This window comes from Manacus candei, unplaced genomic scaffold (genome assembly GCF_025592945.1).
Source record: "Manacus candei isolate 608988 ecotype Guabito, Panama unplaced genomic scaffold, ASM2559294v1 h1tg000047l, whole genome shotgun sequence".
NCBI classification, from domain to species: domain Eukaryota; kingdom Metazoa; phylum Chordata; class Aves; order Passeriformes; family Pipridae; genus Manacus; species Manacus candei.
The window spans coordinates 13,144,457-13,216,086 of NW_026138095.1; the positions used below are offsets into that span (position 1 = coordinate 13,144,457).

The 71,630-nt window shown below is 47.9% G+C and overlaps 1 pseudogene; it reads right to left on the reverse strand.

The window, feature by feature from the left end:
* Positions 1-11,388: 11,388 nt before the first annotated feature.
* Positions 11,389-37,779, reverse strand: LOC127475892 (NADH-ubiquinone oxidoreductase chain 2-like; annotated as a pseudogene).
* Between the last annotated feature and the right edge of the window lie 33,851 nt (positions 37,780-71,630).

Here is a 71,630-nt window from a genome sequence, read left to right on the forward strand (position 1 = left end):
CAGAGAGCTGCGGGCGCCAACGGGGCGGCTGAGGGTGACGGGTGATGGTCTTTCCACCGTCCTCTGGCTCTCCGGGCACCGTCATGGAGACGAGTTGGGTATTAGCGCTTCTATTAGAACAGGGTTTTCAGCCATCCAAAGAGAACAGGCTTGAGTACCTGGGTGCCAAGTGACGTAAAAAGCACAGCGCAGCGCAAGAGGCACCAGTGCTAGAACACTGACTTTACCCCTGGCCTATCAAATCCTCATCTCACTAAACTTAATAATGCGTCAGATTCTGCTTCCAGGTTGCCTCTGGCACGACCTCCAGTTTTCTCCAGGCTGCCCAAATAGTTAGAGCTCTCTGTTTTCAGGACAAGCATACATATTTCAGGTGTTCCCTAGTCTTCTGAGCAGGAGAAGTGACACAACTGGGATCTCATCATGGAGACTGTATCTCCATTGGTCCAAAGCGGGTGGGAGATGCCATGCCGTGATTTCTCATGGGCAGGTGCTTCACCCATGCACTGCTTCGGCGTAGAACTGGTGCCACAGCCCAAGTCTAAAACTAAGGTGCTATTTGTCTCCAGCGGAAATGCTCCTGCTGACAGCTCCACTCCCCACAGACGTCGATTGGTCTCACGGTGTATCGCAGCCCCCGTAAGCCATGGCCCACTGCAAACAGAGAGATTTTAATATGTTGCCAGCCGGGGAAAACTGGAAATCGAGCAAGAGGCAGCCTGCAGGTTGAAAGGGATGCATTAATAAAGTTAGTGAGATGAGAGTTTGATAGACCTGGAGCAGCTTTGGAATGATCTCCTGATTTTCTTTAGAAAAGGAGAAATGTGTGACTGCAGAGAGAGCAGAGATATCTTTTGGTGGCAGTATGTGGAGGAGAGGACAGACGGAGAGGGTAGCGAAGTTGAAGCGGCGAGCAGAGAGAGAGAAGGAGGTCTGAGCTTTCTCTTCTTTCCCTCTTTATTTCTTTAGAGAAGTAAGATCGTCTGGAGTGAACACATGAAGGACAGCAAGTACATGATCGGCAGCGATGTTTCTCTATTCAGTTGTATTCCCCCACGGGGCCTGAAAAGGCAGTTGACTATTTCCTGGGAGGAAAAAGAATGCATTTATGAAAAGCTGGGATATAGAGAGGAGGTGTACCAGGCAGAAAGTGACGATGAGGTAGCCAAAATTCATGCTGAGACGAACCTGCCTGTTTGCCGAGAGTGTCAGAAATCTCCACCCTGTGCCGAGAGAAGAGATGGAGCAAAGGAAGCAGGAGGGCTGAGAAATGAACTGTACTTTCAGTACCTCAAATGCTCTCTTTGGGTTTCTCCCTCCCCAAGCAACAGCCCGTCTGGCTCCCCCAACCGATGGCATTCTGAGCATTGCCTGGCTCTGGGGTCTCACTCATGGGCAGAGATTGTTCCCGGTCAGCTCGCAGTGCAGTCCTCCCCTCCCCAGTTGCAATCGCCTGCTCTGCTGCACACCCACTGATGTGCTTTTGGGAGTTCCGGGTTTCTACCCTTCTGCACCTTTCACATCTTCCCGTGCTGTCCTCAGCTCTCTGGGCTGCTTGCAGCTTCCTTGGGGAACACGTGTCTCCTCCGCATCTGTGGCTTTTCCCCTGTCCTTCTTCATCTGCCTGGGAAGAATGCCTCTCTCCCAGCTCCCTGGGAAAGGGAGATGAGCCCTGCTGGGCAGCAGCCCAGTGTCTCTAGATTTGCCTTTCTCTTCTGCCAAAACGCAAAGTCTGAGAGGAACGTGGCTCCAGCAGGGCTGCTGGATATCCCAGCTCCAGCGATGGCAAGGAGAGCATATGCCTTAGGGAATGTACTGAGGGATGAGCAGGGAACAGGACGAAGACCCTGACGTACATGCAGGGAGCACATGGGGCAATTACCAGAGTGCTGCTTGCGAGTGGTGGGGCTAGGAGAGCCCTGGCCCACGCAGGGCAGTTGAAGGTCTGGGGGCTTGGCAGATGGAGACCCTTACACCCAGCCCCTTCCCTAAACCAAGTCCAGAGGGATCCCAGGCACCCATCACACCACAGGAAACAGAGGCTTTCACATGCTTCCCAGGTGGAAGAGTATTATCGAGTTCACCCTCCTTATGCCTGTGTGCTCCTGAAAATTTTCTACCATCTTAAGTATCAGAGCAGAGATAACACATTTAGAGGAAGCTGAGAATTCTGCATTTTTACTGAGAGGCTAATGAAGGATGGTCCTGCAACCATCCTTCCTGAGGCCAGGGCCAAATGGCTGGAGGTCTCTCCTTTCTTACTGCTTTGCTTTCCTCTCTCACCACCTCTAACGCTTGGTCTGGCTTGGTTGCACCTCGCTCCTTCGCACTGTCTGCCTTCACAGCTTCTTCACAACACGTCCGAGATGTAGTGTTTAGATCCTTGACGAGTGACACTCCAAATCTTGCGGACCCTTACTCTCTGTCTTTTCCATACTCCAGGCAAGCAAGAACCCCTCCTCCTATCCAAAGAGAAAGATCTTCATGAACCAGAGAATCGCGGCTCCTGCCTGGAGTGGATCAGAGTAACCAGGAGACGATGTCTCAAGAGAAGCTAGGGACACACATGGCAGCTGAGTGCAGGATGCCCAGATTTGCGCTGCCCTGTGCTGTATAAATCACTTTGCACTCAGGCATTCTGTCGCAAGCCTGCGCTCTGTGTAGGAATGAAAAGCCATGTTTTCATAGGGGTGCTAATTTGCTCTGCCCTAGAACCAATTAACTGAGTTTTGTTTCAAAGAGAATCCCCTGAGATCTCTGAAGAAGACAGTGTCAATGAGTCCGTGTCCACCAGGGCCCAGGAATACAGAGCCGCGTTCCCATGATGGGGTCCGGAGAGCCAGAGGACGGCAGAAAGACCGTCTCCCGTAATCAACAGCCACCCCGTTGGCGCCCGCAGCTCTCTGGACCATTTAGCAGCGCGTACGAGGAGCTCGGGGCTATGACCCGGGAGTTGCCGGAAGGAATGGATACGGTCTCGGGCCAACAAACCTGCACAAAGATCAAAACCGCGACCAGCGCCGCCAGTCCCGCTCCCCGACAGCGCCGCAGCCACCGATCCGCTTCCCGGCACCTTCGCTGCCCCCGCCAACCCCGACTCTCTGCTCCTGGTGGGCCGCCTCCTCTCCGCCTCCTCTGCCTTCCTCTCCCTCCTCCCCTGTCCTCCTCCGACAAATCCGCCCCGGGGCTGGGACAGGCTCCGGCGCCTCTCGGGCTCTCCTCGGGTGCTGGCTGGAGGCGGAGGCCAGGCGACAGCGGCGGTAGCGCGGCAGCAGTCAGTGCTCTGCACCGTAGAACCGGCGGGGCCGGGCTGGGCTTGCGAGAATGGTCGAGGGGCACGAGAGGCAGAACATCCCTCCGGGCTCAGTGCCCTCCGGACTCAACCTCTCCTGACCTTTCCCGTGGAACATCCCTGCTAGCAGTAGGAGCACTTTTGCTAGGGACAAAGACCACTTGTGGTTTTGTCGGGGGCTGTGGCACCAGTGCCACGGGGAGCCAATGCATGGGAGAAACACCTTCCCCTGAGAAAACTCGGACGTGGCATAACCCCTCACACTTGCTTTGGGATTCATGGAGATGCAGTCTCAGTAAGCGAGTTCTGCTGTGTCCCTCGTCCAGCTCTTCTTGCTCAGAGGACCAGGGAACAGCCTCTCACACCTGAACTGGCATACTGGAATCTGCACATTTGCAGCAGTTTGAGGCGCACTCAGAGGCACATTCAAAAATTTCATTCTCTTTCCCATCTCTGTCACCTCCGAAGGACATAAATGACCACCAAAGCAGGGTGTGATCTATTGCCATGTGCACTGGAAAACCCAGGTCATCTCCTCAGGGCATTAATCACAGACCTGCCATCCGCTCTTGGCACTCACAATAGAACCACAACTTCCAGCACTGGCTTCTCACCCGGCACACAGAGATTCTTTTGCCTTCCTTGGAGAAACAGGAAGAACTAGACAGGGTGTATCTGTTTGCATTGCACAGACAAGTCTTGAGCACACACCTACTGTTGGTGTGGGGAGATGACCCTGGGCAAGAACAATTGCCATCAACCTCCTGGGGAGACCTTGAAGTTATGTGGGACAAAGAGTGTCTCGGTGTCACATTGCATTTACGGTTCTAAATCCTGGCAAAGCCCATGCGTGCAGCTCTGGGATGTGCTTCTCTTGGACAGAGCTCGGCATTTCCACCTCTCAGTCGGTGGGGCATCTCAGATAGTGGCAGAGCAGGTGGCACCCCACAAGGGCTTAGGTGCATCCAGGTTCCTAGAGTGGTAGCAGGAACCCCAGGAGATACTGCCCCTGCTACCATGAACTGTCTGTGTCTGTGTACAAGCGAAGGACTCGTGTGTCTGAAAACCCTCCTGTGACCGAGCAGGGAGCCCCCGCCAGAGCACCACTGACTCTTGGCCAACTGGCCATCCACCAGGACCCCAGAGGTCATTTTCCAGCGCTGCTATGCAGAATATCATTCCGTCCGGACATTCGGGGTTGCCCCATCACAGGGACAGAATCTGGCACTTCCCTTGTTGAACTTCCTCTGGTTGAGGATTGCCCAAACCTCTGATTTGAGGTCTCTCTGCGGGGCCTCCGTCTTCCATGAGGCCCTGGAGTGTTACAATGGCCCCTTGATTGCTTGGGAATGTGCAGTGTTCTGTGTTCCATGTGTTACATGAGGCCCCATATTGTCACAATGGCACTGAAATGAGAGAGGATCTCCATCCTTAATGGCTTCGTAAATCAGAAGTTTTTCTTAGATAAAAATCCTAATCAACAAAGGCATGGTAGCAGTCTTTTCTTTTCTTTTAAGACTACAATTAGTTGTAGGAGAGAGAATGTAGATGATACATGGAAACTAATAGAGAGTGTATCATATGCCCATCTTCAAGAAATTAGCTTACAGGCCTCAGAAAACTTGTTTAATAAGAGACTGTTCTGTTAAGAAGAAAGTCAATTCTACATTGTTTAAGCAAATGGGAAGTTCTAAGACACGTCTTAGCTGGTCCTAAAGCATTTAGTTTAGGGGTTAGGGGTCGGATAGATCAATCAGAGATGCTACGAGGCCTGCTAAGGGAGAAGACCACTCTGTGAAAATGACTGCCCCTCGCAGAAGAAATGGACGCTAGATGGCAGTCTTGCTCCACGAATAAAATCCAAGAGGCTATTTGACCCTAAAATCATAAGGGAATTTTGGACTGCTTGTGAAGGGGAGGGTCTTTCAAGTATCACTGTATTTATACTCCGAAATTTATACTGATTCTTTGATTCATGCATGGCAGAGTACCCCCATGAATCCCCAGCTGGCATAGTAAAGAAATGTTCGATCCAATGGGTTTTTGGTCATGGGGTTTAATTCTTTTGTTTTATCCCTTTGATTCCATGAAGTTCCAAAGATATCCCACGGTTTGTTTAATTCCATGAGGTCCCGCACATCCCAATGATGTCCCTTAAATCCCTGGTTTCTGTAGTTTCCCAGGGAACATTTGCTTCTATGATGCAGGGCAGTGCCACGACGGCCACTTGATTCCGTGAGTTCCCCCAGTCTCCCAGCAGTCCTTTGCTTTCATGAGACCCTGCAATGTTGCAGTGGGTTGACCTGACCTGGATGCCAGGTGCCCACCAAGCTGCTCTATTGCTGCCCTTCCCAGCTAGACAGAAGAGACAGAATAAGATGGAAAATTATTTCTACCTTGAGATCAGGCACTTTACTAAAGCAAAAGCCAAAGTTTGCGCATGCAGAAGTGAAGAGGAAAATAAAAAGATGTTCTCTCTACTTCCTGTCAGCAGCGATACCTGGCCACTTCATGGGAAGCAGGGCTTCACCACACAGAGAAGCCGCTCAGAAGGCATGTATTGTAAAAAAATGGATTTTCCCCCTTTCCTGTTCCTTTCCTGAGCTCTTGTAGCTGAGCTGACGCCATATATTCTGCAATGTCCCTTTGGTCCATTTGGCTCAACTGACCTGTCTGTATCACCTCCCATGACCTTGCCCCCGATTCAGGGGACAAAGCTGACAATGCAGATGCTGCACCAGCCCTGCTCAGCAGTTGCCAAAGCACTGGTGTGATTAACCCCTTTGTAGCTCCCAATGCAAAGCACAGCACTGTGACACCTGCAGTGAGAAAATGAACTCCAGCTCAGACAGACCCAACACATGTGGGATTCTGAAATGTCTCAGGGTTCCTTTGGTTCCACGATGCCCCTCTCAGACCTGGCAGTAGAAAAATAAATCAAAAAATTGAGAAGAAATCATCTTAAAGTCATGCTAAGCCTGTCTTCTACAGTCCAGAATCTATACATGTGTGACTGCAGATACTTGGGATGAGGGTAGATGCTCAGAGGAATTCATGGGTTTGATCTAGGAAACCTGTCCCAAAGTTTTCACTGCCTTTTCCTCCTTGGACATTTCCTGATGCCCGGAGGAAGCTCATGTCCAACAGCAGCTCCATCCCCCACTTCCTCCTCCTGGCTGCAGCTCTTGCACTTCTGCTTCTTCCTGGGCATCTCCCTGGCTGCCCTCCTGGGCAACGGCCTCATCCTCAGCGCCGTAGCCTGCCACCACCACCTGCACACCCCCCAGGGACTTCTTCCTGCTCCACCTCTCCCTCACACACCCAGGCTGCATCTGCACCACTCTCCCCAAAGCCATGGCCAATTCCCTCTGGAACACCAGGGCCATGTCCTACTCAGGATGAGCTGCACAGGTGTTTTTTGCTTTTCTTCTTGATCACAGCGGAGCTTGCCCTTCTCACCATCATGTCCTATGACCGCTACGTGGCCATCTGCAAAGTCCTTCACTACAGGACCCTCCTGGGCAGCAGAGCTTGTGCCCACGTGGCAGCAGCTGCCTGGGCCACTGGGAAGCGGGTCTGGCCCTGGGGCTGCAGGAGCTGCCGCCTGAGCTGATGATCTCCTGAGCAGTCCAGACATGCAGTCACTGTCCCTGTCCTCTATTGCCTCCCTTTCTTGCTGCAGGACTAGAAACGACTGTGCTGCTCTGCTGGGCTGGGGCGGGGCAGGGAGATGGGGGGACCAGGGAGGGGCTGGTCTGGGCAGTTCCAGTGACTAGAAAACCCCAATGTTCATCTGAAGTGTAGGAGTGGGCAGGGTGGGAGCATTACAGGGCTGAGGTGGCTCCAGGCTCTGGGAGTGGTAGCAGGAGCCCAGGGAGACACTGCCCCTGCTGCAATGAACTGCCTGTGTGTGTGCCAGGGAAGGACTCGTGTCTCTGAACACCCCCGTGTGTGCATCAGTCCAGCTCAGGGTTGGACACCTCTCAGAGCCCTGACACATTTCTCTGTGTGACTCCAGGAAAACCCCCACTGTGCCAGGGAGTTACCAGATCCTTTGCTGTCACCCTCCTGGTGTCCTGTGTAATGATGAAACTAGAAAAGGTGATCATCGTACCCTGGTAATTTTCTAAGAGGAGAAATGTCACTGCTGGAAAGAAGTGTCACTGCTGGAAAGAAGTGTCACTGAAGAGGTGAGAAGAGGGAACATCATTGTTTCCTTCAGTCTGTTCCACAGCAGGTTCCCCTGGAGCCCCAGGGACACCTGCGGGGAACCCAGAGGGGCAGAGAAAGGGCTACCTTTGGCTCTTGCTGTGCTGCTCAGCTGGGCCGGGCTCCTGGCACACAGGGAAATCCTGGCAAGCGGGCAGCACTGCAGAGAGACAGCTCTGCCCAGGAGCAGCTCCTCTGCACAGCCCAGCAGGGCCGAGGGCACTGCCTGTAGGCACGAGAGAAGAGAAGAAAGGCAAAGGGAGGTTAAAGGCAGCAGAAAGATGGGAGGTGTTCAGCTGAGACACAACTTGGGGACACAACTTCACACTCCTCTGCAGAGTGAGTCTACAGGTGTAGGGCAATGTCGCTTGTGTTCCTGGAGGAATCTCCTAAAGCTACCACATCCCACAGCCTTGCACATCTGTCAGGACTCTCCCAGTATCTCTGTTGCGCAGGTTTCTCTCAGGTCACAGTGAGTGCACAGACATTCGGATGGAGTGGTGACAGGGAAGTCATGAATGGATTTCTGATGTTGAGTCTACTGTTTTGAAATCAGAAAATGTGGTGTTGAAGTCATCGTTAGCCTTTGAGAGGGAAACAGGAGAAAAATCGGATAAATTTGTTGCTAAAAATGAGCTGCTTCAAACTGAGGTTGACCACCTTCAAAGTCTTGTTAAAATTTGGATGATTATGAAACAGTCAACTCACGGATTACCCCCATCAGTACTAGACAATGCCCGCAGTCTAAAGGCATAAAGCCCTCCCAGCCCCTCCAGGAACCCTCAAATCCCATCCCGGTCCCACAGGACACTCCCAACTTCCCCTTAAACCCTCTGAGGCCCCCAGACTGCCTCCCAGACCCACAAAAACCCACAAGATGCCCCCAAACCCCTCCCAGTTACCTCCAGCCCTCCCAGGACCTTTCAAACCCTCTCCTAGTTGCCCCCGTCCCCTTGAGTATGCCCCCAAACTCTCTCCCAGTTCCTTCCCACATCCCCGACGATTCCCCAAAACCCCTCACAGCTGCCCCAATCTCCCCAACCTCCCTCCCAAACCCCCAAACTCCCCCAAACACCTTCCCACTTACCCCCACGACCTCCAAGCCCTTCTCAGCCTCCCCATTCCTTCCCAAAGCCCCTCCCAGTTGCTGGCCCGTCCCCCAGGCTCGGGTGAGGAGGTGCCCCAGGCTGAAGGGCCCGCCCAGACAGGGGCGGTTCCAGCAGCATGTCAGGAGCCACCCCCTGCCCCGCAAGCTCCCGCCCGCCCTGGAGCCACCTCAGCTGCCCCTGCAGGGGAGAAATCCAGGTCGGAGCAGAGCAGGGGGCAGGGCCGGGCTGGGACCTCAATGGACGGGGGCACTGGGAGAGCAGGGGAGAGATCGAGATGGGCTGAGGGGGCACTGGGAGAGAGGGGAGACACTGGGATGGGCTGAGGGGGCACTGGGAGGGAGAGGAGAAAGTTTTTTGCCCCTTTCCTGTGCACTTGAACACCCTCTGCACCCCCGTTCCCGGCCGTGCCGGCTGTCCTTTCCCCCCAAGCCATGAACAGATTTTGGGGCTCCCTCGTGGGTCGCAGCCAATAGAACGGCTCTGCTGGAATGACGTCATTGCCAAATTCTGCTGGGCCCCTGTCCTTGTGCCGGTGAGTCACCCAATAGAACGTCGAAACTTCCGCGGGGGCTGCCGGGAGCGGGGCGGTGATGGCAGGGGAGGGGAGGATCGGGATTGAACCCGATTGGTCCCGATCGATCCTGGCCCCAGGGTCTTCCCCCGCGGCGCTGTTTTTCACGTGTGGCCCCAACGAGGCCATGGTGGTGTGGGGTGAGTTCAGGGGGTCCGGGGGCTCCTGGTGACCCCTCCGAATCTCCCCCAAGACTCTCAGGAACCGCCCAGATCCCCCCCAAGTCTCCTGGGGACCCTCCGCCTTTCCCCCTCGTCCCCCAAATCTCCTGTGCATCCCCTTAACCCTTGAAAATCTCCTGGGACCACCTCAGACCCCCAGACTCCCTCCTGGGGACCCCCAAACACTCTTCAGGACTCCGGGGCCCTTCCCGACCCCCTCCTAGAGTCTTTTGGGTGTCACCAACCCTTTACGGCGGATTCCTCCGTCCATTTTTCCACCCCGGACTGCTGGGGGTCCACCCCCCCAAGAAACTACTGGAAACTCCCCAGTGTCCCACCACGAGATTCCTGGGTCCCTCCCCCCCCAACCCCCTGTGGGTGCCCCCATCCTTTCTTCCCCTCGAAAATATTCTTGGGGGTCCCCCAATGTCTCCTCCAGCCCCTATCCTGCCAGGGTTGGATTTGGGGGGATCTCCTTCCCCTTCCCTCTGGCCCGAAGGCAAATGCCCTCGCTGTCCTTCTTCCTTTGCCCCCAGGCAGAAAAGAGAAGAGAAACAGCCAGTTGGCCCTGGCAGGTGTGGGTGTGTGCAGGCTGTGGTTGAGTGGTTGAGAAGGGAGAGGAGGGGGCTGGTGTTTGGGCCAAGTCCAGCAGGTGATGTCTTTTGTATCTGGCAGTCCTTGGTCAGCTCCACGACCATCCAGCTGTCAGTGTTCATGACATACCCATCAGCCCTTCTCTTCTTGGCTCCTACACTTGCCAACCCTAAGCTGCTCCTAAGTTCTCTTGCTGTCAGTTCCTAAAGAGGTCTTGTCAAGTGTTACTGATTTAGAAACTAAAGCCTGACATCTTTGTCTTTGCCAAAGATCTGTGTGTGAAAGGGCAGTGCTGTTGCAAAGCAGTGTTGAGCTTCACATTGGGTGACTTGGCAGCTTCCTCTGCATCACCCATGCACCCTGGGTTTCTTTGAAAAGTACTTTTCACTCCAAATGTGACAGCACATTAGCCTGTAGGACATCCTGTCCCCAAATGGATAACTGTAAATATTAATAATTAAAAAGTGCCCCCCTCCATTATTCAAGAAAAGCTTGTATCTCTGTACTAAAAGCATCCAAGGGTCACGTCCCCCAGTTTTCTATCTGACAAGGGTTTGGAGGGGCTGCTTTGTGCAGGGAACCCTTTGGGGGCCCCTTGCACATGGGTAGGGCTGCACTCTGGGGGTGTGGGGCTTTGGTTCTTTGGTTGCCAGGGGCCACTGTGAGTCAGTGAGCCGGGGTGGGGACAATGGGCAGGGCTGGCTGGGACAGGCTGTGGCACCTGTGACATAAAAGGGAAGTGTCCCCGTGGGGCAGCTCTGCAGGGCCCATCAGGGGATGCTGCCCAGTGCAGCCTGTGCTGTGGGGAGCACGCACACAGGGAGAGGCTGGGCCGGACGAGGGCCAGGGCAGCAAGGCCGCCCCAGGGAGTGGGTTCTGCCCCTGCCTGCAGGGCCCAGCCCCTGGCAGGAGCGCCTTGGGCAGGACCCGGTGCTGCTGCTGGGGCAGGGGGTGAGGCCTTGCCGCCTGCCAGCTGCCTGGGCCCCTGTCCTTGCTGCGCCACATCCCCGAGGCTCCATCCCCGCTCCCCCAGCGCCAGCTCCCTCCTTCCCAGCCCCAACCAAGCCCTTCTCTGTGTCCTCCTGCAGGCCATGGCTTTCACAACATTCCTTTTGGTGCTTGTGCAAAGCATCATCCAGTCCCTGCAGGCGGTCGGGGAGGGGCTGCACAAGACTCAGTGAGCTTGGAGGTCTTTTCCAAGCTGAAGGACTCTTGGATTCTGTGATTGTGTGCTGGATTCAGCTGGGTCCGTGTTAGCAGCATTAGTTTGCTCCCAAAGTTTCCTCGCTGTCAGTTCTTGTGGCCTAAGGCTTGAGCTCCTTTAACTCCTTGTGCTGAGCTACTGATGGGAAACGAGAGGCCTCTGCGAGCAGATTCCTGGTGTTCCCTGTAGAACAGTGAGGGAGAAGGTGTAGTCAAGTGGGAAGAGGAGTACTGTTTGTGTGTGGCCTCCTATGTGGCCTTGGCGCCTTTGACGGGCTTGAGGGAGAAAAGAGCTTTGTTAAAGTGAGAAGTGAAATAGTGTGTTGGCTGTTCTCTCTGCAGGGAGAAGCTGTCGGTGGGGGAGGGGTCACAGAGTGGGGGAGAGGCTGTAAAGTGGGGGAGGGGCCACAGAGTGGGAGAGGGGTGACAGAATGGGGGAGGGGTCACAGAGTGGGGGAGGGGCCATAAAGTGGGGGAAGGGTCTAAGAGTGGGGGAGGGGCCATAAAGTGGATGAGGGGCCATAGAGTGGGGGAGGGGTCAGAGAGTGGGGGAGGGGCCATGAAGTGGGAGAGGGGTCACAGAGTGGGGTAGGGGCTACAGAATGGGGTAGGGGCCACAGAATGGGGAAGGGGCCATAAAGTGTGGGAGGGGCCACGGGGTGGGGGAGGGGTCACAGCCTGGACTCGGGGGGTCAGGGCAGTGACCTCGGGGAGGGGGAGGGGTCAGGGCATGGGGTAGGGGTCTCACCTGATCCCGGGGCTATCGGGGCCATGGCGGGGTCGAACCTGGTGGGGACACCCAAGTTTTTCCCAAATTTCCCCTCATTTTTCACAGTTTTTCATCCATTTCTCCCAAATTTCCCACTCTTTCCCCAATTTTCCCCCCATTTCCCCCATTTTTCCCAAATTTCCCCATTTTTCTCAATTTTTCCCCATTTTTTTTCCAAATTCCTTCCATTGTTCCCAAATTTCCCCCATTTTTTCCCATTTTTCCCAAATTTCCCCCCAGTTTTCCCAACTTTCCCCAATTTTTCATCCAATTTTACCCAAATTCCCCCATTTTTTTCTCAATTCACCCCATTTTTCCCAAATTTCCCCATTTTCCCCAAATTCCGCCATTTTTTCCCAATTTTTTCCTAAATTTCCCCTAATTTTTCCCAATTATCCCCCATTTTTCCTGATTTTTCACCCCTTTTCCCCAAATTTCTTGCTTTTTTCCCAGTTTTCCCTCCATTTCCCCTCAAAATCCCCCATTTCCCCAAATTTCTTACTTTTTCCCCAAAATTTCCCCCGATTTTCCACATTTTCCCGGATTTTCCCCCAGTTTTCCTTAATTTCCCCCCATTTTTCCCCATTTTTATCAATTTTCCCCAAATTTCCCACTTTTTTCTCAAATTTTCCCCCATTTTTCCCAATTTTTCATTCGCGTTCACCAAATTTCCCACTTTTTTCCCCAATTTTTTCCCATTTTCCCCAAAATTCCTGTTTTTTTCCCCCCATTTTTTCCCACTGGGGAAATTTGGGAAATTTGGAAAACTGGGGACCCAAAAATCCAAGAAAATGTGGGGAAATGGGGGAAAAATGTGTGGGAAATCTGGAGAAAAATCTGTGATAATGTGGGAAAAATGGGGGGGAAATCAGGAAAATGGTGAAAAATCTGGGAAAATGTGGGAAAATGGGGAAATTGTGGAAAATTCTGGGAAAAATGTGAGAAAAATCCGGGGAAATGGGGAAAAATGGGGGAAAATGTGGGAAATTCTGGGGAAAATGGGGAAAAATATGGGAAAATATGGAAAAAATGAGGAAAAAAAGGGGGAAAATGGGGAAAAATGTGTGAAAATCTGGGAAAATGTGGGAAAAACGGGGGGAAAATCTGGGAAAATGGGGAGAAATGGAGAAAAACTCCGGGAAAATGGGGAAAAAATTGGGAAAAACCTGGGAAAATGGGGAAAAATTGGGAAAAACCCTGGGAAATTCTGGGGAAAATGGGAGAAAATCTGGGAAAAATGTGGAAAAAATGCAGGGGAAAGGGGAAAAAATGGGAAAAATCTGGGAAAATGGGGAAAAAATGGGGGGAAAATGGGGAATATTCTGGGAAAATCTGGAAATCTGGGGAAAAAAATCTGAGAAAAATCGGGAAAAATCTAGGAAAAATCTGGGCAAATGTGGAAAAAATGTGGGGAAAATCATGGAAAATGGGGGGAAATTGGGAAAAAATCCGGGGAAATGTGGGAAAAAAGGGGGGAAATCTGGGAAAATGGGGAAAATAATCGGGAAAATATCTGGGAAAAAATGGGAAAAATGAGGAAAAATCTGGGGAAATAGGGAGAAAATGTGGGAAAATGTGGGAAAAAATTTGGGAAAATGTGGGAAAATGGGGAAAAATCGGAGAAAATGGGGGCGAAACGGGGAAAAATCTGGGGAAAATGGGGAAAAATCTGAGAAAATGTGAAAAAATTGGGAAAAACTGTGGGAAAATGGGGGAAATGAGGAGAAATCCGTGAAAATGGGGGAAAATGAGGAAAAATGTGTGAAAATGGGAAAAAATGGGAAAAAAATCTGGAAAAATGGGGAAAATCGAGAAAAATCAAGAAAAATGGGGGAAAATGTGGGAAAATGTGGGAAAATGTGGGAAAATGTGGGAAAATCTGGAAGAAAATCTGGAGAAAAATCTGAGAAAATGTGGGAAAAATGGGAAAAAAAGTGGGAAAAATGTGGGAAAATGTGGGAAATTCTGGGAAAAGTGGAGGAAAAATCTGGGGAAAATCCGGGAAAATGGGGAAAAAATAGGGAAAAATCTGGGAAAATGTGGGAGAAATCTGGGAAAATGGGGACAAACTGGGGGGGAAATGTTGGAAATTCTGGGGAAAATGGGGGGAAATGGAGAAAAATGGGAAAAAATCCCAGAAAATGGGGAAAAATGGGGAAAGATTTAAAAAAATGGGAAAAAATCTTGGGAAAATCTGGGAAAAATGGGGAAAAATCTTGGGAAAATCTGGGAAAAATGAGGAAAAATCTGGGAAAATGTGGAAAAAATGGGAGAAAATCCAGGAATTGGGGAAAAATGGGGAAAGATCAAAAAAATTTTGGAAAAATGGGGAAAATATGGGAAATTCTGGGAAAAATCCAGGAAAATGGGGGAAGAAATCTGGGCAAATCTGGGAAAAATGTGAGAAAAAATCGGGGAAAATGTGGAAAAAATGGGGAAAAAAAATCTGGGAAAATCTGGAGAAAAATGTGTGAAAATGTGGGAAAAATGTGGAAAAAATGTGGAAAAATCTGGGAAAACGGGGGGAAAATCTGGAAAATCTGGACAAAATGGGGAAAAATCTGGGAAAATGGGGGAGAAATGGGAAAAAATCTGGGAAAATGTAGGAAAATTGGGAAAAATCTGGAAAATGGGGGGGAAATGGGGAAAAATTCAGGAAAATGTGGAAAAGTGGGGGGAAATCTGGGAAAAATGGGGAAAATGGGGGGAAATGTGGAAAAATGTGGAAAAACTGGGTTAAACTGGGAGGAACTGGGAGAAACTGGGCCAGAGGGAAAGGGATGTTGCCATGGAAATGTGAGCCCACCCCTCCCCCACCCGTCCCAGGGCCCACGGGGGGGGGAACTGGGTTAAACTGGGACATACTGGGAGGCACTGGGGGGGACACTGGGAGTTACTGGGAGCTACTGGAAGCTACTGGGGGGGTCACTGGGGGGGACACTGGGAGTTACTGGGAGCTACTGGAAGCTACTGGGGGGGTCACTGGGGTTACTGGGATGGACACTGGGGTTACTGGGAGCTACTGGGGGGGTCACTGGGGTTACTGGGAGTTACAGGGAGCTACTGGGGTGGACACTGGGGTTACTGGGAGTTACTGGGATGGACACTAGGATTACTGGGAGTTACTGGGAGCTACTGGGATAGACACTGGGGTTACTGGGAGCTACTAGGAGCTACTGGGGGGGTCACTGGGGTTACTGGGGGGGTTACTGGGGGGGTCACTGGAGATACCGGAGGCATTACTGGGGTTACTGGGAGCTACTGGGAGCCACTGGGAGCAGCCCATCCCCCTCCCTCCCCAAGGTCACCCCAAGGACACGGAGGGGGAGGAGGGGGGGAAGCCCTGCCCCCTCCCAGTCCCTCCCAGTCCCTCCCAGTTCCCTCCCAGTCCCTCCCAGTACCTGAACTGGTCACACTGGGAGCGGCTCCAGGTCCCCCCTCCAGTTTGGGCCCCCGGGGCTATTTTTGGGACCCGGTGACGTCACTGGGGGGGAGGGGCCTCGAGGGGGCGGCCCCTCCCCTCTCCCTTCCCAGTACAGACCAGTAAGGGACCAGTAACGGCCCCAGTGGGGGGGGAGGGGAAGGAGGGAACACTGAGGGTGGGGATGGAGCAGGATAGTCCTTGAGCATGGGGGAAGGGCAGGAGGTTCCCTGAGGGTGGGGGAAAGGCAGGACCATCCCTGAGGGTGGGGGAGGGGTAGGCGGGTCCCTGAGGGTGGGGGAGGGGCAGGAGGGACCCCGAGGTGGAGGGAGGGGCAGGAGGGTCCTGAGGGTTGGGGAGGGGCAGAGAGGGACCCCGAAAGTGAAGGAGGGGCCCTGAGGGTCCCTGAGGGTGGGGGAAGGGTAGGAAGTTCCCCGAGGGTGGGGGAGGGGCAGGAGAGTCTTTGAGGTTGGGGGAGGGGTCCTGAGAGCGCCTGAAGGTGGGGGAGGGGCAGGGAGGGCTCCTGAGAGTGGGGGAGGGGTAGCAGGTTCACTGGGGGGAGGGGAAGGAAGGGACCCTGAGGGTGGGGGAGGGACAGGAGGGACCCTGAGGGTTGGGGAGGTGCAGGAAGGGGGGGGAGGGGCTTTGGGGGGGCCCTTAAAGGTGGGGGGAGGGGCTGAAAGTGGGTCCATCATTGGGAGGGGACACACCCACCCAAAACCCAGTAAGTCCCAGTTGAGCTCCCAGTTCAGGGAGGGGGAGAGGATGCAAAAGACACGCCCACTTGGAGAGGCTATGGCCACCTTGGGATGGGACACGCCCACCAGGGAGAGACCACGCCCACCTAAAGAAGGGACACGCCCACCCCCAAACCACTAAGTCCCAACTGAGTTCTGCCTTAACTGGTCCTTACTGGTCCCACCACCCCATTCCGTGTTCCAGTGACCCGTACTGGTCCATACTGGTTTATACTGGTCTATCCTGGTTTATACTGGTCTGTACTGGTCTGATCTTGATGGAGATGCTGAAGTGCCCCCAACCCCCTTAACTGGTCCTTACTGGTCCCACCGCCCCATTCCCCGTTCCAGTCACCTGTACTGGTCCATACTGGTTTATACCGGTTTATACTGGCCCATACTGGTCTATACGGGTCTATACTGGTTTATACTGACCTGACCTTGATGGAGATGCTGAAGTGCCCCCAACCCCCTTAACTGGTTCTTACTGGTCCCACCACCCCATTCCCCGTTCCAGGGACCCGTACTGGTTTATACTGGTTTATACTGCTCTACCGTGGTTTATACTGGTCTATACTGGTCCATACTGGTTTGTACTGGTCTGTACTGACCTGACCTTGATGGAGATGCTGAAGTGCCCCCAACCCCCTCAACTGGTTCTTACTGGTCCCACCACCCTGCTCGCTGTTCTAGTGACCTGTACTGGTCTATACTGGTCCATACTGGTCTGTACTGGTCTATACTGGTCTATACTGGTCTATACTGGTCTACACTGGTCTATACTGGTCTATAATGGTCTGACCTTGAGGGAGATGCTGAAGTACCCCCAAGCCCCTTAACTGGTCCTTATCGGTCCCACTGCCCCATTCCCCATTCCAGTGACCCATATTGGTCTATACTGGTCCATACTGGTTTATACTGGTCTATACCGATCTATACTGGTCTATGCTGCTCTGTACTGGTCTGACCTTGCTGGAGATGCTGAAGTGCCCCCAACCCCTTTTAACTGGTCCTTACTGGTCCCACCGCCCTGCTCCCCATTCCATTGACCCATACTGGGTCGTGGTGGCAAGAACCCCAGCAGGAGCCAGGTGGGGTCTTCCTGCCATTGGATGAGTGCTCTGGGAGGTCAGGGCTGCTCCCAGATCCAGATCACACCAGCACATTTCCAAGAGCACTGTCAAATGGGAAGGACAAAGCACAATTATTAGGAAGGAATGGAGCTTTTCTCAGTCAGTGTTTCCAGTTTCCTACTCCTGAGGAATCTGGGGTTGAGAAATGGAAAAGAAACTCTTATGTTGGACAAGTCACTGAGACTCCTGAGCTGTAACTTGGAATGCACAAGTGCTTCTGTAAGCAACTTCCTAAAGTGCTTTCGGTCTCTCCTCTGCTTTTGACAGAAGCAGCATCACTTCTGCTGGACCCCTCTGTTTTTTCTTTATCTGCCCTTTTCCACCTGCCTGAGGTTTCTCTCAGGTCAAAGTGAGAGCGCAGACATTTGGATGGAGTGCTGACAGGAAAGTCATGAATGGATTTCTGATGTTGAATCTACTGTTTTGAAATCAGAAAATGTGGTGCTGAAGTCATCGTTAGCCTTTGAGAGGGAAACAGGAGAAAAATCGGATAAACTTGTTGCTAAAAATGAGCTGCTTCAAACTGAGGTTGACCACCTTCAAAGTCTTGTTGCGCCAGAGTGCAGAGAGAAAACTTGCTAAAAAAACAGGCTCCTGGTTTGGTCAGGCAACTTCCTAAACCAGTGTCTTACCCTGGCATTGAGACTTGGGAAACCACAGAGAACCCTGATTCTAAGTCTCAGGAGAGAAAGAAACAAGGAGAATTTGAAGTTCAACTGATGTTTCTAGAGTCTCCCAGCTTTCCTCACATTAATGAAAATAGACTGAGTGATCCCTGTGATAATGAACAAAGGGAAGATTATTCTTTACCTCCCTCAATTTCCTTTGTGCCTGATACTGAATCCACTATAAAACCTTGGACTCAAAAAGAGAACCCGACCCAGAAAACAACTCAATTCATTCTGATTCAAGTGGTTAAAGAGCAGAAGCATTATGGCGATAAACCTGGGCAAATTAAAAGCCAACCAGTGAAATCCTATCAATATATCACATATCTTGGGATTCCACTTTGTTCTCATCAACAGTTAATACAATTTCCAATGGATATGGGGACAAAATGTTCACAGCAAAATGCCAAAGATGGGATTAAAACCCAGACGAAAAAGAATTAAAATCACTGGAGAAAAAGAAGAAACCAGTCTTCAACCAAGAGCTTCACCCTGTTACTGTTTTGTTGATATTACCTTTTTGCTTTTTATTCTAATAATCACATTGTATGTTAAAATTTGGATGATTATGAAACAGTCAGCTCACTGATTACCCCCATCAATACTAGACGATGCCCGCAGTATACACCCGTCCCAGCCCCTCCAGGAGCCCTCAAATCCCATCCTGGTCCCACAGGACACTGCCAACTTCCCCTCAAACACTCCGAGGCCCCCAGATTGTCTCCCAGATCCAGAAAACTCTTGCTGCCTGCCCATGGAGTGCCCAGTGTGGCCCACCAACTGCACCACAAAGCCAAAGCTTCCAGACTTTCTTTCCTGGCAATTAGGGCTGTTGTTTCCTATTTTCAGCCATGCCTCCCAACTGATAGCCCAACTCCCAAACTGCTAGCATGCCTGTTGATACAGAATTGTTAAAATAAACCTTGCCAGTATATGTTTTCAGACACTGATTATTTAGTGTCGTTTTACTTTAATCCACCCCAAGGGAATTATTAATAAAAACCTGAGTTACCCCCTCTCCCCTTTTCCTGGGGCGGGTTGTAACACCAATCAACACTGACTCCGCCCAGTAGGCATAGCAAAGGAAGTTTCCTTTTGGTTTAGGGTTTAGTGTTAGGGTTAGGGTTAGGGTTAGGGTTTAAGGTTAGGGTTAGGGTTAGGGTTAGGGTTAGGTTTTGAGTTAGGGTTAGGGTTAGAAAGGGTTTGGGTTAGGGTTAGGAAATTTAGGGTTACAGTTAGAGTTAGCAAAAGTTAGGGTTAGGGTTAGGGTTAGGTTTAGGGTTAGCAAAAGACAGGGTTACTGTTAGGGTTAGGGTTCGGGTTCGGGTTCGGGTTCGGGTTAGGGTTAGGGTTAGGGTTAGGGTTAGGGGTATGGGTAAGGGTTAGGGTTAGGAAGAATTTGTCTCAGTGCGCGATCTAACTATCGCGGTTTTAGCCCATTCTGGACACACAGCGGTGCCCAATAAGCCCCTCTCAGGCTATAAGTCCGATTCATTGCCCACCGCTGTCAGAATCTTTTGCTTTATCTCTTGGGTCTCTGCTTTTGCTGTTGCTGTTCAGTTGCGTGTCTGGCAGAATACCCACCGTCGTCCAGTATGTACTCTACTTCTATAGAGCACTGTCCCCTAACCCCAACATTAAAAGAGAGACTGGAAGCTATGCGCAAACCCTGTTCCCTAACCCTAACCCTAACCAAGAGACTGCAAGCTATGCGCAAACCTTTTTCCCTAACCCTAACCTTAAAAAAGAGACTGCAAACTATGCGCAAACCCTGTTACCTAACCCTAACCTTAAAAAAGAGACTGCAAACTATACGCAAACCCTTTTCTCTGAACCTAACCTTAAAAAGAGACTGCAAGCTATGCGCAACCCCGATTCCCTGACCCTAATCCTAAAAAAGCGAATGCAAGCTATGTGCAAACCCTGTTCCCTAACCTTAACCTTAAAAAAGAGACTGCAAGCTATGCACAAAACCAGTTCCCTAACCCTAACTTTAAAAAAGAGACTGCAAGCTACTAGGGTTAGGGTTAGGGTTAGTGTAAGGGTTAGGGTTGGGGTTAGGGTTTAGGGTTAGGGTTAGGGTTAGGGTTAGGGTTAGGGTAAGGGTTAGGGGTTAGGGTTGGGGTTAGGGTTAGGGTTAGTCAGAATCTGTCTCAATGCGCGATCTAACTATTGCGGGTTTACCCCATTCCAGGAACGCAGTGGTGCCCAGTAAACCCCTCTCGGACTATAAGCCCGATTCAGTGCCCACCACTGTCAGAATCTTTTGCTTTTTCGCTTGGGTCTCTGCTTTTGCTGTTGCTGTTCTGTTGCGTGTCTGGCAGAATACCCACCGCCGTCCAGTATGTACTCTGCTTCTCTAGAGCACTGGCCCCGCCCACTGGGTGGAGTCAAGAGGTGGAGTCCGTGTTGATTGTTCTGCGTCACTGGCTCTGCCTACTGGACGGAGTCAGTGCTGATTGGTGTTACAACCCGCCCCAGGAAAAGGGGAGAGGGGGTAACTCAGGTTTTTATTAATAATTCCCTTGGGGTGGATTAAAGTGAAACGACACTAAATAATCGGTGTCTGAAAACATACTGGCAAGGTTTATTTTAACAATTCTGTATCAATAGGCATGCTAGCAGTTTGGGTGCTGTCATACCACAATGTGACACAGAGATAACCTTGGGGGGGGGAAAGAAAATGCGTAGGGGAGAGAAAGGCAGGATAAGAGCAAGGGAGAGTAAGAGAAAGAAAAGCTGAGAGTGGACAGATGTATATAGTCGCCCGCGGGGTCCAGCGATGCTTCCATGTCTGTCAGTTGAAGTGGTGGCCTTGGTCTGCCGGGGGTGAAGGAGGGATGTCCCCATACTCCAAGAAGTTATGAGTTATAGCCATGATTAGTGTCACGGACCATGCCTCGAGCCTCCAACATCTCGAGGGTTGCAGTCTCTCTTCTAAGGTTAGGGAACAGGCTTTGGGCATAGCTTGCAGTTACTGTGTGGACCAATTGTCAGAGACTGAAATGGTTAATGATTTATGCATTCTAGGAGACTTTTCAGGCTTTTGACTTGCATGATACCTCTGATGAGCAGTCGGGCCCCTCCCTCCCTCCAGTGCTGACAGTGTGAAGCCCTGAAAAGGCAAGAGCTGAGCTTACAGGCTTTTGACTGTTGATATATCTGATGAGGAATCAGGCCCCTCCCTCCCTCTGCTATGAGATGTTAGGGTTAGGGTTAGGGTTAAGGTTAGCAAGGGTTAGGGTTTAGGTTTTAGGGTTTACGGTTTGGGGTTTAAGATAGAGTTAAACCATCATTTTCGGGGTATGGGCCCGATAGCTTAATTAGCTGACCTTACTAGAAAATAATATAGAGGGAATATAGAGGATTTTGATTCCTTTAGTGTAGGTTCGATTCCTACTTTTCTAAAATTAGGAAATGAGAGGATTGGTATACCTCTATGTTTACTTTATCATAGTAACCCTTTTGGATTCAGGCACATTTCCTTGAGTGTCTTAGGTAGGGGGGTAGGCCTGCATAGGAGATCGGAAGACTGGTATGCCATAGGCATATGTTAGGGGTAAGAAGTTTTTTCAAAGCAAATGTATGAGTTGATCATATTGGAATCGAGGGTAAGAGGCGTGGATTCATAAGAATCCTGCGGAAAGGAGGAGGGTTTTTGTAGCTAAAGTAGGGGGAATGAGTTCTTGAGGGAGATTAAGTGAGCTGGGGTTTAGGAATAGAATGGTTGTGAGTGCATTTATTAGTATAATATTAGCATATTCGGCAAGAAAAAACAAGGCGAATGGCCCTGCAGCATATTCTACGTTGAACCCTGAGACTAGTTTAGATTCTCCTTCTGTCAGGTCAAATGGAACGCGGTTTGTTTCGGCAAGAGTGGAGATATACCATATTATTGCTAAGGGCCAGGAGGAGAAAATGAGGTAGAGAGGTTCTTGAGTTGTAGCTAGGGTATTGAGGGTGTAGTTACCACTAAGGATAATTACGGATAGGAGAATAATGGCTAGGGTAACTTCGTAAGAGATAGTTTGTGCGACTGCTCGGAGGGCGCCGATTAAGGCATATTTTGAGTTAGAGGCTCACCCTGATCATAGAATTGAGTAGACTGCCAAGCTAGATAGAGCTAGAAGGAAGAGTATGCCAAGGTTTAGGTCAGTAAGGGGAAAGGGTAGGGGAAGTGGTGTTCAGATTGTAATTGCTAGGAGAAGGGCTAAGATAGGAGTAGATATAAATAAGTAAGGGGATGAAGTTGATGGACGAATTGGTTCTTTAATGAATAGCTTTACTCCATCTGCTATAGGTTGTAAGAGGCCAAATGGTCCTACAATATTAGGCCCTTTTCGGGTTTGCATATAACTTAGAATCTTACGTTCAACTAGGGTAAGAAATGCTACGGCGATGAGGATGGAGAGAGCATAGGATATTGATATAATAAAGTAAGTGAGGGTTAAGTGAATTGTCATGTGGTTTGTGTTGGAGCTAGGGAGAGGATTTGAACCTCTGGGTAAAGGGCTTAAGCCTTCTGCATTTGCCAAACTCTGCCACGCTAGCGGTCCTTTTCTAGGAGGGGGTTATGGTGGAGCTCTTAGTAATTTAGTTGGGTTCATTACTGGGTGCGAAGGCGTGCTTGTGGCATAGGCCTTACTTCTTCGATCCTTTCATACTAGAAGGAGTTGTAACATAGATAGAAACCGACCTGGATTACTCCGGTCTGAACTCAGATCATGTAGGACTGTTAATCGTTGAACAAACGAACCCTTGGTAGTGGTTGCACCACTAGGATGTCCTGATCCAACATCGAGGTCGTAAACCTCCTTGTCGATGTGGGCTCTTAAAGGAGATTGCACTGTTATCCCTGGGGTAGCTAGGTTCATTAATCAATTATATTGGGTCTGGTTACTATTAGCACGTTGATGGGTAGTTCTTGGTTAAGATGGATTGTCTGATATTTGGAGGTTAAGTTTGTCTCCAAGGTCGCCCCAACCAAAAAATGCACACCAGCAAAATCCCGGGGGAGTAGGCCCTGTGGGTGAGTATTGTTTATGGGAGTGGTAGCAGATTTTAAAGTCCCACAGGGTCTTCTTGTCTTATGGGGTTATTCCTGCTTTTGCACGAGAAGATCAATTTCACTGATTATCTGTAGGAGACAGCTAAGACCTCATTAAGCCATTCATACAAGTCCCGATTTATGGGACAATTGATTGCGCTACCTTTGCACGGTTAGGATACCGCGCCCGTTGAACGAATTGTCACTGGGCAGACTTCACCTTTAATACTTGGTTTGCTAAAGGCTATGTTTTTGGTAAACAGTCGGGGCTTGGATTTGCCTAGTTCCTTTTACAGATTTTAATCGTCTTTGGGGGCACTCCATAGGTGGGTTAACAGAGTTTTGGGTATAAGATCTTGTTAAGGTTAAAAAATATCCTGTGGATTGTTAATAATGTTGTAATGTAAGCTTGCGCCATAGAGGGGATCCCTAGTTACTTATTTTAGCATAAATTCTCTTATTTAATATAAGTTGGCCTATTGGGGAAGAGGGAGTCATGGGGAAGTTTAGATTTTTTTAGGTGAGGAGCTTTGACGCATTCTTTAATGGTGGCTGCTTGAAGGCCCACAATTAAGCTGTAATTAAATTTATCCGCTAGGGGAGAGTGTATTCTTTTTTAAAGGAGCTGTACCTCCTTTAAATAGCCCTTAATTCGCTTCATGTGGGTTGAGTGTAGTCCTGGGAGGTGAATTAAGAGGGAACTAAGATTCATTTCATAGGCAACCAGCTATCACCCAGCTCGATTGGCTTTTCACCACTACTAACGAGTCTTCCCACTCTTTTGCAACAGAGACGGGTTTACTCGTAAGTAGCTGGTTTGGGTTTCGGGGAAGCAAGCTTAAATTGGCGTTTTGCTTGGGTAGTTCTGGCTAAATCATGATGCAAAAGGTACAAGGGTTGGTCTTTGCTATTTATTGCTTGGTTTGTCATTACTCTTTCATTCTTCCCTTACGGTACATGATCTCTATTGCGTCTTGAGTTTACCTTTCTATCACCTATACTAGGTTGAGTGAGAGAATGTTTTGATTTAATGGGTAGTATTAACTTAGTTTCTATGTAATCTGGTAGAAGAGCTAGAGTTAGGCTTCAAGGTGATCTGATATGGAACAGATATCTTTCAGGTGTAAGCTGAATGCTTTAGTTATAGCTACGTCTTGGTAGACTAAGTGCACCTTCCGGTACACTTACCTTGTTACGACTTGCCTCATCTCTAGCTTAGGGGTTTATTATAAATAAAATTAATCCTAGCTTGTGAGGAGGGTGACGGGCGGTATGTACGTGCTTCAGAACCAGCTTAAAGGAGGCATTATTATCCTGCTTTACTGCTAAATCCGCCTTTTAGGAGTGATTTCACACTCCTTGTCGTGAGGTATTCTATGCTAGAAAATGTAGCCCATTTCTACCATCTCATGAGCTATACCTTGACCTGTCTTATTAGTGGGATGTTGCTGTTGTGCCCACTGTTAAACCCTCAGTTTAGGGGTGGGTTGACGACGGCGGTATATAGGCTGATTTGGCAAGGGATGGTTGGGTGTATCGTGGGTTATCGGTTATAGAACAGGCTCCTCTAGGTGGGTTTGGAGCACTGCCAAGTCCTTAGGGTTTTAAACGTTTGTGCTCGTAGTTCTCAGGCGGATGCTGAAGTGGTGAAAGCATCGGGATTTAGGGCCAGGCATAGTGGGGTATCTAATCCCAGTTTGTATCCTGGCTTTCGTGGAGTTTTGTTGATCATGAAGCTAAGATCATTTCTATGGGAGTATTGGATGCATCTTGTGCTTATAACAGCTTGGTTACATTTCAGTCTTAGTTGAAGTGATAATGAAAAACCACTCTTTACGCCGTATAAAGTTAATTTGGGTTTCTTGTGTGACCGCAGTGGCTGGCACAAGATTTACCAAGCCTGGTAAGTTGCTTTAACTAAGTCAAGTTTACACTTATTGCTTAATATTAATTACTGCTGAAAACCTGTGGGGGTGTGGCTAGGCAAGGCGTTTTGGGCTACAGTTGGAGTGGTGTGCCTGATGCCTGCTCCTGCTGTCTTTTTAAGGTGCTGAGGGCATTTTCACTGGGATGCGGATACTTGCATGTATATATTTGGCAAGAACTAACTGTAAGGTTAGGACTAAGTCTTTTTTGTCCTTGGGTATGTGTAATAGCCGTCTTAACATCTTCAGTGTTATGCTTTATTGTAAGCTACAAGGACTAAGGCTGTTATAGGCATAGTGATTATTATTGGGGCTTGTTTTAGTTGTAGTAATAGTTGCTATTGATTTAGGATTTGTTTAGTGGTTGGAGAAGTAGTTCTAGTGGATAACAAAAATGTGTTGTTGAGAAGTTAGAAGAGTAGAAAGGGGCAGGATTGTAGTGTTGTGGGCGGGTTTGTTAAGGTTTTATGTTCTTGTAGTTGAAATTACAACGATGGTTTTTCAAGCCAAAGGTCTTGGATAGAGGCCAAGCAGGAATTGTTATGACGTACTTTATACTATTTTTAAGTGTTAGTTTTATTTTGGGAGGACTAGCAGTTGCTTCCAATCCTTCTCCATACTATGCAGTAGTGGGGTTAGTGTTGGCGTCTATTGTAGGGTGTGGATGGTTAATGAGTTTGGGGGTGTCTTTTGTATCACTAGTGTTATTTCTGGTATATTTAGGTGGGATGTTAGTGGTTTTTGTGTATTCGGTTTCATTGGCAGCAGATCCATTTCCTGAGACCTGAGGGGACTGGCAGGTTGTTGGGTATGGTGCTGGGTTAGTTTTAGTGTTGGGGGGTGGGGTGTTTCTTATAGGGCTATCTGAGTTAGAGTGGTTGGGGATAAACACGGTGGATAGTGGGGGTGTTTTATCTATTCGGTTGGATTTTGAGGGAGCGGCTATGTTTTATTCTTGGGGGGTGGGACAATTTTTAATTGCGGGCTGGGGTCTGTTGCTGACGTTGTTTGTTGTGCTAGAACTTGTACGAGGGTTGTCTGGTGGGGCAATTCGGGCGGTTTAAGGAGGTGTGGTTCAGAGAATAGTTTAATGAAAATGTCAGCTTTGGGAGTTGTTGATAAAGGTTTGATTCCTTTTTTTCTGAAGGGTTGGAAAAAAGTTTGGGACCAACTGTTAAAGGTGTATGTGGGTGGAATATTAGTTAGAGTAGTGGGGGCGATTAATTGGGGAGGTAAGAGGGTGAAAGGAAATGATGGGGTAGATTAAAGTGTAAACAAAGAAATGAACAAATGAATGATGAAAGGAAATGATGGGGTAGATTAAAGTGTAAACAAACAAATGAAGAAATGAATGATGAAAGGAAATGATGGGGTAGATTAAAGTGTAAACAAACAAATGAACAAATGAATGATGAAAGGAAATGATGGGGTAGATTAAAGTGTAAACAAACATGAACAAATGAATGATGAAAGGAAATGATGGGGTAGATTAAAGTGTGTTAAAAAAATTTAACAAATTGATGATGCAAATGTCTTAATTGGAAAATTAGGGGAATGGAAAGTTTGTAAAACTTGAAATTTTTGTTAAAAAATTTAAAAACAAAAATTAATGATGAATAGAGGGAAAGTCCCTAGATCATTGCAAAAAATGACAAAATTTTTGTAATTTTTTGTGAAATTGACGACAAAAAATATGTCTGGCGTGCATTAATTAAATTGTAACTTGATGAGAGACGTAATGGAAAAACCAAGCCAACAGCACATGACAGTGCATCAGTGCAACAGTATGAGACCGAATAACACTTGAAACCATATCATTAATTTTCACGCGAACGTGTGACCATAAGGGGTACATGTCAACCATATATGGGAGCCCCCTGGCGGAGCACTCTGAAGGGCTTATTGAAATCTACCCCAAAAAAAAACCCCAAAAGTTTAGAAGAGAGAAAATGCCGCGATCACGAGGTCCAGGTTGGCCGAGCATCCCCAACCATTAGTAACGGAGCGCAAGTTTAGGAAAATTAAGCAAGTTATGGCCCTGACCGAGGAACCAGAGGCGACAAAGAGCAAGTTATGAGAGTGGGTTATTGGTGGAAAGGGAAAGAATACACCTGAAGCTGGACATGATAAACATTACTAACGCCGGGTTGCTGGTTTCTCGTGAGGAGTACGACTAATAAATAACCCAGCACTTCTTGGTTGGTACATAGAGCAAGGTTAAGTGGTGAGTGGTCCATGGACCATGGATTTTAGGTTCTGTGACGTTCCTCGTATTGAGAAGGATTTTATGCGAAAATTAGCAGCCTTAGGTTTTAGTTCGTTTGGCGGGATTATTCCTAGACCATGACATGTTATGTCCTTGTGTGGGAATGTGCCTAGATCTGTGAATGACAAGTTTTGGATTGGATGGGAGATAGTATGGAAATTTGGATGGTTTTTGCAATAATAGTATGTCAGATTTTCCTACATGCATGTTATGTCTAATGTGGTGGAGGATGCTATGCAAAGTAATACATACCGTAGGGTATGGGGGAAGGGGGGGGACCCTCCCCTTGATGTACATGTTGATTGGAAAGTTGGGGGGTGCTTGGATATTTTTTGGAAAACTCTAAGAAGAGGGCGGTCTTCAGTCTTTGGTTTACAAGACCAACGTTTTTTATAAACTATTAGAGTGGTTAGAGGTTGAGTATCTTATTTTCTAGGGGACTAGTAATGGGGAATAAGATGAGAATGATTGTGAAGTAGGTAGTTGAGGCGAGTTGTCCGATGATAATAAATGGATGTTCGACTGGTTGGCTACCGATTCATGTAAGGATTAAAAGATTTGTTACTAGGATTCAGAATAGAAGTTGGGAGAGAGGTCGGAAGGTTATAGTTCGTTGCTTTGACATGTGGAGGAATGGGGCTAGAAATAGAATTAAGACGGAGGCGGCTAGGGCTAGGACTCCTCCTAATTTGTTGGGGATTGATCGTAGGATGGCATATGCAAATAGGAAGTACCACTCAGATTTAATGTGGGGAGGTGTTACTAATGGGTTTGCAGGTGTAAAATTTTCTGGATCTCCTAAGAGGTTGGGTGAGAATATGGCAAGTGTTATTAGAGGAATGAGGAGGAACAAAAGGCCTAGAATATCTTTTATTGAGAAATAGGGGTGGAATGGGATTTTGTCGCAGTCTGAATAAATACCTAGGGGGTTGTTTGAGCCTGTTTCGTGTAAGAAAGTTAAGTGGATGAGGGTGAGAGCTGCAATTAAGAATGGGAGGAGGAAGTGGAGGGCAAAGAACCGGGTGAGTGTAGGGTTGTCGACTGAGAATCCTCCTCAAGCTCATTCTACAAGTGTTTGGCCAATGTAAGGAATTGCTGAGAATAGGTTAGTAATTACTGTAGCGCCTCAGAATGATATTTGGCCTCATGGGAGGACATATCCTACAAAGGCAGTTGCTATTAGAGTTAAGAGGAGAATAACTCCTGTGTTTCAGGTTTCTTTATATAGGTAGGAACCATAGTAGAATCCTCGTCCAATGTGTAGGTAAATGCATATGAAGAAGAAGGAGGCGCCATTTGCATGGAGGTTTCGGATTAGTCAGCCGAATTGAAGATTTCGGCATGTATGGGCGACGGACGTGAATGCCAGAGTGATATCCGCTGTATAATGTATTGCTAGCAGGAGGCCAGTGGTGATTTGGATTGTTAGACAGAAGCCAAGAAGAGATCCAAAGTTTCATCAGGCGGAAATGTTTGGTGGTGTTGGGAGGTCAATTAAAGAATTGTTGATTATTTTTAGAAGGGGGTGATGTTTTCGTAAGTTAGGGGCCATTAATTCTTAGTTCTGTGTAAATAAGATTATAATTAAGATAGATAGAGCGAAGGATCCTAGATAGGTTTTGATTAGTCCGGAGTGTAGAGTAGTTGAGATTTTGGATACTTTGAGTTGAAGGGTCGCTAGTCCTTCTGGGCCTATTTTTTTATATCAGGATAGGTCGATTAAATGGGATGCAATGTTCTGGCCGTTGTTTAGGAGTTTAGTAGAGCTGAGGCGGTGTATAAGGGGGTTAAAATATCCTAGAGTACTGGAGAAGTTTATAGTGATATTTTGTTTGGGGGCAGAGAAGGTATGTGTGAGTTTTGATAGTTCTAATGCCAGAATGATGCCTAATGTTGTAATAATGATAGCAGTGGTTTTTGTGACCAGTGGTATGGTTATAGGAGGGGTTTTTGTAGGGGAGATATAAGAGGCAATTAATAGACCAGCTATAATACTTCCGAGAGCGAGACGAGTAATTGGGTTTGTGACTGCTGGGTTGTTTTCATTGATGGGAGTAATGGAGGGAATTCGGGTGTAGTCAGTTTGTACTAGTAGGGCTATACGTAGGCTGTAAGTTGCAGTAAAAGCTGTAGCTACGAGGGTTAGGAGGAGTGCTCAGGTGTTTAGATAGGAGGTGTTAAGACTTTGGATAATGAGATCTTTTGAGTAAAACCCTGCTAAAAATGGTGTGCTAAATGAGAGCTAAATTTCCGATTGTCAGGCATGAGGTAGTTGTAGGGAGTAGTTTCTGTAATCCTCCTATTTTTCGAATGTCTTGTTCACCGTTAAGGCTGTGAATGATAGACCCAGAGCAAAGGAAGAGTATGGCTTTAAAGAATGCATGCGTAGAGATGTGTAGGAAGGCTAGTTGAGGTAGATTTAGGCCAATAGTGACTATTATTAGTCCTAGTTGGCTGGATGTAGAGAAAGCAATAATTTTTTTGATGTCGTTTTGGGTAAGAGCGCATGTAGTGGCAAATAGGGTGGATAGGGCACCTATACAAAGGCCCATAGTTAGGGCAATTTGGTTGTTACATAATATGTGGTGAGTGCGAATAAGTAGAAAGATTCCGGCAACTACTATTGTGCTGGAATGGAGTAGGGCAGATACAGGGGTTGGCCCTTCTATAGCTGCTGGGAGTCATGGATGCAGGCCAAATTGGGCGGATTTACCTGTGGCGGCTAGGATGAGCCCTAAGAGAGGGAGAAGGGATATTTGGGTTGGGGAGGATTGCTGTTGAATTTCTCAAGTGTTTATTGAGGATGCTAGTCATGCTATGCAGAGGATTAGTCCAATATCCCCAATACGGTTGTAAAGTACGGCTTGAAGTGCAGCGGTGTTGGCTTCTGCTCGACCGTGTCACCATCCAATCAGGAGGAAGGATAGAATTCCGACTCCCTCTCAGTCGATAAATAAGAGGAATATGTTATTAGCGATGATTAAGATGAGTATTGCAATGAGAAAGATTAGAAGGTAAAGAGAGAATTTTGTGGTATGGGGTTCTGAGGCTATATATCATGTTGTAAATTGAAGAATAGATCATGTTACGAATAGTGCAATAGGAAAAAACGTTAAGGAGTATTGGTCTATTTTAAGGCTAAAAGGGATTTTGAAGTTCGCAATAAATTTTCATTCTCAATAGAAAGTGGTATTTTCCATGTTTAAGGAGATGGAGAGGATTATGGGAATTAAACTAACTATGAAGGAAGTTTTAACAGTGTGTATGATGGTTGTTGGATAGTTTAGGTAGTTTTTGGATAGGAGGGGGAGTAGGATGGGTATAGAGAGGGTAGCCAGGGTCAAGAATATAGAGGTGTTGAGGATTAATGGGAAGTCCATTACTTTTACTTGGACTTGCACCAAGATGAATGGCTCCTAAGACCAGTGGATTGCTATTATCCTTTAAAAGTAAGGGGGTTGAGGTCTTAGGCTCAGATGCAAGAGTTAGCAGTTCTTGTTGGTTAAACCTCCCCTCGGCAGGCAAGAAGAGTTTAACTTCTATTTTTAGGATCACAGTCTAATGTTTGGTTTAAAACTATGCTTGCATGTGGGAATTCCTGAGATTAACTCTGGTTTTAGGATGAGGAGGAGGGAGGGTAGGATATGAAGTGTTATAAGGAGATGTTCTCGTGTATTTGAATTTTGGGTGGTTGTAATATAGGTTGGAGTTGGACCTCGTTGGGTTATAAGGAGTATGTAGAGGGTATAGGCTGCAGTTAGTAGAGTTGCGGTTCCGGTTAGGATAATGGTGAAGGTGGATCAGTTGAAGAGTGCAATTATGATAGTTAATTCAGCTATCAGGTTAGTGGTAGGAGGAAGGGCTATGTTTGTTAGGTTGGCTAGGAACCATCAGATTCCTGTTAGAGGTAAAAGAGGTTGTAGGCCTCGTGTTAGAAGGAGAGTACGACTATGTATGCGTTCATAGTTTGTATTAGCTGGGCAAAATAGTATGGAAGAGGTGAGTCCATGTGAAATCATTAGGATTATGGCCCCTGAAAAGGATCAGTGGGTTTGGATTATTGTTGCGGCAATGACTAGACCTATGTGGCTTACTGAGGAGTAGGCGATTAATGACTTAAGGTCGATTTGGCGTAGGCAGATGGAGCTTGTCATTAGTGCCCCTCATAAGGCTAGGGTTAAAAATGGGTAGTAGAGGTAGTCTAATAGGGAGTTTGTAATTATTGAGGTACGCATAATGCCGTATCCCCCAAGTTTGAGGAGGAGCGCAGCTAGGAGTATGGATCCTGCGATTGGTGCCTCTACGTGGGCTTTTGGGAGTCACAGGTGTAGTCCGTAAAGGGGAACTTTCACTATGAAAGCGAGCAATAGGGCTAGACTTGATATGAGGCCTGTTCAGGAGTTTGTAAGAGATGAGTGTGAAAGTTTTATTATAGTGATGTGTATAGTTCCTGTTTGGGTGTGAAGATAGAGGATCACTACTAATAGGGGAAGAGAACTAATTAGTGTATAAAATAAGAGGTAGATTCCGGCACTTAAACGTTCTGGTTGGCTACCCCATCGTGTGATTAGAATTAGGGTAGGGATTAGGGTAGCTTCGAATGCGATATAAAATAATATCAGTTCTAAGGCTGAGAAGGCCAAGATAATGAATGGTTGGGTGAGGATTATGGTTATGGTAAAAATATATTTTCGCGTGGGAGGTTCTTGTTGAAGGTGATTTTGGCTTGCCAGAATTATAAGAGGTAGAAATCAACAAGATAGAACTAATAAGGGGGATGAAATTTGATCAGTTCCAAGTCATGGTGATAGGTTTTTGCTAGGGTAATAGGTTGAAGGAAGTCATTGTAAGCTAGCGGTTGCAATTAAGAGGCTGTGCGAGGTGACATTGAGTCATAGGAATTTTGGAGGAGATAAGAGGGTCATGGGGAGTAATATGACTGTGGGGAGAATAATTTTTAACATTGTAGAAGGTTTAGATTGTGTAAATGATCCGATCCGTGAGTTCGGGTGGAAGCTACTAGGACTGCTAGACCGGCGCCTGCTTCACAGGCTGAGAATGCTAACATAAGAATGGGCATTAAGGTGGGGGATGTTGTTTGGGTTTGAATAGGTCATATGGAGAGGGCAATGTATATTGATAGTATTATACTTTCTAAGCATAGCAGGGCAGAAATTAGGTGTATTCGGTGAAAGGCTAGTCCTCGACTACTTAGGGTGAAGGCAGAGTAGAAGCTTAAATGCAGAAAGGTCATTGAGAAAGTCACGGGGTAGGACTGTGGTTTGTTGAGCCGAAATCAACTGTCTTTGCTAGACTAACTTTCTGAAGTTATTCTGCTCATTCTAAGCCCCCTTGAATTCATTCATAAATTAACCCTAGTGCGAGGAGGAGAATGACTGTGGAGGTTCATGTTAAGGTAGTGAGGGGGGAGAGGAGTTGAGTAGCCCATGGGAGGGGCAGTAGGAGGACAATTTCTAGGTCGAACAAGAGGAATAAGATTGCGACAAGGAAGAATCGGATTGAAAATGGGAGGCGGGCAGAGCCCAGTGGGTCAAAGCCACATTCGTATGGGGATAATTTTTCTGAATCTGGATTTATTTGAGCTAATCAAAGGTTTAGTGAAGTTAAGATAATACATAGTGATAGAGAAATTGTGAATATAAAGAGGATGATGTTAATTGCCTTTCTCTGGTTTTGATCCAGATTTTAGAGATTGGAAGTCAATTGTAATTAATATACTAGAAGGGCAAGATCCTCATCAATGGATTGTTATGTAGAGGAACAGTCAGATAATGTCAACAAAATGTCAGTATCAGGTCGCTGCTTCAAAGCCAAAGTGGTGGTTGGATGTGAAGTGGAATTTTACGAGGCGGAGGAGGCAAATCAAGAGGAAGGAGGATCCAATGATTACGTGGAGACCATGAAATCCTGTGGCGACGAAAAAGGTTGATCCATAGACTCCGTCGGCAATTGAGAATGGAACTTCATAATATTCTATTGCTTGAAGTGCTGTAAAGTAGAATCCTAATAGGACGGTTATAAGTAGGGCTTGGGTAGCTTGGTTCCGATTGCCCTCTGTAATGCTGTGATGTGCTCATGTGACAGTGACTCCTGAGGCTAGGAGGATAGCAGTGTTTAGTAGGGGGACTTCTATTGGATTGAGAGGTTTGATTCCTATAGGAGGTCATTGTCCTCCGAGTTCTGGAGTGGGGACTAAGCTGGAGTGGAAGAATGCTCAGAAGAATCCTAGGAAGAAGAATGCTTCGGATGTAATAAATAAAATTATTCCGTAACGTAAGCCCTTTTGGACTGTAGGGGTATGGTGGCCTTGGAATGTGCTTTCTCGTACGATGTCACGTCATCATTGGAGTATCCCTAGGATTATAGAGAGTAGGCCTAGGAGTAAGAGTTGGATAGAGTGGTGGTGAAATCATATGGCTAACCCAGAGGTAGTGAGGAGGGCGGCTGCTGCTCCAAAAATGGGTCAAGGGCTTGGGTCTACTATGTGAAATGAGTGGGCTTGGTGTGTCATTAAGGGTTAAATGTTTTCTTGTAAGTAAAGGCTTAGAAGAAGTACAAAGACATACGCTTGGATTATTGCCACGGCCACTTCTAGAATTGTTAAGAGGAGTAGAATTGTTCTAGTTAGAAGGGACACGGTAGGTATAATGGGAAGGAGGACGGTAGTGGCTGTTGAAATGAGTTGGATGAGCAGGTGTCCTGCTGTGAGGTTGGCTGTGAGGCGAACTCCTAAGGCTAAAGGGCGAATGAGAAGGCTTGTTGTTTCAATTATGATGAGGGCAGGAATTAGAGGTGTTGGGGTGCCTTCTGGTAGGAGGTGTCCAAGGGAAGCTGAAGGTTGGTTTTGTAGGCCTGTTAGCAGGGTGGCAAGTCATAGAGGGAAGGCGAGGGTTAGGTTTATTGATGGTTGGGTGGTAGGTGTGAATGTGTAAGGTAGGAGGCCTAATAGGTTAATTGTTAGAAGTATAATTATGAGTGATGATAGGATTAGGGCTCATTTATGGCCTTTTTTGTTTAATGGGGTTATTAGTTGTTTTGTGATTAAATGGAGAAATCAGAGTTGAAGAGTTGAAAGACGATTTGTAACTCATCGATTGCCAGGAGAAGGAAGTAATAGGGTTGGGAATAAGAGCGAGATGAGGATAAGGGGGATTCCGAGGAGGGTTGGGCTTATGAATTGATCAAAGAAGCTTAGGTTCATGGTCAGTTTCAGGAATGGGTTTTTATAGTGGGTAGTGTTTTGTTGGAGGGTGAGTTAGTTGGGGTAAATAGTAAGAGTTTAGGTTGAAGGATAAGAGAAAAAGTGAATCATGAAGTTAGTATGATAAAAAGTCAAGGTGCGGGGTTTAGTTGGGGCATGTCATTAAGGAGGGTGAATAATCCTCTTTCTCTAGCTTAAAAGGCTAGTGCTGGTTCATAGCTTCTTAATGATTAGGATGTTAGAAGTGAAGACCAGTTTTCGAAGTGTGTTAGAGGGGCTGATTCTACTACGATAGGTATGAAGCTGTGGTTGGCTCCACAGATTTCTGAGCACTGACCGTAGAAGATTCCAGGACGGGTTGTGATAAAGGAAGTTTGGTTCAGTCGTCCTGGAATTGCATCGGTTTTTACACCAAGGCTAGGAACAACTCAGGAGTGGAGAACGTCATCAGCTGTGACAATAATTCGAATCGGGGATTCTATTGGAATGACGATGCGGTTATCAACTTCTAGGAGGCGGAAATGACCGAGTGGTAGATCCATAGTTGGTAGTATGTAAGAGTCAAAAGATAAATCTTTAAAGTCTGTATATTCGTAGGATCAGTATCATTGGTGGCCAATAGCTTTGAGGGTGAGGTCAGGCTCATCGATTTCGTCTATCATGTAGAGGATTTGAAGGGATGGGAGGGCTAGTATAATTAGGACAATGGCAGGTAAGATTGTTCAGACAAGTTCTACTTCTTGTGCGTCGACGGTGTTGGAGGATAGTTTTTCTATAAGTATAAGAGCTAGTAAATACAGGACTAGGCTACAAATGGCTAGTGCGACTATTAGTCGTGAAATTCAATAAGTTCTTCTATAATAGGGGATGAAGCGTCTTGAAAACCAAATTGAGAGTGGTTGGCCATGGAGTTGGGATGGGATGTACTGGGTTTTCACCTGTGATTTAGCCTTGACAAGACTATGTAATGATTTTACTAACAACCCATAAGAAAGAAGCATGAGTGGTTTGATGCGGTTGGCTTGAAAGCAGTTTATGAGGGTTCGATTCCTTCCTTTCTTGTACTTGGACAAAAGCTGGTTCTTCAAAGGTATGGTAGGGAGGAGGGCAGCCGTGAATTCATTCAATGTTTGTGGAGGTAAGTTCTGGTTGCACTACTTTCCGTTTGGATGCGAAGGCTTCTCAGATAATGAACATTAGTATAATTCCAGCTACTATGGAGATGAGGGAGCCGATGGAGGATAGGGTGTTTCATAGGGTATAAGCATCTGGGTAGTCTGAGTATCGTCGTGGTATACCAGCTAGGCCTAGGAAATGTTGTGGGAAGAATGTTAGGTTGACCCCAAAGAATATTACTCCAAAGTGGGCTTTAGCTCATGTAGAGTGAAGGGTGTAGCCAGTGAACAGTGGGAATCAATGTGTGAAGCCAGCTAAAATGGCGAATACTGCCCCCATAGATAATACATAGTGGAAATGTGTAACTACGTAGTAGGTGTCGTGCAGGACGATGTCTAGGGAGGAGTTGGCAAGAACGATGCCTGTTAGTCCACCAATGGTGAAGAGGAAAATAAAGCCTAGGGCTCATAGTATGGGCGGGTCTCATTTGATTGTTCCACCGTGTAGGGTTGCTAGTCAGCTGAAGACTTTAATGCCAGTGGGGATTGCAATAATTATGGTGGCGGATGTGAAGTAAGCTCGGGTATCTACGTCCATTCCAACTGTAAATATGTGGTGAGCTCATACGATAAAGCCCAAGAAACCAATGGATAATATGGCTCAGACTATGCCTATGTAGCCAAAGGGTTCTTTTTTACCGGCGTAGTAGGCTACAACATGGGAAATAATTCCGAATCCTGGTAGGATAAGGATGTAGACTTCTGGATGGCCAAAAAACCAGAATAAGTGTTGATATAAAATTGGGTCTCCGCCTCCTGCGGGGTCAAAGAATGTAGTGTTTAGGTTTCGATCTGTTAGAAGCATTGTAATGCCAGCAGCGAGGACTGGTAGGGAGAGGAGAAGTAGAACTGCAGTAATTAGGACGGATCAAATGAATAGAGGGGTTTGGTATTGTGAGAGAGCAGGTGGTTTTATATTGATTGCTGTGGTGATAAAGTTGATTGCCCCAAGGATGGATGAGACACCTACCAGGTGAAGGGAGAAGATGGCAAGGTCTACTGATGCACCGGCATGGGCTAGATTTCCGGCTAGGGGTGGGTATACTGTTCATCCTGTTCCGGTCCCGGCTTCTACTGTAGAAGATGCTAGAAGAAGTAGGAAGGATGGAGGAAGTAGTCAGAAGCTCATGTTATTTATTCGTGGAAGTGCTATGTCGGGGGCACCAATTATTAATGGTACTAATCAGTTACCAAACCCTCCGATTATAATAGGTATTACTATAAAGAAAATTATAACGAAGGCATGTGCGGTGACGATTACATTGTAAATTTGGTCATCGCCTAAAAGGGGGTCTGGCTGTCCTAGTTCTGCTCGAATGAGGAGACTAAGGGCTGTGCCGATTATACCAGCTCATGCGCCAAAAATAAGGTAAAGTGTGCCGATATCTTTGTGGTTAGTGGAAAATAGTCAACGGTTGATGAAAGTCATAGGTAAGATGGCTGAGTGTAGAAGCGTTAGGCTGTAGTCCTTTTTACAGAGGTTTGATTCCTCTTCTTATCGATTCTGTAGTGAAGTTCCTGTTGAGTTGCAAGCTCATTGATGTGCATTAAACATGCGCCGGGATCTAGTAGACAGAAGCCTGTTGGTTGGGGCATTTAGTTGTTAACTAAAATTTTATGGGATCAAAGCCCATCTGTCTAGGGGGAGGTTCTAGCTTAATTAAAGCATCTGAGTTGCATTCAGGAGATGCAGGTTAGTATCCTGTGTACCTTAACAGAAACTAAGAGGGATTAGCCCTTGTTTAAGGCTTTGAAGGCCTTCGGCTTAAATAACCTAAGTTTCTAAGGGATTGCGAGTACTATGGGAGATAGTGGTAGGAGTATAATTGATAAGGAGGTAAAGGTTGTGGTTAGGGTGTTAGTTGGTTTGTTAGTTTGTCATTGTTTTATGTAGTTAGTGAAGTTTGGGGGTAGTGTGATGGTTGCACAGTAGGCCAGTCGTAGGTAGAAGAAAAGTCCAAGTAAAGAGAGTAGGGTAATAGCTGTGGCTACTACTGTTAGTTCTTGTTTTGTGAGCTCTTGAATAATTAACCACTTGGGTAGGAATCCCGTTAGGGGAGGAAGACCTGCAAGGGAGAGGAGAGTGAGCATAAGGATTGTGGTTAGTGATGGAATTTTGGTTCATGTGGATATAACAGTGGATAGTTTTAGGGTATTGGTTGTGTTAAGGATGAAGAAGATGGCGGAAGTTGTTACAGTATATAGATAGAAGGTAATTAAAGTCAGATTGGGGTTATAGTTGAGAATAATAGTTATTCATCCTAGGTGTGCGATAGATGAGAAATAAAAAGATTTTCTCTCTACTTCCTGTCAGCAGCGATACCTGGCCACTTCATGGGAAGCAGGGCTTTACCACACAGAGAAGCCGCTCAGAAGGCATGTATTGTAAAAAAATGGATTTTCCCCCTTTCCTGTTCCTTTCCTGAGCTCTTGTAGCTGAGTTGACGCCATATATTCTGCAATGTCCCTTTGGTCCATTTGGCTCAACTGACCTGTCTGTATCGCCTCCCATGATCTTGCCCCCGATTCAGGGGACGAAGCTGACAATGCAGATGCTGCACCAGCCCTGCTCAGCAGTTGCCAAAGCACTGGTGCGATTAACCCCTTTGTAGCTCCCAATGCAAAGCACAGCCCTGTGACGCCTGCAGTGAGAAAATGAACTCCAGCTCAGACAGACCCAACACATGTGGGATTCTGAAATGTCTCAGGGTTCCTTTGGTTCCACGATGCCCCTCTCAGACCTGGCAGTAGAAAAATAAATCAAAAAATTGAGAAGAAATCATCTTAAAGTCATGCTAAGCCTGTCTTCTACAGTCCAGAATCTATATATGTGTGACTGCAGATACTTGGGATGAGGGTAGATGCTCAGAGGAATTGATGGGTTTGATCTAGGAAACCTGTCCCAAAGTTTTCACTGCCTTTTCCTCCTTGGACATTTCCTGATGCCCGGAGGAAGTTCATGTCCAACAGCAGCAGGCGACCCTTGTATAACAAGGAATGAATGATGCGCCTCGTGCGGTGGTGAGACAAAGAGAAGTTTATTCAAAATTCCCACTCTTAAATCCCTGCGTACCATGTGACTTCTTCAGCCAATAGAGTTATATGTGACTGCGCATGTCCCCTCCGGCCCATCGCCCTGGCACATCCCCTGTGCATCCAGACACGCCTCCCACATATCCCCTCTCTCTAATATCTTAAAGAAGTCACAAAAAGCAGTGCAAAAAACAGTGCAAACAACCAGAACATTGTAAACTACCAAGCTTCGCAACGACCCAGCGCATTGCTTCGCTTAGCTTCTTAACTCTAATATAAACCTTTTAAAACCTTATATTCCTATAGGGTAGTGCAACTTGGATAATTATTTTATTAACTTGGGGCCTTTAGCCCAACTGTGTGTAAACTATAACTTTTATTAATCTGAGGGTTTTTTAATAACTGGGGATTTCAAACTTTATTCAAGAAACAGGGTAAGCATATCAAAACTCAATTCTTTCAAGGTGACCTTGTGGTGTAGGTAATGTGGTCTTGTGAGGTATTCTGTGTTTTTATGTTTTCCAGTCACATAACTCTCTTATTCATTCACTCATCTCACACACGTCGGCCGTCATCATTCACGCATACACATACACACACCAATATTTGCAGTTTGCTTGTTACCACATTGGTCATTAATATAAACTGAAACATAACATAACTGTTTTTAAACTCCTGAGTTATCTGGTTCCTGCAGCTGTGATTGTGTATCCAAATAGGGCTTTACACACCTGGAGGGAATCCACTTCAGTTCTTTTCCTGTTGCCACACAAGCGTAACCTCTCCCCCAAGTCAGAAGATCTAAAGGTCCTGTCCATTGTCCCGAGATCAAATCTTTTACCATGACTAATGGCCTGGGAGAGGCAAAGGCCTGAGATTTGTGCTGCTTCTCATATCTGCTTCTTTCAGGACTGTCACAATTTAAGAAATTGATAACATATGTGGCTTTCCACAAACGTTCTTGCGGACTGTATAGCTTCTCCCCCCTCTTTGTTTTATTAGCATCTCTTTCAGTGTGCGGTGTGCCCTTTCTACAATTGCTTGTCCCGTAGGTGAGTGTGGAATTCCTGTAATATGTGAAATTCCCCATTCTAATAGGAAATTCCTTACCTTTTCAGAGACGTATGCTGGTCCGTTATCGGTCTTAACCTGTTGTGGAGTGCCAAGGGTAGCAAAACAGCTTAGCCAGTGTCTTATTACATCCTTGGCTTTCTGGCCTGTGTGTGCTGTAGCAGTGATGTACTGTGAATGTGTGTCTACAGTTACATGTACATATTTCAAGGGGCCAAATTCTGGGATGTGTGTAACATCTGTTTGCCATATCTGATTGGATATTAACCCTCTGGGGTTAACACCTTCCTGAGATGGCATGGGGGTAATTTTTTGACAGTCTGGACAAGTCAATATGATATCTCGGGCCTGATTGATAGTAATTTTGAATTGTCTCTTTAGAGAGTGTGCATTCTGGTGGAAAAATGAATGGGACAATTTTGCTTGCTCAAGGGTCCTAGGTACTGTGTTGAACATTGCTGCTTTGTCAGCTTCTCGGTTCCCTTCAGCTATTGGCCCTGGCATGTCAGTGTGAGACCTGATGTGCATTATATAAAAATCAAACCTTCTGTGATTGACAAGGAACCAAATACAACTCATTTCAAACAACAAATGAGGGTTAGAAAGATCCCGAAGAAATGAACATTCTAGACGTGAAACTAGCCCTGCAGCATAACAAGAATCAGTGACAATATTAACAGGTTGTTCAGAAAACTTTTCCAAGGCAATACGAATGGCAGCCAGTTCCAGAACCTGCACAGAGCATTGGTTCATGGTCTGTACTTTTTGTTCCCATTGTCCGGTATCAGGATTTATCCAAGTCACTGCAGCTTTCTGTGATCGCCCAGATGCATCTGTAAAAACTGTGAGGCCTTTTACTGGCTCACTTCTGCATCTAGTCGTGGTTCTTAAAGGCAAATTACCAATTTCTGCCCAAAGTTTGTGCTTAGGGAGATTAACTGAAATGTTACCATCAAAACCTACTAAGGCAGCTTGGAACTCGGTGTCCTCAGCTAGCATCCAACTAAATTGTCCTTCGTGGCTGGAATGTAGATGACTGCTGGATCCCTTCCATCTAGTTCCTGTAATCGAGCTCTGCCTTTAATAACAAGCTTAGCAAACATTTCATTAATTGTCCATACAGTTTTAGGTGGGGTGTGGGGCAGAAATAGCCATTCTAGAACCAGCAGTGGGTCCTTTTCAGTCTGGTCCCACTGGAATAAGACTGCAAATGGCTGGTACCTGCTGGGAATTAAGGCCAGGCAGATTTGCAGTTCAGGATCTCTCCTTCTGCTCTGCCTAGATTCGATCGCCTTGGCACAGATGTCTAACGCCTGTTTGTCCTCTGCTGTCAGAGCCCTATTAGACGTCAGATCAGAGTCCCCCTTTAGTAACACAAAGAGAGGGTGTAGCTCCTCTGTGGTTAAGCCTAGAACAGGCCTTAACCAATTAATAGCTCCCAGGAGTTTTTGCAACTCATGTAAGGTTAAAGTGTCTTTTACCTCGAGCTGCAGCGGCTGTGGGGAAATCTGTTGTTGCGTGATTCTCCATCCAAGATAGCTCCAGGGCTGCGATCGCTGGATTTTCTCTTCTGCAACCTGTAAGCCTGCTTCTTGGACAGCATCAGTTAAAGCAGTAACAACAATTTGCAGTTCATTTTCTGTGGCCATGCTTATTAAAATATCATCCATGTATTGGTAGATTATTGCAGAGGGAAAACGTTTTCTGACGGGTTGAATAGCATTTGCAACTACTGTTTGGCATATGGTTGGACTGTTCTTCATCCCCTGAGGGAGAACAACCCAGTGATACCTTTGCATAGGCTGTGAGTTGTTTAATGCTGGAATAGAAAATGCAAACCTTGGGGCATCCTCGGGGTGCAGGAATATGGTGAAAAAGCAGTCCTTTAAATCAATTATTGTCAGAGGCCAGTTCACTGGGAGCATAGCAGGTGAGGGTAATCCTGGTTGCAATGCCCCCATAGACTCAATGACTGCGTTTACTGCTCTGAGATCCTGAATCATCCTCCATTTGCCAGTTTTTTTGGGAATGCAAAATACAGGAGTGTTCTAGGGACTATTTGTTGGCACAATGTGTCCTGCTTCCAATTGTTCCTCTACAAACATCTTTAAATGTTCAAGCCTTTCTTTTTTCATGGGCCATTGGTCTACCCAGACCGGCTGGTCACTTTTCCAGACCAGCTTAATCGGTGCTTGGGACGGCTGACCAATGGCCCCTATTGAAAGACCTGGCTGCTTGCAGGAGGAATTTGCATTACTGTACCAAACTGGGAAAGTATATCACGTCCCCACAGAGAGCAAGGGATGAATGGAGCTACCTTTGCTACTTGCCCCTCTGGTCCCAAGACAGTGAGTACTTGAGCACTCTGTCTGGGTCTTTGTGTGCCTCCCACCCCTTGAATGGTTGCAGCTGGGCAAACAGTAGGCCAGTCAAGTGACCATTCGGAGTCCTTTATGATGGAAACATCGGCTCCCGAATCCAAAAGGCCTGTAAATCGGTGCCCATTAACCTGGCACGTCATGAGCGGCTGTGCTGCTGTGATGGCTGCTGCCCAGTAAACTTGTGGTTGTCCCGTGCTGCCAAAGGCCCCTGAACCCCGCTCCCTCCCCCTCTCCCCTGCAGGCGACGTACTGTAGAAGGGGATTAACTGAGCAAGCTTCTGTCCTTTCGGGATGAAGCAGGGGGGTGAAGGGGTCCATGCCATTATCAGAATCTCGCTATGAGAATCCGAGTCTATTACACCTGGCAGCACAAACAAACCCATTCTGGTGGTAGAGGACCTTCCAATCAGCAGTGCATGTACCCCTGGATTAAGGGGACCCCGATGTCCAGTCGGGATTAGCACCACCTCAGTGGAAGTTATGAGGACTGTGTCCCTGTTGGATAAGTCCAGCCCAGCGCTGGCTGATGTGGCGGGGCACAGATTGCTGGCTGGGGTGCAGGGGCACAGAGCGCTGGCTGAGCTGGGGGGGCACAAATCGCCAACCTGTTCCTCTGTGTCGCATGTGATTGCTGTACCGGGGCGTGCGACAGCGCCCCTCGCCTCCAGTTTTTTGGCCTCCTCCTTGCTTTGGGTTGCTTTCGAGGTGCCAATGCTAGAGGTTTCTGAGGGCAGTCCCTTTGGAAATGGTCAGGGGCCCCACAAATGAAACAACCATCTTTGGGTCTGGCCCCCTGCTGTGTCCTTAACTGAGTACTCAGTGCTACTGCTAGCAAATCTGATTGATGTGTTAAAGAACCCACCTCTTGGCAGGCACGAACTAATTCTGAGATACTGCAAGTTTCCCTCTTAGGAAGGGTTTGCAGAACTCTTTTACAATCCACATTAGCATTTTCGAAAACCAGTCTTCTACTAAGGATTTCCCTGGCTTCCTCATTTTCAATCTGCCTATCCAGAGCAGATTGCAGCCGATCTAGGAATTTTGTGTAAGGTTCTGTTGGACCCTGTATTATTTTGGTAAATGACAAGTTTGCATCTCTGTCTGATGTAGGTAATTTTCTTATTGCCTGCATGGCATGTTTTGCTATTACCTCGTATACCTCTCTATTGTAACCGGTTTGAGCATCTATGGAACAATAGTTCCCATCTCCTGTGAGTTGGTGTGCTGATACCCCTGCTTGCGGGTCATTAGCGTAAGCAGAACAGATTTCTCTAAAATCGTTCAGCCATACATTGTATTGTGTGTTAGAAAGGCTTATTTGTAACAAGGTTCTCCAGTCATGAGGCATGAAGATGTATGTGGAACTTAGTGACTCTAAAAATGCAAGCGTGTTAGGGGATGATACACCAGTTTCTCTCATTAACTGTCTTAGTTCTTTGGTTAGTTCATGTGGTAATGGTTGGAACCTGCAGCTTTGACGTGGACCGATAATTACTGGACATGCTTGTATAACTTGTAAGTCCCCAGTACGCAATGCCTCTTCTCTGCATAAAACCCACCTATCAATTGTACCTTCTCGGTATGTTGCTTCATCCCTTGCTGGCTAAGCTATCCCGAAATCCCCCTCCTCCTCCCCTCATTCCTCCCATTCCCCCCCCCTGCAGCTCCGGCGAAAGCGGCTGTCTGTGGGTAGATGGTGGTGGTGGTCGGGGAGTACGGCGCGGGGGCGGGGAAGGACGGGTCGGTGTCCAAACCGCGTGGCAGGCGAGATGGTGGTGCCCGCTCCTGGGCCCGTACTCGGCGTTCATGCGCGGGATGGGTTGGCGAGTAAGCTGGGCTAGCCCCCCCACTCTCGTCACGGGACCCCCTGCTGCTGTCCCACTGACTGGAACCTCGCATCTGGGGCCCCGCTCCCTCCCGCCGGTCTGTGTCCCTTGGGCTCCCGGTTCCCTTCCCCAGAGTTGAATTGTGAACGGCTCCAACCCCTCCCCCCGCCGAGCTTTGTGAGTTCAAACTGCGGCGCGTTAAAGTGGGGCTGCTGCTTGCAGCCTGAGTGGGGGTGTATGTGTTCATCGTTCTTTGGTGGGATCTGCTTAATGCAGTCATTATAGCTTGCCAGGCTGGGTAAGCATTGTTTGCTTGGGAATCCCCTCTCTGAGCCTTGAGTTTGATAAGATTGCCTATTTTGTCCCATATGTGAATGTTGAGGGCTTCAACCAGAGGTAGTTCTGGTACGGCTGCTTTAATGAGCCGCACCAACTCTGATAATTCAGCCCTTGTAACCTGAACATAGTAAGGATTCAGCAGAGCAGCCAGTGCTTCTGTGTCCCGTGATACTTCGGTAGGGAAAAAGTTTCCCATGTTACCTTTGTGTCTCAGCGCTGCTGGGGTGCGCTGCTGAAGAGGGTCTGTCGGTTTGTTGATTTGTGTTGGCTCACTGTCGGTTGGGTTGTGGCATCCCGTCAGCGGCGGCTGATGTCCCGGTGCAGGCGGCAAGCGGCAAGCGGCGGCGGCAGGCACAGGCAGCTGTAGCGACGGACGCGGGGGCTGGCTGTAGAGGCGGCGGCTTGGGGCTGCAGTGATTGGCGTGTGCGGACTGCAAAGCGGCGAACGAAGTGGCGGCGCTGGCGTCGTCGTCTCAGTCACGTGGCGGCGTCTCGGCGTGGTCCCGACTCCGTCTCCGGTGAGCGCGGCGTTCGCAGTGGCGGCAGCGGTGACTCCGCGGGTTCCCGCGGTTCGCTGGGCGGCGCGGGGGTCGGGGGCGCGCTGTGTCGGAAGGCGCGGCGCGGCGCCTCGGTGAAGCCCGCGCGGTCTAAATACGGCGCAGGGGCTTTTTGCTGGCAGTGCTTTTTAAGCACACCGCAGGGTCAGTCAGCAGTGGTGAGCAGGCGGGGAGCCGCGGTCAGTTTCTGCTGGACAGAAAATTGGAGCGGGGGCTCCGCGGGGGTCAGCGGTGGCTGGGGTTCCTAGGACGCGGCAGCGGCAAGCCGCTTCTTGCACGTGGTCCACACAGTCGGTAGCAAAGAGTCGCTTTACCAGATGACCGACACTCAGGGGACTAACAGGCCTTTCCCTGATGATCTCAAGGTGCTCCGCGGCTCGTTCTCCGAGCTGCAGGCACGCTTTCGCCCAGGGAGCAGTCTTAGATGTGCGGGGTGCGTCCCAGTCACTCACCGCTTTCGATGTTGCGTTGACCCTCTCCGCTCTCTCCGGTGGCTGCTTTGACCTCTCGGTTTCTTCCTTAACTCTTTCTTCTCTTCTTCAGTGCACTATCTTACTATTATTGAGCTCGCTAAACTAACTGTCCGTCTCTTAGAAGCCACTAAGAGCACGGGGTTTATTGACGTCAGGGTTTTTTCTGGTGAAGTCTCCCATCTCCGAAAATTAAGACGATCCCGGAGACACCAGCTGATCTCCTGATCCAGGATAGATATCTCACTTAATATAAGCTAAAGATGTCCCTGTTCGGGCGCCACATGTAGCAGGCGACCCTTGTGTAACAAGGAATGAATGATGTTCCTCGTGCGGTGGTGAGACAAAGAGAAGTTTATTCAAAATTCCCACTCTTAAATCCCTGTGTACCATGTGACTTCTTCAGCCAATAGAGTTATATGTGACTGCGCATGTCCCCTCGGGCCCATCGCCCTGGCACATCCCCTGTGCATCCAGACACGCCTCCCACACAGCTCCATCCCCCACTTCCTCCTCCTGGTTGCAGCTCTTGCACTTCTGCTTCTTCCTGGGCATCTCCCTGGCTGCCCTCCTGGGCAACGGCCTCATCCTCAGCGCCGTAGCCTGCCACCACCACCTGCACACCCCCCAGGGACTTCTTCCTGCTCCACCTCTCCCTCACACACCTGGGCTGCATCTGCACCACTCTCCCCAAAGCCATGGCCAATTCCCTCTGGAACACCAGGGCCATGTCCTACTCAGGATGAGCTGCACAGGTGTTTTTTGCTTTTCTTCTTGATCACAGCGGAGCTTACCCTTCTCACCATCATGTCCTATGACCGCTACGTGGCCATCTGCAAAGTCCTTCACTACAGGACCCTCCTGGGCAGCAGAGCTTGTGCCCACGTGGCAGCAGCTGCCTGGGCCACTGGGAAGCGGGTCTGGCCCTGGGGCTGCAGGAGCTGCCGCCTGAGCTGATGATCTCCTGAGCAGTCCAGACATGCAGTCACTGTCCCTGTCCTCTATTGCCTCCCTTTCTTGCTGCAGGACCAGAAAGGACTGTGCTGCTCTGCTGGGCTGGGGCAGGGCAGGGAGATGGGGGGACCAGGGAGGGGCTGGTCTGGGCAGTTCCAGTGACTAGAAAACCCCAATGTTCATCTGAAGTGTAGGAGTGGGCAGGGTGGGAACATTACAGGGCTGAGGTGGCTCCAGGCTCTGGGAGTGGTAGCAGGAGCCCAGGGAGACACTGCCCCTGCTGCAATGAACTGCCTGTGTGTGTGCCAGGGAAGGACTCGTGTCTCTGAACACCCCCGTGTGTGCATCAGTCCAGCTCAGGGTTGGACACCTCTCAGAGCCCTGACACATTTCTCTGTGTGACTCCAGGAAAACCCCCACTGTGCCAGGGAGTTACCAGATCCTTTGCTGTCACCCTCCTGGTGTCCTGTGTAATGATGAAACTAGAAAAGGTGATCATCGTACCCTGGTAATTTTCTAAGAGGAGAAATGTCACTGCTGGAAAGAAGTGTCACTGAAGAGGTGAGAAGAGGGAACATCATTGTTTCCTTCAGTCTGTTCCACAGCAGGTTCCCCTGGAGCCCCAGGGACACCTGCGGGGAACCCAGAGGGGCAGAGAAAGGGCTGCCTTTGGCTCTTGCTGTGCTGCTCAGCTGGGCCGGGCTCCTGGCACACAGGGAAATCCTGGCAAGCAGGCAGCACTGCAGAGAGAGAGCTCTGCCCAGGAGCAGCTCCTCTGCACAGCCCAGTAGGGCCGAGGGCACTGCCTGTAGGCACGAGAGAAGAGAAGAAAGGCAGAGGTTAAAGGCAGCAGAAAGATGGGAGGTGTTCAGCTGAGACACAACTTGGGGACACAACTTCACACTCCTCTGCAGAGTGAGTCTACAGGTGCAGGGCAATGTCGCTTGTGTTCCTGGAGGAATCTCCTAAAGCTACCACATCCCACAGCCTTGCACATCTGTCAGGACTCTCCCAGTTTCTCTGTTGCGCCGGAGGAGGATGTTCTCCAGGGCAGGCCTTCCCTGCAGCACCGTCAGAGGGACAGCGCAGGTGGGCCCCTTCTCCCAGGGATGGCTGTGGGGTGGGAAGGTGGGGGTGCAGCCAGGGATGCCCGGGGTTGTCCTGCAGAGCAGGGTCCCTGTGCTCCGGGGTTCTTTGTGCCAGGGCAGGGACTTTGCTGCCTGCTGGGGTCAGGTCTCATCCTGCCTGGGTAGTTGCCCACCCCTCTGCAGGGAGAAGCTGTCGGTGGGTGGTGAGAACCCCAGCAGGAGCCAGGCAGGTTCTTCCTGCCGTTGCATGAGGTGTATGTGGTCAGGGCTGTGGGAGGTCAGGGCTGCTCCCAGATCCAGATCACACCAGCACATTTCCAAGAGCACTGTCAAATGGGAAGGACAAAGCACAATTATTAGGAAGGAATGGAGCTTTTCTCAGTCAGTGTTTTCAGTTTCCTACTCCTGTGGAATCTGGGGGTTGAGAAATGGAAAAGGAGCTCCCATGTTGGACAAGTCACTGAGACTCCTGAGCTGTAACTTGGAATGCACAAGTGCTTCTGTAAGCAACTTCCTAAAGTGCTTTCGGCCTCTGCTCTGCTTTTGACAGAAGCAGCATCACTTCTGCTGGACCCATCTGTTTTTTCTTTATCTGCCCTTTTCCACCTGCAAAAAGAAAAGTTGCCCAGTCAGTGCGCTGCAAACAGGCAGGTTTCTCTCAGGCCACAGTGAGTGCACAGACATTCGGCTGGAGTGGTGACAGGGAAGTCATGAATGGATTTCTGATGTTGAGTCTACTGTTTTGAAATCAGAAAATGTGGTGTTGAAGTCATCGTTAGCCTTTGAGAGGGAAACAGGAGAAAAATCGGATAAATTTGTTGCTAAAAATGAGCTGCTTCAAACTGAGGTTGACCACCTTCAAAGTCTTGTTAAAATTTGGATGATTATGAAACAGTCAACTCACAGATTACCCCCATCAATACTAGACAATGCCCGCAGTCTAAAGGCATAAAGCCCTCCCAGCCCCTCCAGGAACCCTCAAATCCCATCCCGGTCCCACAGGACACTCCCAACTTCCCCTTAAACCCTCCGAGGCCCCCAGACTGCCTCCCAGACCCACAAAAACCCACAAGATGCCCCCAAACCCCTCCCAGTTACCTCCAGCCCTCCCAGGACCTTTCAAACCCTCTCCTAGTTGCCCCCTTCCCCTTGAGTATGCCCCCAAACTCTCTCCCAGTTCCTTCCCACATCCCCGACGATTCCCCAAAACCCCTCACAGCTGCCCCAATCTCCCCAACCTCCCTCCCAAACCCCCAAACTCCCCCAAACACCTTCCCAGTTACCCCCACGACCTCCAAGCCCTTCTCAGCCTCCCCATTCCTTCCCAAAGCCCCTCCCAGTTGCCGGCCCGTCCCCCAGGCTCGGGTGAGGAGGTGCCCCAGGCTGACGGGCCCGCCCAGACAGGGGCGGTTCCAGCAGCATGTCAGGAGCCACCCCCTGCCCCGAAAGCTCCCACCTGCCCTGGAGCCACCTCAGCTGCCCCTGCAGGGGAGAAATCCAGGCCGGAGCAGAGCAGGGGGCAGGGCCGGGCTGGGATCTCAATGGACGGGGGCACTGGGGGAGCAGGAGAGAGACCAGGATAGTCTGAGGGGGCACTGGGAGAGAGGGGAGACACTGGGATGGGCTGAGGGGGCACTGGGAGGGAGAGGGGAAAGTTTTTTGCCCCTTTCCTGGGTACTTGAACACCCTCTGCACCCCCGTTCCTGGCCGTGCCGGCTGTCCTTTCCCCCCAAGCCATGAACAGGTTTTGGGGCTCCCTCGTGGTTTGCAGCCAATAGAACGGCTCTGCTGGAATGACATTGCCAAATTCTGCTGGGCCCCTGTCCTTGTGCTGGTGAGTCACCCAATAGAACGTCGAAACTTCCGCGGGGGCTGCTGGGAGCGGGGCGGTGATGGCGGGGGAAGAGAGGATCGGGATTGAACCCGATTGGTCCCGATCGATCCCGGCCCCAGGGTCTCCCCCCGCCGCGCTGTTTTTCACATGCGGCCCCAACGAGGCCATGGTGGTATGGGGTGATTTCAGGGGGTCCGGGGGCTCCTGGTGACCCCTCCGAATCTCCCCCAAGACTCTCGGGAACCGCCCAGATTCCCCCCAAGTCTCCTGGGGACCCTCCGCCTTTCCCCCTCGTCCCCCAAATCTCCTGTGCATCCCCTTAACCCTTGAAAATCTCCTGGGACCACCTCAGACCCCCAGACTCCCTCCTGGGGACCCCCAAACACTCTTCAGGACTCCGGGGCCCCTCCCAACCCCCTCCTAGAGTCTTTTGGGTGTCACCAACCCTTTACGGCGGATTCCTCTGTCCATTTTTCCACCCTGGACTGCTGGGGGTCCACCCCCCCAAGAAACTACTGGGAACTCCCCAATGTCCCACCACAAGATTCCTGGGTCCCTCCCCCCCCAACCCCCTGTGGGTGCCCCCATCCTTTCTTCCCCTCGAAAATATTCTTGGGGGTCCCCCAATGTCTCCTCCAGCCCCCATCCTGCCAGGGATGGATTTGGGGGGATCTCCTTCCCCTTCCCTCTGGCCCGAAGGCAAATGCCCTCGCTGTCCTTCTTCCTTCGCCCCCAGGCAGAAAAGAGAAGAGAAATAGCCAGTTGGCCCTGGCAGGTGTGGGTGTGTGCAGGCTGTGGTTGAGTGGTTGAGAAGGGAGAGGAGGGGGCTGGTGTTTGGGCCAAGTCCAGCAGGTGATGTCTTTTGTGTCTGGCAGTCCTTGGTCGGCTCCACGACCATCTAGCTGTCAGTGGTCATGACATACCCATCAGCCCTTCTCTTCTTGGCTCCTACACTTGCCAACCCTAAGCTGCTCCTAAGTTGTCTTGCTGTCAGTTCATAAAGAGGTCTTGTCAAGTGTTACTGATTTAGAAACTAAAGCCTGACATCTTTGTCTTTGCCAAAGATCTGTGTGTGAAAGGGCAGTGCTGTTGCAAAGCAGTGTTGAGCTTCACATTGGGTGACTTGGCAGCTTCCTCTGCATCACCCATGCACCCTGGGTTTCTTTGAAAAGTACTTTTCACTCCAAATGTGACAGCACATTAGCCTGTAGGACATCCTGTCCCCAAATGGATAACTGTAAATATTAATAATTAAAAAGTGCCCCCCTCCATTATTCAAGAAAAGCTTGTATCTCTGTACTAAAAGCATCCAAGGGTCACGTCCCCCAGTTTTCTATCTGACAAGGGTCTGGAGGGGCTGCTTTGTGCAGGGAACCCTTTGGGGGCCCCTTGCACATGGGTAGGGCTGCACTCTGGGGGTGTGGGGCTTTGGTTCTTTGGTTGCCAGGGGCCACTGTGAGTCACTGAGCCGGGGTGGGGACAATGGGCAGGGCTGGTTGGGACAGGCTGTGGCACCTGTGACATAAAAGGGAAGTGTCCCCGTGGGGCAGCTCTGCAGGGCCCATCAGGGGATGCTGCCCAGTACAGCCTGTGCTGTGGGGAGCACGCACACAGGGAGAGGCTGGGCCGGACGAGGGCCAGGGCAGCAAGGCCGCCCCAGGGAGTGGGTTCTGCCCCTGCCTGCAGGGCCCAGCCCCTGGCAGGAGCGCCTTGGGCAGGGCCCGGTGCTGCTGCTGGGGCAGGGGGTGAGGCCTTGCCGCCTGCCAGCTGCCTGGGCCCCTGTCCTTGCTGCGCCACATCCCCGAGGCTCCATCCCCGCTCCCCCAGCACCAGCTCCCTCCTTCCCAACCCCAACCAAGCCCTTCTCTGTGTCCTCCTGCAGGTCATGGCTTTCACAACATTCCTTTTGGTGCTTGTGCAAAGCATCATCCAGTCCCGGCAGGCGGTCGGGGAGGGGCTGCACAAGACTCAGTGAGCTTGGAGGTCTTTTCCAAGCTGAAGGACTCTTGGATTCTGTGATTGTGTGCTGGATTCAGCTGGGTCTGTGTTAGCAGCATTAGTTTACTCCCAAAGTTTTCTCACTGTCAGCTCTTGTGGCCTAAGGCTTGAGCTCCTTTAGCTCCTTGTGCTGAGCCACTGATGGGAAACGAGAGGCCTCTGCGAGCAGATTCCTGGTGTTCCCTGTAGAACAGTGAGGGAGAAGGTGTAGTCAAGTGGGAAGAGGAGTACTGTTTGTGTGTGGCCTCCTATGTGGCCTTGGCACCTTTGAGGGTCTTGAAGGAGAAAAGAGCTTTGTTAAAGTGAGAAGTGAAATAGTGTGTTGGCTGTGGGAATGGGAAGGGAAGAGGAACGGAGAATGGGAAGGGAAAGAGGAATGGAAAGACATCTGCTGATGCTGTCGTTTGTTATGTTTGCATGTAGCAGGGTGTGGTGGAAGAAAAAACCAATTGGGAAAGATATGTGGCATGGAGAAGCATCTATGGGAACTAGATGGACTTTTATACACTGGACAATTCATCCACCGGACTGACAGTTGTTCCCCAGTTTTACCCCAGTTTATTGCTGTATTGTCATGGAGTTTTATGTACCCCAGTGTACTGTTGAATTTTTATGAAGTTTGTTATACCTCCATATTGTTCCCCTTTCTCCCTCAGATTTTCCTGCCCAAAGTTGTTTGTCACCCTGTCCTCCCCTGCTTTCCCGCTCCTCTGCCACTGATTGGCTACAGTTTGCTGCAGTGCAAAGAGTGCTCCCACTGTCCCTTTCTCCTGGAGACCTCGTAAGTTCCACCCGCCTTTTCCCTGTCTCCCTATCACACTTTTCCCTGAGTTGTCAGTTCCATGCTCCTCCCCAGTTCAGAATCCTCCCCTCAGACTTACCTTATTTAAAACCCCTGTTGTCCCTGAATAAAGTGGCATTGCTGCATGAACCCTCGACCGTGCCAAGAACCGTTATTGCAGTGCTCGGTCCCATTTCCCATCCCCCCGGACCATGGCAAGTGGCGCCCAACGTGGGGCACAGTTGAGGACTCTCATATTGAGAGAACTCCTGTGTCCTCACCTGGGTTCAGGCAACGCCAGGAGAGGCGATCGTCCCCGTCGGTCCTCCTCAGCAGAGCGGACGGCTGTGGGCTCAGCGGTAGCTGCACGGGTCGACGCACCAGACAGGTGAACTGCTGAGGACATTCCTCACCCTACCCTAACACCCACAGCCCGGCAGAACACCAAAGGGAGGACTTTCCATCAAGAGACTGTTGCTGAGACCCGACTAACATCAACATGGGACTCACACTCTGAACCTCCCAAGAATTTGTATACAGGCGCCTAAAAGACTTTGTAATAGAACACGGTCACCCCTTAGATAAAATATTGGCAAAATCACTCGCCAGATGGCTCGACCACAAGGGTCACCAGCTTGCCGAGGACACCAGCGTAGAGCAGTGGCAAGCCATAGGCTACAGCCTCTGGCGGGACAGCGATAAGGGGGACCGTATAGCTAAAGAGGCGCTCATCGCATGGAGGTTAGTTCTGATGGTGCTACAGCACCAGATGATGAACAAGAATATCAGCCTCCCCAAGACAGACACTGAGCGGACAGAGAGGGACACTGAGCAGACAGAGACGGACACTGAGCAGACAGACACACAAGATGGCGGGAGGGGGAAGAAACCATCGCGCCGAATTCAAAATGGCGTTGAGGAGTAGGGACCCAGGGACCACGCGGAGAAAAGGCGGGAAGGGACACCGCGGGAAAAATCAGCGCAGGAAAGGAGGAGGCGGGTTCCCTTAGCACCACCCTCCAGGCCACCTCCGCCTCCACCTGATTGCATCAGAGATCCCTCCCCTGGCATGCCCACGAGTACACCCACTTCCTCCAGCCCCGCCTCTTCCCCGGATACATCACCTTCAAGGGGCGGAAGGGTGGCAAAGGACAGGGTCAAGGCGAAGGTCAGGGCCTCCTTCCGGCAAGATGGCTGCACCCATAGGCCTCACACCACCGAGGCCTACCCCGCCTGCCGCCACCCTGAACCGGACATAGACTTAATGCAGCACTCCCCTGAATGGCAGCTTAAGCTACCAGATATCTGGAGAGCCTTCAGGGAGGAGGCTGCTAGCGCTAAAGACACTGAATTCCTAAAAGCATTTCCCATCTATGTAGAGGAAGGAAGGGCCCCAGAGTGGCTGTAGGGAATTGGCTATAGAACACGGCTTGCCTAGGCCGTGGGAACATCTTAGATAGCGAGGTTACAGTGCCCTTGTACCCTGTTAGCTGGCTGGTAAACAGGACATTGTGATTAGCAAAACAAAAAGGAGCTGAGTACCACCTGTGTCAACAAAGAAATGAGTAAGAGGTGAGATCAACATTTAAGCAGAACCAATAATGAGCTTAGTTTTTGCAATATGTATGAACTAATTATAAAGCGTATATTAAGCTGTTAGCAATGATCAATAAACGAAGCTTGCTGATTCTCATATTGAGCGTCTCATTCTTCCCTCGTCACGACAAATGGCGCCCGAACAGAGACTAAGTTGAATCTGCGGTCCCCGAAGCTTGAACAGGGGGTAAGTTAAATCTGCATCCCCCAGGGGCTAAGTTAAATCTGTATGCCCCAAGGGACTAAGTTGAATCTGCGGTCCCCGAAACCTGAACAGGGGGTAAGTTAAATCTGCATCCCCCAGGGGCTAAGTTAAATCAGTATGCCCCAAGGGATTAAGTTGAATCTGCGGTCCCCGAAACCTGAACAGGGGGTAAGTTAAATCTGCATCCCCCGAAGCCACGGTCTGACGCAGTAGCCGGTCGGTCCTGAAGCAGCATAAGAGGCGAAAGAGCTGGACTCCGCGCCCCAGGCGACCTTACAGAAGGGTCCTGGCCGACAACACCGCCGACGTCTTGTAAAAGGCTGCAACAGCGCGCTGAAGATTTATAGGTATGGAAAGACAAGCGGTGCTTTTATTACTCCAGTGCTTTTTAGAAAAGCGGGGACTTAAGGGTATAGCTTTGAAAAAAGAATTACCAAGATTGCTTACGACGAGGGTTGCTAAAAGTTGTTTTGTGGACCCTAATACAGTTTTTGATGAAAGAGAATGGAGACGTTATGAGGTTAAGTTGTGGGAGGTTGACGCGGAGACGGAGCTCAATGTAACATGACAGAAGTGGAGAAACTGCCAGGCCAACCAGACAAGACGCCTGGACAGGTGAGCCACCGAGAACAAAAGGGATCTAATGTTGCATCTATATGGAAGTCTATCCTGCTTAAAAAAGGAAGAAAAATTAGACGAACTGGCTTTGTGGCAAATGCTGCTTTCATGTAAGGGCCAGGGATATGAAGCGAACACTGTAACTGCCTTTACTATCTCTACTTGGAAAGAACTTAGTGATAAGCTCTTTACTGCTGCCTCTAAGGGAGAAAAAGTTGCTGCTTCCCTCCTTACAACTTGGCGATTGTTATCTGGAATAGTAAAAGGCATTAGAGCACAGTATGAGGACATTAGAATGCTACTAGATACCATCATACAGAGAAATCGTGTAAAAAGGGAGTCGAGCGGAGTTGAAGGGAGATGGAGTGGGACAAGAAATCACGGATCGGAGCCGGGGACAATCGAGCGGCCCCGCCAACATGAACGCGGTGCTAGCATCTTGGCAGTGCATATCCAGGACGATCAGAGATGATGGCTGCAGTGTGAAAGTACTGTTGATGGACCAGAGATGAACTTTACGAGCACTATGACTGAGTTCCACCTTAAGACATTTTCAGCTTTTCATCTGAACTGTACTGCGGGACTGCGCTGCGCGTTTGTGGCTGTGTTCACGGCGCTGTGTGCTTATGCCGCCGTGCCGAGTGAACCCGTGCTGGCGCCGGGTCTGTCCGCCTGTGGCGGGTGTCTACGGGGTGGCGCCGGGCAGCGCGCATGCACACCGGCAACTCCGGGCGCGGCGAGCAACGGGGGGGCTCTGTGTCCCCCGCACTGCTGACAGCCATGGTCCTGGGGGGTGTGCGTTCCCCTTCCCTTCTTTGCAGCGAGTGTTTTTTCCCTGGTACCGCTCCTCTTCCTAGAGCGGCGAGTTAATGATGGTAGCAAAAGCCTTGAGGGTTGCAGCTGGAGGAGGGGGAAAGCTGTTTCTCCTTTTCCCCGTTAGACCAATCACCCCCTCTCTGAAACTGTTTGCAGCTGTTCTCTCCCTCTCCTATGTTTTTGTCTTTTCTTAAGCAGACTCTGTGATTAAGTTAAGTTCCTTCTGCTGATTTTCTTTGGGTGAGCCCGGTCCCTCCTCCCCCTCCTTCGTCCTTCGGCAATGAGGGGCGGGGGGGAGGCAAAGACGGTAAAACACAGAAAAAAGGGAAAAGAGAAAAAACAACTTAAAATTAACAATATCCCAACTTATAAATCAGATAAGATTGCATTGTTTTTACAGGAATAGGTGTTACGCATGCAGCGTGCTCATGGCATTCTCAAATGTTTTCTTCAAAAACAGAAAGGGAGACTGACGAAAAATCCTTTGAAGCAAGATTAGAAATAATGCAACATCCGTGCTTAGCCTTTTGCATATTACAGAAGGTTATTAAGAATTTCCTATAGCTTGCTATTTCGCATCTCTTACATGAAGTTTGGCTGTTTCCCCCAGGAGCAGGGTGCAGGTAGAAGATTTGGAGACGGAACGATGAGACAGAAGGGGACATAGTCTTGCCCCCTGCAAAAGTAGTTTTATTGCCTTTATGACAGAATATCATTGCTCTATGAGAAGGATTGAAGATTTCCAAGATAATATTCTGTTCTTTCTTGCTGTACCTGTCTTTTACATAGAGAGTTATGCAGGATTTGCAGATTGCTGATGACGGCTATGCCATAAATTTCCTTTGAATTATGAAACTGATAAGAAGTGCACAGTCAATGACTACTTGAAAATGTGTGTGATTGAGGAGCATGTTTGAGGTGGCCACCTGAATGTGGTGTGAAAGAGAAAAGCTACATGAATGTGTGACTGTGTAAACTTAAAAATACCTTCTGCCGGTGTTAAGATTTTAGAGATGTGTAACATGATTCTGTTGAACCATAGTGAATCCTTATTCTAAATGGTATATGAATTCTTCAAATTCTCACCGTGAGTGATGAGGTTTTAGTTATTTCTAGACTAGCCCTGTCCGGCTAGCTGTATGATCTGAACTGAAGTTAAATAAGAAGTTCTTACAAAAATTTAATATTCTATTACAGCCTTGTATGAAATTTATGCAAGTAAAGTCTCAGGTGGAGTTTTTCCACTGCTGTTGTTCCTTAGCTGTGTAAGCTGCGCAGGAGACCACTAGTTTTAGAGCAAGTAAAAATCATAAGCCAGCAAACATTAGCGCAGACTGCAAGGTTGGCAGAGCCCGAAACAAAATACACCACTATGCATCCAGGTGCCCGGGAACCATTCTTACAATTTGTGGAAAAGCTGCAAGATGCTGTAGAGAAACAAGTTTTGTGACAGATACAGAAGTTGCTAGTTACATAACTAGCTAGAGATAATGCAGGCTTGTGCCAGGGTGAGGTCCTTAGACCATCAAATAATTGCATTTGCATCTGCTATGGCAGTAGTGAGAGTCGTTTTGAGCTTTTCTGTGTTTTCCAGGATTTAAATCAGGAGTTGTCGATGTTGCTGCCTTGTTTGCTCAGCTCGTTGCAGGGGCAGACTGTCAAGGCCATCCTGCGTGCCTTCTCAAAAACATCTGTAGTGTTGTGGATAGTGTGTCTTCAGGCCTCCTGGCTGGAGGCCAGAGCAGACCAATTATGTTGATCAGTGTGACCAGAGCTGAAGTGTTGTTTTAAAGAATCCTTATATATTGTCTTCAAAACCCCTCCCGTGCAACAGCTGGTAGCAATATTAATTGTAAAACGGCTAGTCTCTCCTCCTTAAAACATGCCCTACCCATTGTAGCTGTGTTCTCAGCAAAATAGCCTCACTAATTGTGATTAATCCTTGTTTTATACCAGATGTATTGCTTGCATAATTTGACTAGTGAATGTTTAGGGTTGTACCAAGGCAACCTGTATTCTTTGTGATGCTCAAAGCTTGCTGTTAATTGTCCAAACAAACAAACAAACAAACTAACTTCTATAGTCATTCCAAGAGTTAAGGTTGTGATATTAGGAGGTACTGCTTGGAGTTTTCCTTTAGAACATACAGATCCTGTGTGACTTAAACAATGGCTCCTACCTACAGAACAGCTGTTGGCCCTGCAACAGCTTGTCAGAAGGCAGCTTGATTCTGATTACATTGAACCATCTCAGAATCCTTTAATTACCCCTGTGTTTGTGATAAAGAAAAATCTGTGAAATGAAAACCTTTGCATGATCTCAGACAGGTTGGTGCAATCATGGTTAGTAAGCATTGGCTTACTGACCCCTTCTGTGCTTTCTGCTGAATAACCCATTGTTATTATTGATTTGACAGGTTATCTTCTCACAATCCAGTTAGATCCCAGTGATAGAGAAAAAATGTGCATTTTTAGTTCCATCTATTATTTGTGCAGAACCTTATGAGTGTTATCCATAGAAAACCCTCTCCCATAGAATGAAAGGCTTTTCTATAATTTGTCAGTGGTTTATGTTTCCAATGCAATTTTCTGACTGTCTTTGTTGTCATTATATAGATGATATTTCTGCTAGCTGTAACCACTGAGGATTAGCTGGGTGTGTTGGACGCTGAAACCAGAAAGAGTCTACAATTCTTTGGCCTAGTAGTTGCTCCTCACACGGTGCAGTGAAAAGTACCCTGGAAATATTTAGGGTTCATGTACACAAAAAGCAGTCATTTCTCAACCAGTTATGCCAAGTCTTAATTTTCAAGCGTTGTTTGTACTCTAAAGAGCTCCTTTGCAGAGGATTGTTCCAGCAAGTTTCCTATGCTTCGATCCAGTGCAGTTTCATAGTTTTTTACCTCTTTTACAGTTTTGAGAAAAACACGCTGTGCTTGGCCAAAAGCCTCCTTTAAGCTGATGGTCTTGTGGTCCCTGTGGGAGCTGGGGGCGGAGCGCAGCATGCAGGTGTGGACCTTGTCCTTCTCACAGTAGCATTCCAGCAGTACTGGGGGATTTTCTCTCAGCCAAAACCTGGGCACCACAGAGCCCCACCAGGACGTAGTTTTTTCTGAGTGTTCTTTGTGCTATGCTTACTCAGGCACAGGGAGACCTTGCAGGTCAGGCAAGTCTTCATGGCTGAACGGGGGCCTGTGGGGTAAAGGCAGAGTGGGCACTGGGAAGGGCCCTGCTGGCATATTTCTGTTCCTTCTGTATGCATGCACTCCTTGCAGAAGCTGTGACCGCACCCCAGAGACATAGGGTTCCTGTAAATGTCCAGGCACATGGGGCATGTCAGTTTGTCCTTCAGCCTGGCCTCAGCACCCACCTCGGCCATGTTGCCTGAGCTTCGTGACAGGGCTGAGAGCAAGGAGGAGGGCACTGGTGAGAAACTGAGAGCACAGCATACAGAAGCCTTCAGATGTCGATTTAGCTTAATTCATTCTATTGCTCGCTCAGTTGTTGTCTCTTGTCCGGATTGTCGTCGTGCTTGTACTGTCTATTTTAGTACTAACCCTCGAGGTCTTACTCTGGCAAAAGATCCCCAAGAGTTAGATTTAATGGGATCACTGTATATACATAACACAAGTGGTAATGGGACTCAAACCTGTTTTATGTTGAGATTATTTCAATGTAGATTAAGTGTTTATCAAAACCATGACTTGTCCAGCTGGCACAAACTGCCTAGCCTGTACACAAAAGAACTGTAGAGCCTGAGTGAAACAGTAGAACACACAAAGAAAGTAACAGTAACAACTAGTCCTATAGACTTGTGGCTTCAATCTATTTTTGGTTCTATGTCTGAATGGGTTTTAAGTTTTGTTAAAGAAAAACCTACGATGGTTGTTGACAATTGTTGTAATTTTAGTAATAGTTCATATTGCTTTTTCTTGTATTGTTAAATGTGTAAGTGCTATAACAGAGAAAACATTATTAGCCCAGAATAAAAAAACGGGGGTATTTGTAGGGAATTGGCTATAGAACACGGCTTGCCTAGGCCATGGGAACATCTTAGATAGCGAGGTTACAGTGCCCTTGTACCCTGTTAGCTGGCTGGTAAACAGGACATTGTGATTAGCAAAACAAAAAGGAGCTGAGTACCACCTGTGTCAACAAAGAAATGAGTAAGAGGTGAGATCAACATTTAAGCAGAACCAATTATGAGCTTAGCTTTTGCAATATGTATGAACTAATTATAAAGCATATATTAAGCTGTTAGCAATGATCAATAAACGAAGCTTGCTGATTCTCATATTGAGCGTCTCATTCTTCCCTCGTCACAACAAGTGGCGACCAATATTGTACCCCATGCTAAAAGATATGAAAAAGGCCATCGTCGAGTATGGGTTGGGGGCACCCTTCACCATCGAGTTGCTAGAATCCTTCTTCCTGGCCTATAAGCTGATACGTTACAACATAAGAGCAGTGATAGGAGGACTCTTTACAACAGTACAGTCCTCAGTATTTGAGGCAGAATGGAAAAAATTAATCACTGCATATGTCAATGACAAAATGGAAAGAAGGGGAATCCCAATTCAGCAGGCAATAGACATGCTCTATGGGGAGGGGAACTATTCGAGTGGGGGGATCAAGCTCGAATTGACCCCAAATTTTTAGAAGCGACTAAAGAATTGGCATTAGAGACCGTGAAAAGGGTGACAGATGCCTATGTGCAGACGCCTTCTTTCACACTTATTAACCAAGGCCCAAAAGAACCTTTTGTAGAATTCATACCCAGGCTAAAAGAGGCAATCAGCAGGCAGGTCCACCAAAAAGAGAGCCAGGAAATTTTATTCAATAAATTGGTTATCAAAAAGGCGAATGAGGACTGTCAGAAAGCTTTGAAGATGTTAAAGGATCCCTCCCTACTCGAAATGATAGACGCTTGTAAAAATATAGGTTCCAATTCCCATAAAGTGCGTCTATTGGATACCACTTTCATGGGTCCCCAATCATGTTTCAATTGTGGTGAAAAGGGACACTTCAGAAAACATTGTCCTAAGTTAGTCCCCTAACCAAATTTACCTAAGACCCTATGTCGGAGGTGTGGGAAGGGCCGCCATTGGTCTTCTAGTTGTAGATCAATGACCAATATCAATGGTGAGCCCCTTCCCCCCAGGAGGTCCCCAGAGCTGAGGAAAAGGGTAACCTTCCAATCTTTGCCCGATCTTCGCCCTTGCTCCTGTGAACATCAGGGAAACGGGGAGCAGAGCGCCCAGGGGGGGCGCGACGACACAAATAACCCCTGCTCTCCGCTCCATCCTGCGCCCAACACTGTGCCCAGCTACCCCATTACCCAAGAGCCTCCGACAGACCTCAGTCCCGTTCAGTGTGATCCTTTAAATTCAGCAGACCCTATCTCAGTTAAAAACCAGTGTGTTCCCCTAAATTGGATAATCCTTTCCGTTACTCACCCGTCTACTCACCTAAGCTCCTATGAGCAGGCCAGGGTTAGACCATCTGCCCCGGTCGATCCAGATAAGGCTTACCTGATGATATCGCACTTTTCAGCAGTGGCTAAGGGAATAATTGTAGTGCCTACTCTCCTGACGGGACTGACGAACACAAATATAGCTATATGCCTAACTGTGCATCTCCCTCCCGTGCAGTTGGAGGACCGCTTCCCCGTGGCGAAGATGGTCTCCACCGACGAGCTGCTCTGCGTGGTGTCCCCAGATGAGGAGCGGAGGGAGGGATCACTGAGGGAAGTCTACTGGACAACCTCGGTGAAGACCTCTGGCCCTCTTCTAACATGTCTCATCTACTTTTCTCAACCTAGGCACCCTCAGAAAGTCAAGGTGGAAGGGTTACTCGACATGGGGGCGGATGTCACCATAATTGCCTCCAAGGACTGGCCGTATGGCTGGCCAGCCCAGACCACTAACATCAGAGTCAGCGGTGTAGGGGTGTTGCCCGTAAACAAAGACACAAACCAACAGAGTGCCGGTTTATGGGTGCTTTATTCGGGGCCCCGGGAACCTGCGGGCTAACGCCCCAAGTCAGGATTCCGACGACCCTCGTTCTCAGTTCAACTTTTATACACAAACAAGTTTACATGTATTCTCACGGCTAAAACAATTACAGTTTCTATAGCAACCCAGGTGCAGTAGTTTATAACAATTAACAATCATCTACTTTAATCATAAATCTGCTTAAGTTGTCCTACCCCCCTAGAAACTGTTTAACAGACCCTTACCACATCTAAGGTACAAATCGTTACGTACATGCTTGACTACATCTTTTGATTATTGTTTCTACTTCTTCAGTACATTCTATTCCCACGAACAAGGCTGCTGCTTAACTCACTACTGTAATGTGTTGCTTTCTAGGCCTTACCCTTTTACTTAAGCCTTAGCCATTCTACTACTAAATTTAAACTGCTTTGCAACAGTCCCCCCTTTTGAGCATTCTTCAGGCTTTGCTTGCAAGGATGCTCAAATACAGCAATCTTCAGGTTGCAGTTTCTTGATGGATAGGAGGTGATCCATTTTGCGGTGAGATTACTTCTTTTCTTGTTATAGCTTTCATGATTCGTCTCGTATGTTGACCTTCTTTTACAATCATTCCTAAAAGACACTTGTAAACAGTTATGGCTATGACAACAATTATTACAATCAATATTCCGTACTGGATAACAGAAGATATCCATCCTGACACATGGAGACCTAGGGAGCTGAATAATTGTCCTATCCAATTGTGTTCCGCTTCTTTCTGCAGTTTATGAACATTCTCATCAATTTGTTCTAATTGATTAATATCTTTCTCTACTTCTTGAGTGACATTTGGGATGTGTACACAACAATGCTCATCCTTTGCATGCAGGTAACCGCAAACTCCATGTTCTTTGAGTAATATCAGGTCTAATGCCATGCGGTTTTGTATGGTCATTCTAGAGGTGGCTTGTAATTGTAAATTTAGATCTTTAAATCCTTTCTTAGTGACTGCTGCTAACCTTTCGGTCTGGCTCATCAATTTGAACAACATTTCTCTATTTCGATATGTTGAAATTGGGGCAAACAAAGATTCTAGTGCCCATCCGAATTTAACTCCTGCTGATGGCTCATGCCAATCTGTTAGTTCCAGATCAATAATGTCATTACTAACTTCTCTTTTCTCCCGTGGTCGCATCTCTGCTGGTGTTAACTTCTCTTTTCTCCAGAGTGGACAAAGAGTAGGTATCCCTAGTGTGACAGGTACAACCGGACCGTCTAGTGGCATGTGGGTGGTCCATTGACCATGTCCCATGACCCATACTAGGTTTCCGGGACTTCTAACTGTAGTAGTGTGACAATCAATGTTTTTCACATGTCCTTTAATAGTATGGTTATATCCTCGACACTCACATCCTAACTGCAGGAGTGTTTTGACTGGCATTAAGCCTATTTCATCGTCTGGGGTATCACATGTGTATATTCGGGTACAATTCCAATCCTCTTTTGTATGTGTTTCTGTCCTCCAATTATGATTCCCTCTATTTCCTGTAGAATAAGTCTGATTCTTTTTCCCCTTCCAGTGAATGCACCACTGTACCTTTCCAATATAACTATATGTCTCTAGCAGGCTGGGTCCCCAAATTGTTTGCCATTCTTCCATGGTTGTAGAACTGGTAATATTTTGACAGACCTCTTCTTGTTTTTCTCGTTTTACTGAAGCCGGAACTTTAGAGCATGGGTGTGTTGAATTTGTAACTAAACAGTATCCTTTTAATTCATTAATTGTTTCACTTGTTACCCATGTCCCAATTACTACCCATCGGAAATATCCCGGCATCTGTTCACATTGCTTCTTCATCATTTTGTCACTTAATAAACATACATCTACCGTTTCGCTCCATGTGATGGTTACAAATTTGCAATTCCTTGTAATATTCTTAAACATTTTGGGTATTTCCGGCACTGGAATTATTCCCCATGGAATTGGGTCTCCTGCTGCATGAGGCATAGGGAGACATGCAGTAATTTTAGTAACGTTTTGTACTTTCCCAAAATCTCGAATTAAGCCCACAATTAAATTTTCCTGTTCTATTTCTCTATTCGGAATCTGCAGATCTCTCACATGTCGAGTTTTCCTAGGGGGTATAACTTGTACCTTAGTCATTATTTCCCGAGTTGTGTTTATCATGTGTATTTCTACATACCCATAATCAAAACTCCTTTGAATCCAAACTACACACATGTATGTCCCTTCTACGGTTTTAGACACCTCAGGTACCTGCAGGACGGTATAACCCTTTTGTTGTGTCGCATCCCAAACTGTTGTCACTCCTTCTGTTATGATTCGATCTTGATCCCTCCGTTTCCACTTGACGTGGACATCTCTTAATTCAGCTCCCTGGTCATCTGAAAACAGACAAGTTAAGTTTACATCAGTGTGTTCTGGTACAAACAAATAAGGATCTGGGGTTTCAATTCTCACGATGGTCTCTGCTAAACTTATCAACCCCAGGAATACCACAATCTTCAATTGTTGGCTCGAAATACCATCTTCGTAGGTGAGAGAGGTTCTACCGACCATGAGACTGGAACCTTCTTGACTCGGGTGTAATGGATCCAATTGTCGATTCCCTCGACTTTCACCGCCGTATAAGTGGTCATTATCACCTGGCGAGGACCGTCCCATGTTCCCTTTAATGGTTCCACTGACCAGTTTTTCACATAGACTTGGTCTCCTGGAGAAATGTCATGAACCGGATTCTCCAGGGGCAGAGGCCGATTCCACTGCAGCGCTCCTCTGAGGGCTGTGAGGGTCTTATTCAAAGATAACACATAGTTAAATACTGCCTGATCACCCACTACATGAGGATCCCCTTGGTAAGTAGCCGCATGATAGGGCTTGCCATACAATATTTCGTATGGACTTACTCCTATTCTTTCCCTTGGTTTAATCCTAACTCTCAGCAGAGCGAGGGGTACTGCTTGGGGCCACTGAATTTTGGCTTCCTGACAGATCTTCTTCAATTGACCTTTTAATGTCTGATTCATTCTTTCTACTTGTCCACTAGACTGCGGTCTCCATGGTGTATGGAGATTCCATGTTATCCCTAATACAGCTGACACATCTTGGACTATCCCTGCTGTAAAGTGCGGTCCTCGATCAGAGGACAACCCTAGGGGAACTCTAAATCTTGGGATGATTTCCTTCAGAAGGGTTTTCACTACTTCTTTTGCCTGATTGGTCCTGCATGGAAAAGCTTCTGGCCACCCTGAGAAGGTACAAACATACACTAGCAGATATCTAAAAGTTTGGGCCTTAGGCAACTCAGAAAAATCTACTTGCCAATAGTCTCCTGGTAACTGTCCTACTTGTAGTTTTCCCATTTGTACTTGCTTCCTGACTACTGGATTATTCTTTATACACATAGGACACATTGCATTCACCCTTTTAGCTAGTGTTAACATCTGGTTTGAGAAAATTTCGTTTTTCAAGAATTTCACTAGTGCTTCTGCACCCCAGTGGCACTTGTTGTGTTCCATCTCAAGCACTGCTTTCATTATTCTGACTGGTAAAATTACCTGTCTCGTAGGAGTGATATACCACCCCCTGATATTTTTCTTTGCTTCCATCATCACAGCTAATTTCTCATCTTCAGGTGAATAATGCGGTTTCTCTTCCATGAATGCTATTGCTGGATTATTCCGGGTTGGTAAAAGAACCATTTGAGTCCATACCTTTCTCGCAGCCTTCCTGGCTGCTTGGTCAGCGTATCGATTTCCCTGAAACTCTCGTCCTGGATCAGCCTGGTGTCCTCTGACATGCATTATTGCCACTGCTGAGGGCTTATGTATTGCCTCTAGCAATTGTAAAATTTCTTCCCGATGTTTAATCGTTGTCCCCTGAGAAGTAAGAAGTCCTCTCTCCTTCCAGAGTGCTCCGTGAACATGAACTACCCCAAAAGCATATTTGGAGTCAGTCCATATGTTAACTCTCCTTCCTTGGCTTAATATTAAAGCTCTCACCAATGCCCATATTTCGGCTTTTTGTGCAGATGTACCTGGGGGTAGTGCCTTCGCTTCTATCACTTGTTGTAAAGTGACCACTGCATACCCAGCATACCTGGTGCCATTTTCCACAAAGCTAGATCCGTCGGTGTACAGCTCCCAGTCAGGATCTGTCAGTGGTTCGTCCTTCAAGTCTCTTCTGCTCGCGTAGACTTGTTCAATGGTCTCTACACAGTCATGCTCCAGGGTGCCTTCTTCCTGTGTAGACCTAAGGAATTCTGCTGGGTTGAGATGGTTAGTAATTTTCAGTTCAACATCATCTTGTTCTCTCAACAAAGCCTGGTATTGCAACATGCGGCTGGAGGAGAGCCAATGCCCCCCTTTTTGCTCTAGAACTGCTATGACCATGTGGGGTACATACACTATCATGTGTTTTCCCAGAGTCAATTTGCGTGCTTCCTGTATTAAAATGACCGTCGCTGCCACAGCTCTGAGACACCCCGGCCATCCCCCACTTACTGCGTCTAGCCGTTTGGAGAAGTACCCAACCGGTCTCTTCCAGGATCCTAGACGCTGAGTGAGGACTCCTAAGGCCATTCGCTGTCTCTCACATAGAGCTGAAATTCCTTGGTTGGGTCCGGTAGTCCCAAGGCAGGTGCTTCCTGGAGGGCTTTCTTCAGTTCCTGGAATGCTTTTTCTTGCTCTGTCCCCCAGGTTAGCTTGGACTCCTTTGCTGCTTCATACAGTGGTCGAGCAGTCAGTCCGAAGTTAGGAATCCACAGCCTGCACCATCCGACCATTCCTAGAAAAGATCTCAGTTCTTGATTATTTCTAGGCACAGGTATAGCACATATTGCTTGAATTCTATTTGTTCCCAGGCGCCGGACTCCTTGGGAAATTTCACATCCCAGATAAATAACTTTCCGTTTTACTAATTGTGCTTTTTCTTTTGAGACTCGGTAGCCTGTTTGGCCCAGCATGTTTAACAGTTCAATAGTTAACTGACGACAAAGTCCCTGTTCTGTAGCTCCTAAGAAAATGTCATCTACATATTGCAGTATTATATATGAAAAAGGAGATTCTTTTACCTGAGTAGTCTTCCATTCCTCTAGTTCCTTTGCTAACTGATTACCAAATATCGTGGGTGAGCATTTGAATCCTTGTGGTAATCGAGTCCAAGCGAGCTGTCTCTTTCGTCCTGTCTCCGGACTTTCCCATTCAAAGGCAAAGATTTTCCAACTTTCTCGTGCCAGTGGTATGCAGAAGAAAGCATCTTTCAAATCAACCACAGTAAACCACTGAAACTTCTCAGACACAGATGTTAGCAAGGTATAAGGATTTGCTACAACCGGGTGAATATCTTTTGTAATAAGATTTACTGCTCTCAAATCTTGTACTAATCTATACTTACCATTTGGTTTTTTTTTATCGGAAATATGGGGGTATTAAATTCCGACTCACATTCTTTTAATATCCCTAAAATTAAAAACTGTGTGATCATTGGAGCTATCCCTTTCCTAGCTTCTAAACTAATTGGGTATTGCTTCACTCTAACAGGTTGTGCTCCTTCTTTTAATTCTATTCTAACTGGGGTAGCAGCTTTAGATTTTCCAGGGACCCCTGTTTCCCAAACCCAAGGCACCACAGCCTGTTCTATTTCCTGAGGTATCTCTTCCTTTCCTACTTCATTCACAACAAAAATTTTTGCTAAGTTCTCCTCCGGAATTTCCAGTTTGACTCTCCCTTTTTCAAATATAATTTTAGCTTGCAAGACTGAAAGCAAATCTCTTCCTAGTAAACATTCAGGACTGTTAGGCATATACAAAAACTGATGGTCTAGTTCTTTTCCTCTAAATTTAATATCTAAGGGTCGCAAAAATGCCTTTTCTTCTACCTGTCCCGAAACTCCTACCACCCATGCAGTTGAATCGCTTAGTGGCCCCATCAATTTATTCATTGCCGAAAAACTAGCTCCAGTATCTATTCTAAATTCCGTCGGCTCCCCCTCTACTTGCAAAACAACCTTTAAGTCTGAATCTAGCCGGCTCTGTCTTCCACAACTCCCTCTACCAATAATTCCTGGTAAATTTTTAACTTTTTATAATCTGCGGGGTTATTAGCGTCCCAATCGGGATCCTCCCGCGGTACAAAATCATTTACCGTCCCCCGCGCTGCCCGAGGCAGGGTACGAATCCTTTCCTTTGCTCTCTCCACCATCACCTTTAATACCATTTCTTTTTCTGTTGAATCTAAAATTGTATCTATTAATACTTGTAAATCATTCCAGTCCGGGTCTTGTGTTTTTATAACCATTTTTATAACACGAGCCACCCGCTCAGGATTTTCTCTATATGTCCCAGCTGACTGTTTCCAAATTAGTAAATCATTAGGCGAAAAAGGAACTTTTATCATGATTTTTCCCCTGCCTGCTCCAACCGCTTCTCGCAAGGGAGCCATCAATCTAGGGGGTGAGAGCGAAACGTCTGTCTCCCTCCCCCCTCCCCGTCTTCTTTCCCTCTCCCTTCGCCCTCTCCGAGTCCGTTCTGCTAGAGGAGTTCTGTCACATTCCCACCCCCCTGTTTCTTCCTCATCCGAGGATGATTCTAACGGGGGCATGGTGTGTGATTGTGCCCTTGCACGTGAAGGGAGACTATTTCTCGGGGACGCACTTGGAGTTACTCCGGGGGAGACTAACAAAGACACATCCTCCTCTGGTTCTGAAAACCGTATTTTCTGCTCATGTTTATCATCCAATCCTTTCAATATCTTTATACTCCACTCTTGACATTTCTTACATTTATCATCCTCCAGTTCCAGTTCTTTCAACACTAAGATACCACATTCCTTTTGCCATTCAGTGTTTTGTTCTAAATAATAAAACAAATCCAGATATGGTATTTCATCCCACTTCTCATTCTCTCGTAAATATCGCATCAAAGGGGTTATAATTTCCAGAGTCAGTGATCCATTTCTGGGCCACAGCATTCCTCCTGTTTCATATTGAGGCCATACATTATTACAATAATCAATCAACTGTTTCTTGCTTAACTCTTGTCCAAAATTTCCTTCCTTCCAATGTTTTAACAAGCAACCAAGCGGAGAATCGCTAGGGATATCTTTTTCTGTGCAGGATAGTGCTCTAAAGGTTTTAAATGACATCATGCTTGCTACTGGCTCACACACACACCACAATCTAAATTCATCAAATTCACAATAACACAACAACACAAAACAATACTTTTAACGACCAGCACGATAACACAACAATATAAACCAGAACAAAACCAAAACCAAAACCAACTCGCCGATTCTCCCTCTGAGAGGCGAGTGCTGGTACTGCGCAGCTTTCGCCGCGTCTTACGACCAGCGCCTAGGCTTCCCAACCAAGGTACCTTTAGCCCAACCCAGCGGGACACTCACTATCCCGTCTTATAGGCAGGCTCCCAACCAACAAACCTAAAAGAATAAAGCACCTTTGGGCTTACCTAGAGGGTTGTCCGGCGGGCGCGGGTCGGGCACGGGTCGATGTCTCCCCAGAAATCACCTGGTTGCCGGCATGGAGTAGATCAGCTCGTGAGCCGCCCAGCTACCCCCGGAGTCCCATCTGGGTCGCCAAAACTGTTGCCCGTAAACAAAGACACAAACCAACAGAGTGCCGGTTTATGGGTGCTTTATTCGGGGCCCCGGGAACCTGCGGGCTAACGCCCCAAGTCAGGATTCCGACGACCCTCGTTCTCAGTTCAACTTTTATACACAAACAAGTTTACATGTATTCTCACGGCTAAAACAATTACAGTTTCTATAGCAACCCAGGTGCAGTAGTTTATAACAATTAACAATCATCTACTTTAATCATAAATCTGCTTAAGTTGTCCTACCCCCCTAGAAACTGTTTAACAGACCCTTACCACATCTAAGGTACAAATCGTTACGTACATGCTTGACTACATCTTTTGATTATTGTTTCTACTTCTTCAGTACATTCTATTCCCACGAACAAGGCTGCTGCTTAACTCACTACTGTAATGTGTTGCTTTCTAGGCCTTACCCTTTTACTTAAGCCTTAGCCATTCTACTACTAAATTTAAACTGCTTTGCAACAGGGGGATCGCAGTACCCCATCAGGAGTAAAGAGGTAAAGAGGAACTCCGAAGTTCCACCCACCTTTTCCCTGTCTCCCTATCACACTTTTCCCTGAGTTGTCAGTCCCATGCTCCTCCCCAGTTCAGAATCCTCCCCTCAGACTTTAAACCCCTTATTTAAACCCCTGTTGTCCCTGAATAAAGTGGCATTGCTGCACGAACCCTCAACTGTGCCAAGAACCGTTATTGCAGTGCTCAGTCCTATTTCCCATCCCCCTGGACCGTGGCAGCAGGGAGATTGCCAAAACTGAAACCAGTACACAGTTGAAAGCTGAACAAAACAACATTTATTCCAAAGAAAGTAGCAAACAAAATGAGAAACCGAGAGACAGAAAAGAGAAGGGAAACAAGCCCCCAAGACAACCCCCCATTCACTCAAGTGTTACTTACCAGGTTGTCTTACCGACCCCAGAATGCTTAGAATTCCCCATAGCAGAAGCTGCATCCTCATTATCCTCAATGAGTCAATTTTCATTAATGTGAGGAAAGCTGAGAGACTGTAGAAACATCAGTTGAACTTCAAAGTCTCCTGGTTTCTGTCTCTCCTCAGACAGAATCAGGGTTAGGGTTAGGGTTAGGGTTAGGGTTAGGGTTGGGGTTAGGGTTTAGGGTTAGGGTTAGGGTTAGGGTTAGGGTTAGGGTTTTTTTTAGGGTTAGGGAACCGGGTTTGCGCATAGCTTGCAGTCTCTTTTTTAGGGTTAGTGTTGCTATGCGCAAACCCGATTCCCTGACCCTAATCCTAAAAAAGTGAATGCAAGCTATGTGCAAACCCTGTTCCCTAACCTTAACCTTAAAAAAGAGACTGCAAGCTATGCACAAAACCAGTTCCCTAACCCTAACTTTAAAAAAGAGACTGCAAACTACTAGGGTTAGGGTTAGGGTTAGGGTAAGGGTTAGGGTTGGGGTTAGGGTTTAGGGTTAGGGTTAGGGTTAGGGTTAGGGTTAGGGTTAGGGTTAGGGTTAGGGTTAGGGTTAGGGTTAGGGTTAGGGTAAGGGTTAGGGGTTAGGGTTGGGGTTAGGGTTAGGGTTAGTCAGAATCTCTCTCAATGCGCGATCTAACTATCGTGGGTTTACCCCATTCCAGGAACGCAAACCGTAAACCCTAAAACCTAAACCCGAACCCTTGCTAACCTTAACCCTAACCCTAACCCTAACATCTCATAGCAGAGGGAGGGAGGGGCCTGATTCCTCATCAGATATATTAACAGTCAAAAGCCTGTAAGCTCAACTCTTGCCTTTTCAGGGCTTCACACTGTCAGCACTGGAGGGAGGGAGGGGCCCGACTGCTCATCAGAGGTATCATGCAAGTCAAAAGCCTGGAAAGTCTCCTAGAATGCATAAATCATTAACCATTTCAGTCTCTGACAATTGGTCCACACAGTAACTGCAAGCTATGCCCAAAACCTGTTCCCTAACCTTAGAAGAGAGACTCCAACCCTCGAGATGTTGGAGGCTTGAGGCATGGTCCGTGACACTAATCATGGCTATAACTCATAACTTCTTGGAGTATGGGGACTTCCCTCCTTCACCCCCGGCAGATCAAGGCCACCACTTCAACTGACAGACATGGAAGCATCGCTGGACCCCGCGGGCAGTGACTATATACATCTGTCCACTCTCAGCTTTTCTTTCTCTTACTCTCCCTTGCTCTTATCCTGCCTTTCTCTCCCCTATGCATTTTCTTTCCTCCCCCCAAAGGTTATCTCTGTGTCACATGGTGGTATGACAGCACCCAAAGTGCTAGCATGCCTGTTGATACAGAATTGTTAAAATAAACCTTGCCAGTATATGTTTTCAGACACCGATTATTTAGTGTCGTTTCACTTTAATCCACCCCAAGGGAATTATTAATAAAAACCTGAGTTACCCCCTCTCCCCTTTTCCTGGGGCGGGTTGTAACACCAATCAGCACTGACTCCGTCCAGTAGGCGGAGCCAGTGAAGCAGAACAATCAACACGGACTCCACCTCTTGACTCCACCCAGTGGGCGGGGCCAGTGCTCTAGAGAAGCAGAGTACATACTGGACGGCGGTGGGTATTCTGCCAGACACGCAACAGAACAGCAACAGCAAAAGCAGAGACCCAAGAGAAAAAGCAAAAGATTCTGACAGCGGTGGGCACTGAATCGGGCTTATAGCCCGAGAGGGGTTTACTGGGCACCACTGCGTTCCTGGAATGGGGTAAACCCGCAATAGTTAGATCGCGCATTGAGACAGATTCTGACTAACCCTAACCCTAACCCCAACCCTAACCCCTAACCCTTACCCTAACCCTAACCCTAACCCTAACCCTAACCCTAAACCCTAACCCCAACCCTAACCCTTACACTAACCCTAACCCTAACCCTAGTAGCTTGCAGTCTCTTTTTTAAAGTTAGGGTTAGGGAACTGGTTTTGTGCATAGCTTGCAGTCTCTTTTTTAAGGTTAAGGTTAGGGAACA